This window comes from Bos indicus x Bos taurus, chromosome 5 (genome assembly GCF_003369695.1).
Source record: "Bos indicus x Bos taurus breed Angus x Brahman F1 hybrid chromosome 5, Bos_hybrid_MaternalHap_v2.0, whole genome shotgun sequence".
Classification (NCBI taxonomy): Eukaryota; Metazoa; Chordata; class Mammalia; order Artiodactyla; family Bovidae; genus Bos; species Bos indicus x Bos taurus.
The window spans coordinates 99,720,224-99,792,312 of NC_040080.1; the positions used below are offsets into that span (position 1 = coordinate 99,720,224).

The 72,089-nt window shown below is 36.8% G+C and overlaps 1 long non-coding RNA gene across 1 annotated transcript; it reads left to right on the forward strand.

Annotated features, from left to right (window-relative positions):
• The first annotated feature begins 29,936 nt into the window (after nucleotides 1–29,936).
• On the forward strand, nucleotides 29,937–53,069 carry LOC113893796. The gene is made up of 4 exons (XR_003511336.1): nucleotides 29,937–30,082; nucleotides 36,814–36,964; nucleotides 47,459–47,541; nucleotides 52,728–53,069. It is a non-coding gene; the product is annotated as an uncharacterized LOC113893796 (long non-coding RNA).
• The last annotated feature ends 19,020 nt before the right edge of the window (nucleotides 53,070–72,089 follow it).

Below are 72,089 nucleotides of genomic sequence, written 5' to 3' on the forward strand. Positions count from 1 at the left end.
TACTTAGAAAGGATAGTAGTAAGTTTCCAAAGTACGAAGGTCTTCCCACTGAATTTTATCTCATCTAAGTTAAGAAGACCACCTTGTCCATTTGCTTATGTGTGTGTGATGTACTCAGTCGCTTCAATTGTGTCTGACCCTCTGTGACCCCCCTGAACTGTCACCTGCTGGGCTCCTCTGTCCATGGAATTCTCCAGGCAAGAATACTGGGGTGGGTTGCCATGCCCCCTTGCAGGGGATCTCTCAAACCTGCATGTACTGATTGCAGGCAGATTCTTTACCCACTGAGTCACCTATAGATGTCTGAAAAGAAAATACAGAATTTCTTTGCAAACACTTTCCTGGAGCACTATTTCCTCAAGTTGGCCTTAGAAAACATATACTGATTTTGTTTTTTTCGATTTGAAAACAAGTCATGATTAAAGGAAGGTCTTTAGCCTTTATTCTCTTAACAGTCTTGTTCTAATTTTGTCTTTGACAATTATCAAACACATGGCAGGTTCAAATCCCATGATCAAAATGTTTGTCTTCAGTAGTGAGGAGTGGAGATATTTCAGGAGATTTTTAATAATTATATTGGGTATTTAGTGCAGCTAGTTCTACATAAATGTGGTTTTATTTACTGTAATTATATAAATCATAGCAGAACATATTAGAACTCCTTGGATTAACAAGCTAATTGTAATTTATTACTTCTCAAGTATTATTTCCTGGCAACCAAGCCAAACAATACACCTTACAATGAACATTCAATAGTTCTTTGTTCAATATAGTTCAATTGTTCATTTTTATTTTAAATGTTCTGAACTATGTGGCAATGGCCTTTCCCCTTCTGCTTTGAATAAAAGATTAATGATAATTACTTCTAAGTGAAAGGTAGTATGTCTCACTGCACTTAGCACATAATAATAAGACTGTATATCCTGAGTCACTGATTAAAAGTGATTAGTACATCATCATGCAAAATGAGACTAAATTTACCAGGTTGTATGAAATGACCATTAACTATATGAATGATGTGTTCTACCAAATGTTCCAGGAGGACGGTAATTATTGAACCAAATATAATTTGAACCCGACACTTAATTATCGATGATAATATAATCAGTCCTGTACAGAACTTTCTGATTCAAAGACAGGTGAAAGCCTTTTATAAAAAAAGAAAGCATACCTATAATATCTATAGCATTTTGAGATAGTCAAGTAAAAAGTAACAATGTCCAGGAGGGGATAGATAAATTTATACACTCCCAAAAGATTGGTATTTACCTTTGTAAAAACTTTGATGGAATGTCTATCTCACTTTCCATAGCATAAATTAGTCTTTGTATCCTGAGAAATATACCTGGGTTTTGGTCCAAAATATATTTTAGCAGAAGATAAAGAAGAGAGTTGCACTGTTTCCTAGTTGACTACTTCTTATCATTAATAAGTAGTTTTTGGTTTATATCATCAGGCACCCTTGTAATGCCAATCAATGTTAAAAACGGAAACAGCCTGCTACTCAAAGTCCTGTGGAAAGCAGACATCATTATATCTCCTTAGCAATAGCAGGGACATTGCATCATCTGCCTGAATTGACCAATATACAATAACTAAGAGGAGCTTTCCATTTATACAGAAATAACTTCCAAAATAATAAAATTATCAGATGAAAAAAATATAGCTGGATCACTAAGACTTCTAGGTTGCTCTACCTGTTATGTCAACTGATCTTCAGAGATTTAGCCTTTATTTTCCCTTTTACTCATTTATATACCAGATGGGTGCTCCTCAACTATAATCATACTGTGATATCAAGAAGGACACTGTTGACAGACGATAAGAGATTAGCCGTGTTAACCAAAGGCTGAACACCTTTGATCACTAATACATTCCTGTTGTTACAAATGTTTTTGTTATAAGTAGTATATCACCTCTTGTCCAGATTGAAGATAAGTAAATGTGCTCCTGATTAGAGCAAGGTCTCCTTTATATTATTCAGAAATTCAGGTACTTTCCATAATGCGGCTCTGTCTTCCTTTAGGATTCTATATTCCTCTGCATTCAGCCAACAATTAGTGCCATGATTCTCAAAATAGTATTTATCAGTATCACTCAGAGGGTAGGTTAGAAGAACATCATTCAGTCTACCCTGGGAGTTGCTGACTCAACAGATCTGGGGTGAAGCCCAAGAATTTGCATTTCCAGCAATATCCTGGTGAAACAGCAGCTCATTTGGGGACCAGATTTGAGTGGAGATTAGCACGGTGATCACACTTAAAAGGATTTTGTGGGGCAGTCCTGGAAGTAGTACATAATACTTATACTCATCTCATTAAATACCACTCAGGCAAGAGATCCCATCTACCTGCACTAGGGGCTGGGAAATATGGTATAATTTTATGTCCTGTGAGAAAAGGAAATGGGTTTTCATAAGCAGCTGATGATCTCTTCTACATGTGGCAATTAGTTCATATTGTTATTTTAGCCTTCCACAGGCTCTTGAGCGGAATAAATCATCTATCTATTCATCTAGCTATCATCTATCTGTATATAATCAATTCACTGATTTGGATTCAATTCCATTTTTATCCAGGACATAAAGGAAAAAGAAGTATAACACTTAAGAGGAAAATCTAAAACAAACAAAAACAAGCTATCTTAAATACTTTTGAAATGCATTCTCAATTTCTAATAAAACCCAGCAAATTGCAGAAATTTGAAGGAATGGCATACTAAAGATATCTTGGAAAAATACAAAACAGTGTGTGTTCAAAATAAATCAATACAGCACTATATATATAGAAGGAGAAGTCTGAAAACAAACCAAAGCCTATCAGTAATGGAACTGATTGCACATCCTATTGTCAATGAAGAAATATAGACAAAAATTTTTGTTCCATATCCTCTTTCAATTAAAGATGCTCTATAGAAGTTGGGAGGGAGGCAGTGAGGAGTAACTGGCTGGTCACACAATAGCATATGGTGACACATGTACCGTAGCTACTTGAAGATTCCTGAGCAGATACATAAATGGTGTTTAACTATTTTCCATGTTAGATTTGAGTTGTAAAGGCTAATTAACAGTCGTTAAAATTGAACTATGTCACCAAATTCCCATTAAGTATTTTACAACAATGTATTTTTTTTTAAGGAGACCAGATGTTTGCATCAGCTCAACTACGACATTTTCTTGAGAACCACAGAATACTGGAATTTTTCTGAATTCAAATGTATGAAAGCAGTGGTTTATAGCATGATTTATTTTTGCTTATTTGTGTAATGGACTTATTTCCAGCATTACAATTTTTCTGTTCAGTCAGTTCTTGTATTTCCACTAATTATGGTTTATCTGATTTAAAACCATGTTATTTACACAGGAAAAATCTCTGGTAATTATTTCTCTGTTGGGATTTTTACCCTTTATTATTATAAAATATTAATCAAGTAATCTTTATTTTTTCCTTGACTACATTTTGCCTAGTGTAAGTATTATAATCATTGTCTGATTCCAATTTGCTTACATTTGCCTTAACTAATTTTGCATAATGCTTTACATTTATAATTTGTGTTCTTCCTAACTATGATATTGTTTAGTTACGCTTTATAATTGGAACTAAGAGGCTTTAGTTTAATTAGAAAAGCTTACTATGTTGGTGCATGCATGCTGACTTCCTCAGTCGTGTCTGACTCTTTGCTACCCTATGGACAGTAGCCCTCCAGACTCCTCTGTCCATAAGATTTTCCAGGCAAGAGTACTGGACTGGGTTGCCATTTTCTCCTCCAGGGGAAACGTCCTGATTCGGAGATCGAATCTGCACCTCTTGCATTGGCAGGAGAATTCTTTACCACCGAACCACCTGCGAAGCCCTATTATGTTGGTATTTTTCCTATAATCAGTATAAAGTGTTTAAGTTAATGTCCATCATCTATATCAAAATATGAACTTTACCATTTGTAAAATGGCCTTTGTAACAACACCTACATCATACAGATATTGTGAGATTTAAATGAATTATTTTATACAAAGCATTCAAATCAAAAAATATATCTTTTAATAGTTAAGATTTTTGTTTTTTATTTTATTCTTATTTATAGTGTTTATACTTTTTCTATATGGTTTTCTTTATCTGATCTTATATTACTTGCTATTTAATATGCATATGTCATATTTTCAGTTAACCAATGAATACTTATAAGATTTTCAACATTATATTTACTTCCTGAAGTCTTATTCTCAAAATTATATAAGGGAGAAATTTTACTGAGTTTTACCTAACTGAGAGAAGGAATTCAGAGCATACTGTCCTCCCCCATCACCATCCTTACCACAATTAATGCTGTTGATAATTCTGAAACCTCATTTATAGAATTAGTATTACATTATCATTTCATGGTATTGCTCTTTTTTTGTAAGGAATTTGTGTTTCATTGAGTTTCATAACCATATTATTCTAAGACATTTACATTGATTAATCTTAGTGCTCAATGTCACTAATAATCCTAAAAGGATTACATATCTTTTATTATACAACTAGGATATTGACATTTGTAGAGTTATGATACAGAAATTCCCATCACCACAAGGATACTCACATTGCCCTTTTATGGCCCCATCCACTTTCCTTCCACCCCCTCCTCCTGATCCCAAGCAGGCACTAATCTCTCTTCCATTTTGTATTTGTCATGTCACTATGTCATGTAAATATAATAAAACTATATAGTTCTTAGGGATCAGGTTTTTCCACTCAGCATAATTCTCCCCAGGTTAATCCAGGTTGTCACATGGCTATGAGGGTTTTTATTTGGTGAAGGACATCCAGTTTGTATTGTTTGTGGCTATTATGTATAAAGCTGCTATGAACATTTATGCACAGGTTTTCACGTGAACGTAAGTTTTCAATTCTCTGGGATAAATGCCCAGGAGTGCAACTGCTGGGTCATGTAGTGGTTGTGCTTTTAACTTTTTAAGAAGTTGCCAAAGTGCCTTCCAGAGTAGATCCAGAATTTACATTCCATCAGCAATGTCTGAGTGATCTGGTTCTACCTATTCTGGCTAACATTTGCTGTTGCTGCTATGTTCCTTTCCTTTTAGTTATTGTAATAACCGTGTAGTGATATCTTACTGCAAATTAAATTTGTATGTTTGGAATGGATAACAAGGTTGAATATATTTTATGTGTATATATTCTCTTATCTGTATAATGAAATCTGTATATTCTCTTTGGTAAAAGGCTTCTTCATGTCTTTTGTATATTTTTTAATGGGATTTAAAAAACTGATGAATTCTGAGATACTTTATATTTTCTAGATACTAGTTGTTGTTGGATAGATGGTTTGCAAATATTTTCTTTCACTTTGTAGTTTGTCTTTTTTAAACTGCTAACTGCTGCTGCTGCTTCTGCTAAGTCACTTCAGTCGTGTCAAACTCTGTGCGACCCCATAGACGGCAGCCCACCAGGCTCCGCCGCCCCTGGGATTCTCCAGGCAAGAACAGTGGAGTGGGTTGCCATTTCCTTCTCCAATGCATGAAAGTGAAAAGTGCAAGTGAAGTCGCTCAATCGGGTCCGACCCTCAGCGACCCCATGGACTGCAGCCTTCCAGGCTCCTCCGTCCATGGGATTTTCCAGGCAGAAGTACTGGAGTGGGGTGCCATTGCCTTCTCCGACTGCTAACTGGAGATAGCAGTACTGGAGTACTGGAGTGGGTTGCCATTTCCTTCTCCAGAGGATCTTCCCGACCCAGGGATTTAACCCATGTCTCCGTCATTGCAGGCAGACTCTTTATCATCTGAATCACCAGGGAATCCTAACACTGCTAACAGGATCTTTCATATAACAAAAATTTTAATTTTTATCATTTAAATTGTCAATTGTTCTTGTTGTGGTTATACTGCTGGTGTCAAGTCTCAGAGCCAAGCATGCTTTCCTAGCCCTAGATCCCAAAGATTTTCTCTTTTGTTTTTTTTCCAAAAGCTTTGTATAAAGTTTTACATTTTATATTTAAGAGTGTAATCCATTTTGAAGCAATCTTTTAATAAAGTATAAGACCTAAGTTGTGGCCCATTTTTGCCTATGGATGTGTAACTGCTCCCTATTTGTGGAAAGACTATCCTTCCTTCAGTGTATTTCTTTAGCATCTTTGCCTTTAATAATCAGTTAGGTTCATTTGCGTGGGTATGTTTCTGCTTCTATATCCTTTTCTATTGATTTGTGCTTCTATCCCCATGCTAAAAATACTGATACTATAACAGACTTTGAAATCAGTAGGCTGATTCCTTGAACCTTATTCTTCGTTTTAAAATTGTTTTTCGCTACACTTATTCCTCTGCCTTTCTATATAAATATATAAATTTGGTAATAAACTTTTTCATGTCCACCAAAAATAAATCTTCCTAGAATTTGTTATAAATCATGTTAAACCTGTATATTAATTGAGGATAACTGACATCTTTACTGTTAAATCTTCTTCGAACACTACATGACTATTTATTTAGGTCTTTTTTGACTTTTCCATCTATTATACAGTTTTCTGCATCAGTGAACTATATGTACTTTGTTAGACATATCTAAGCCTTTTCCCCTCTCTTTTGTCATTTCTTCTTCATCCTCTCCTTCTCTCTCACTCTTTTTCATCTTCTGGGTGGTGGTTTAGTTGCTAAGTTGTGTCTAACTCTCTTGTGACCCCCATGGACTGTAGCCCACCAGGTTGCTCTGACTGTGGGATTTCCCAGGCAAGAATATTAGAGTAGGTTGCCACTCCTTTCTCCAGGGGATCTTCCTAACGCAGGGACCAAACTTGTATCTCCTGCTTGGCAGGCAGATTCATTATCACTGAGGCACATGGGAAGCCCCTCTCATCTTCTGATGATTGTAAATAGTACTGCCTTGTAAATTTGGGTTCTCTGTGTTTATGGCTAGTATATAATTGATTTTTGTATGTGTACTTCTTATCCTGTGACCCTATTGAATTCATTAAATAATTATAAGTACATTTTTATAGATGCCTTGGGATTTTCTATGTATATTGTCTCCCGCAGATGGGAGACTTTTATTTCTTGTCTTCATAATTTTTATTTCCTTTTCTCGCTTGATTGTACTGGCCAAAATTTCCAGAGCTATTGAGTAAGAATGGTGAGAGTGGGCATCCTTGTCTTGTTCATGATCTAAAATGGAAAGTATTTAGTCTTTTACCTCTAATATAATGTTATTGAAGGTTTTCTGTAAATGTTCTTTATTGAGAATGGACGTTATCTTCTATTTCTATTTTTTTCTGAGGATTTTTATCATGAATTAGTGTCAAAGTTTATCAAATACTTTATCTGCATTGTGTTGTAAATATATAATTTTCTTTTATTGACCTGTTAATATAGTAGGTTATACTGATTAATTTTTAAATATTGAGCCACCAGTGTTTGTATCATAGAGTAAACTTAATTTGGATGATGTATAAGTTCTTTTCTATACTGCTGAATTCTATTTGCTATTTTCTTAAAAGACTTTTGTGTCTATGTTCGTGAGAAATATTGGTCTGTAATTTATTTGTTTGGATTTTCTATGTAGAGGATCATGTCAACTGCAAACAGTGAGAGTTTTACTTCTTCTTTTCCAATTTGGATTCCTTTAATTTCTTTTTCTGCTCTGATTGCTGTGGCCAAAACTTCCAAAACTATGTTGAATAGTAATGGTGAAAGTGGGCACCCTTGTCTTGTTCCTGACTTTAGAGGAAATGCTTTCAATTTTTCACCATTGAGGATAATGTTTGCTGTGGGTTTGTCATATATAGCTTTTATTATGTTGAGGTATGTTCCTTCTATCCCTGCTTTCTGGAGAGTTTTTATCATAAATGGATGTTGAATTTTGTCAAAGGCTTTCTCTGCATCTATTGAGATAATCATATGGTTTTTATTTTTCAATTTGTTAATGTGGTGTATTACATTGATTGATTTGCAGATATTGAAGAATCCTTGCATCCCTGGGATAGGTATGAGGGCAGTATCTGCTTCATAGAATGAACTGGGAAGGGTTTCTTCCAATAAATTTTCTATAAGAGTTTATGTAAATTTAGTGTTAATTATTTTTTGAAACTTTGGTGGTTTCTCCACTGAAATCATCTGGACCTGGATATTTTCCTTTTATTTATTTATTTTTTTTAGTTTATAAATTATAAATTCAGTGACCTTAATTATCATGGTACTATTTATTTATTTATTTATTTATTTTTTGGGTTTTAAATTTTATTTTATTTTTAAACTTTACATAATTGTATTAGTTTTGCCAAATATCAAAATGAATCCACCACAGGTATACATGTGTTCCCCATCCTGAACCCTCCTCCCTCCTCCCTCCCCATACCATCCCTCTGGGTCTTCCCAGTGCTCTAGCCCCAAGCATCCAGTATCGTGCAGTACTATTTAAATTATCCATTTCAGTTCAATGAGTTGTAGTTAGTGATTTTTACATTATCTCTTTTCAATTTCATTGCTTTCAACTCTTATATTTATTATTGTCTTCCTTTTCCTAGGAGGGAGTGATCATTTTGAGCTTGTTTCTCTAGGTTTGTGCAATGGGGGTTCAGATTATTGATTTTAGACTTTCTCCTTTTTTCCAGTGCATGCATATAGTTCTATAAATTTCCTTCTAAGTAGCTTTAACTGTGTCACACAAACTTTGTTATGATGTATTTCCATTTAAAGCTTGCTTCAATTTATTTATTATTATTTTTTAATTTTATTTTTAAACTTTACATAATTGTATTAGTTTTGCTAAATATCAAAATGAATCCGCCACAGGTATACATGTGTTCCCCATCCTGAACCCTCCTCTCTCCTCCCTCCCCATACCATCCCTCTAATGTATTGTTTTTTAATTATCCTTGAGACTTTCTCTTTGACCCACAGATTATTCAAAAGTGAACTGTTCAGACTCCAAGTATTTATTTATTTAATATAACGATATGGTCTTTTTCTGCTTTTCTGAGATGATCATTTATACTTTCTGCTCTTTTCAAAGAAGTAACTCTTTTAAATTTATCAGTCGTCTTATGGAATTAATTTCTGATTTCAACTTTATATTTTTCACTGATAATCTCACATGTGCTAACATTTTTATTGTACTGTTCCAGTTACATTAAAATACAGTTTTTTTCAATTTTTCAATTATTTTAATAATTATATTTAGAATTCTGTATTTCTATCTGATTAGCTTTTGACTACTATCTTCAGACTTTTAAACAAATACTTCTTACATTATAATTCAGTTATTAGGACAGCAATTTTTCAGTAGCCAAAGAATTACCTAGTTTTTAAAAAAAATTACCAATTACATAAAATAATTCTAACTTTTTGAAGTTAGTTTCTAATTTTATGGTATTTTGATTGATAAATCTCACTTTTTTGAAGCTCATTTATGAGAATTACTTGCACATTCTTGGTATTTGGCTTTTGTTAGTTCCTTTTGATAAAAACTTCTTAGATTTAATGATGGTAAATGTCTTTTCCTGTGTTTGGACAGCGAATATCAAGCTATAAAGCAGGACATTAGTAAATCTTATAACTTATGATATTATCATAGTCAGGATAATTGCTTGTTGCACCACCTCACAAGCAAGTATACAACTGCAAATGATAATGTTTTCTGCTGCTGCTGCTGCTGCTAAGTTGCTTCAGTCGTGTCCGACTCTGTGCGACCCCACAGACGGTAGCCCACCGGGCTCCTCTGTCTCTGGGATTCTCCAGGCAAAAACACTGGAGTGGGTTGCCATTGCCTTCTCCAATGCATGAAAGTGAAAAGTGAAAGTGAAGTCGCTTAGTCATGCCCAACTCTTAGCAACCCCTTGGACTGCAGCCCACCAGGCTCCTCTGTCCATGGGATTTTCCAGGCGAGAGTACTGGAGTGGGGTGCCATTGCGTTCTCCGATGATAACGTTTAAGTGCCTTAAATCCTAGGAGGATAAATCTCTGCCTATAAGCCAAGTAAGGTAAAAGCCCTGTACTTCATCTAATCTAGATATCTACCAGAGTTTACCTCACATGGTCAAGAGTACTTGATGATGTGTCCTATACACAATGTATACTGCAGGATGGGAGACACGATAAACCCAAGAAAGAGTCAAGTTATGACAGTTCAGTGTGGGTACCTCCCTAAATTCTCCAGGTGTCTCCAGAATTGCTGCTAACAAGACCTTTGACCAGATAAAGTATTTACCCTAAACATGTTCACCATGTTAGAGTTGTACTGGGAAGCATAATCAAAGAAGGCTTCTTCATCATAGTAATGTTTTAACTTTTTAAAGGAAAATATATAGTGTGTTATAATTTAAAGTACATAATACAAAGGTGAAATAATACCTCTATTATTTAGCAGCTCTCTTGCAATTTGATGATTTTTATTTAATAATTGTATGATTTTATCACCCTCTAAAAAAGTTACTATAAAATTCTTCATAAGGCTGATCAATATAATGAATAATTCAGAACTTGAATTCTGGAAACAGACTGCCTCCTTTGAATCAAGCCCTTTCTACGTAATAATTGTGTGATGTTATGTGAAAACTAAACGATAGATGGCCATCATGATAGTATCTACTTCACTAGGCGATTTTGTACATCAAGTAAAATCTTGTACACTAAGTCCTTAGTATATATACTGGCACAAAGGAAACACTCAATAAAGCTTAGGATTATCAGATTATAAATAAGAGAAGAGAAATCAGGCAAAACTTAAAAATAAAATTTTAATGTCATAATTATTCATGTCCAACAGGGCAAATTTATTTTTATGTCTAATGATGTTTTATCCATTGGGAAACTTTTTATTCATGTGTCAGAATTATGTTTTTATTTTAAGTTGCTAATAGTCATATAGGTTATAACAGCTTGGTTTTCTGTGATGACCTAGATGGGTGAGATGTGGGGAGTTGGGTGGGAGGGAGCTTGAAGAGGGAGGGGATATATGTATACATATAGTTGAATGACTTCGTTGTACAGAAGAAACTAACACAGCATTACAAGGCATACACACACACACACACACACACACACACACATATATATATATAACTGTGAATATTTATATACATAGAAAAGTGAAGTCACTTAGTCATGTCTGACTCTTTGCAACTGCATTGACTGTAGCCTACCAGGCTCCTCCCTCCAAGGGATTTTCCAGACAAGAATACTGGAGAGGGTTGCCATTTCCTTCTCCAGCAGATCTTCCCGACCCAGGGAATGAACCTGGGTCTCCCGCATTATAGGCAGACTCTTTACCATCTAAGCCACCAGGGAAGTCCATATATATACGTATACACACATATATACAACTGAATCACTTTGCTGTACAGCAGAAATTAAGACAACACTGTAAATCAATTATACTTCAATAAATAAATAAAGTGAAAGAAAAGATTGTAACTGACCAAGACTTTACTTAATTTGGTAGCTTAAGAAAAACTGAATGTCTCTTAGCAACCAGGGCTGATGATATCCCTGAGAAGAAACATTTCATCTGTTCTCAAATCTCTTTCTCATTACTGAAACAATATAGATATAATTAAGGCCGTTGCCTGGGATTCAAAATGATATAAGAAAATAGAATGACTGCAAATTGTCCTTGGATGAGGTGATTTGCTCTTGGTGAGCACATTGTCTATACATCTGAGCAGCAACATGATAGTCTAATTTTTTCCCCTGTAATCTGGTATATCAAAGGCTGAAAATTTGTACTGTGCTTGGTTCTTAAAAAGTAATCAAAAAAGGAAAATGACTCTGAAGTTTTCTTGGAGGAGGCTTAGTTAGGTACATAAAGCAAAACTTTTTTCTCAGAATACTTGATCTTTAAAAAAAAGAGATTGGGGGACTTGGAATATAAGAATGCAATTTTCTGGGACTACAAAAATCACATGTTAAATAAATCAAGGAAATTGAATTGAAGTGCTCCTTTTTAATTCAGTGTGAAAACTCATCATTAGAAAGGAAAGCTAATATTCCAAAAACAATAATGACTCACTTTTGCAATAAAAAGTGTTATGTTCAACCATCTCATTCTCTGTGTGTTTTTAAAAATAGTTGATGAGGAAATGAAAACTAGGATGTTTTTTGTTCTTTTCATTTGAAAATTCCAAACAGGCACTCATCAAATAAACCTATATTTATTTTACTTCCAGTACCCATTAAAATATGTGAGGAGCCTGATATCACAATGGGAACTAGAGGAAGCAGTTACTACTGTAGGCTTCTGAATAAGAGCCAGCTGAGCACTCTGCATTTTCTAAGCGAAACCACTCTTTGAATTAAATTATTTCCATAGTAATTTAGCAGCATGAGCAGTTAGAAAAACTGGTCCCTAAAATAACTGTTATTATGTACATCCATAGAAATGGTGAGTCAAGATAAGGCAACAAGGCTTTACTGAAGTTTGAGGTTTGAAGTATTGATTAAGGTTTAGAAGAATCATGGTGGAAATAACAATTAAAGAGTACAAAAAGGTCTTTATTTTTCTGGCTGATTACCTATTGGTAATACCAAACAATCTTGAGCCTGTGGAATTCCATTAATTTCTAGAAATATTTTTGACAGCAGTATTCCCAAACTTAGGAAAAATATCCATGGGATTCTTACTGTTTTCTTCTCAGATTCAGTCTATAATGAAAATTGTAACTGATTCTTTCTACTCACATCCTTTCTTCTTTAAATATTTGTTGAGACACACTTTAGTTTCCTGATTCTTGGCAAAATATTGTCACTTGGCTATTATACTAGATATCATGGTTTAGATATTCTTCACAGCTATCTTTCTTATCTTTAAAAACTCAGATCTAAGATAAAAATAAATAAGAAGTTCATGGAGCTGTGACAAAAGCTATTAATAGGCTTCAGATGATTTTAAATATCACTAAGTTTTGGGGAACTGATGACAGGAGGTCCCTGAAGTATTCAAATATTCCTATCTGCATCACTTGTCACTCTGATTTTCAACAAATAGATGAAACACACAAAAAATTGGTATAACATTAAAAAATTAACAAATATATATATACATAAATACATATAGAGATGGATGAATGGATAAGGTGGTTATAATATGATTTTAAAATATTATCTCTTTTCCACTTGTAATTATTCTTCTGGATTTCACTATTTCTTTCAATGGAATTACCATTCTTTCACATGACAAGTCTCTATGAATTTCCATTTTCATTAAGCTTACATTTTAATGGAGATATAAAAATTCAAAAATATTTAAAAATACTAAATAAGCCCAATATGCAGAATATCAGTGATGAGGCTAATGAAGCATGAGAGAAAATGTTGGAATAAGTTTGAACCCTTAAGTAAAATGATCAAGAAAGGAGAAAATTACTCTTGAGAAAGTGATTCTTAAGTAAAAACTGGAAAAAAAAAAAAAGAAAGTTAATGATACAAAGGCTAAGCAAGTGAAAAGGCCCTGAGGCAGAAGCATACTTAATGTTCTTGGAACAGTAAGAAGGCCAGTGTGGGTGGCTACTGTACAGAAATGAGGGGAAAGGTCTTTTAAATATCTCCTTAGCCTGGCATTTAAAGATATCTCCTTCTACTAATGCTCTGTCAATTAACACTCTGCCCATGCCCAAAGACTGCATAGCACTCTCATCTTCAAGATTTTACTCTTTCCATTCTCCTTGTCTATTTTATACTCCTTTCTTTACACCTAGGTAACCAATCTGTACTTTGTCGAGTAAAATGCCATCCCTGAGGAAACATGCAATTTTCCCAACCTCGAGGGATTCTCTCTTTTCTCTAAATCTCTTAGAGTGCAATTTCTCTCTCTTTCACACACACACATACATACATGCCTTTATATGAGCATAATGTATTTATATTTTTCTATCTCCAGATCTAAAATTATAAGCTGAGAAGTGGGGAACTCTTAATAGCTTTTTGTATCCTATAGCAACCAGAGTGCCTTGCAGTAAGTCCATTTTTTAAAAGGATTTAGTCATATTTGTCTGTAGGATTGAAAGCTCAGTAAAGGGAGTGACTTAGCCTTTCATTTGACAAACACATATTGAATCCTTACTAAATATTGCACTGAGGATTGAGAAAAAGAAGGCCCAATCTCCAGGGACAAGAAGATGACAGTCTAGTGTAGAAGACCAACTGGTAAATGCACAAGTGCGGTACAGCCTAATCGTGGCCTAGTTAGAGATATACACAGGGGTGTGCATGTGTTACTCTGGGTCCTCCAAGAAGCAGATGCTAAGACAGGATTAAATGTGCAAAGCTTTTCCCAAAGGAAATGCTTGTGAGTAAATACAGGGAGGAAATGGAGAAATTTGAGAAGCAGTTGGATCATGATGCAAGTCTGACAAAGAGAAGGAGGAACAAGTGGGTGAAAGTTTCCTGGACTTCTGTGCAGTCTCAGGGAGGTCAATCCAAACACAAGAGTCAGTGAGCCAAAGCCAGACTTTGCAGAGTCCTGAGTCTGCCAGGATGGACCTGCCTTTGTCTTCCACACTCAGTCACTGACTAGACATGGCCTATGAGAAGTGTGACCTTGGCACAGATGCAGCCATGAATTACAGAGCACAGCAGCTGGATTTCAGATCAAGGATGATCCCTGCTGTGGGAGGTCAGCCAGACACAGACTCAGGGCTGCCACCTGTAGGAGCACGCTGGATCCAGAATTGAAGTGAACCAAGGGATGACTCTCCAGAGTAGCCTACACTTGAGTTGTGCCATGAATCCATATCGAGTTAGTTCCATGAAGGAAAAAGGGGGAGAGCCAAACTGGGAAGGCACTGAGGCGTGAGGTGCACTGTCAGTTCAGGGCATCACATAAAGAATAGGTGGCTCGAGAATGTGGAAAGTAAAGGAAGTGAGAATGAATAGAAATGTAGCAAACAGAGGGCACGTCATTAAGAGCTCCATGAATGGCATATGAGTTTGATCTTCAAAGAGAAGAATTGCCAGAAAAGAATTTTCAGCCAGAGTAATTGCATGACTGACTGCTCAAACACTACTAAAAAAACAGAAGGTAATCCTGCTACCATTATAGCACTCTCCTGGTTTTCAACTTATATTAAACATTTGGTTCAGTTCAGTTCAGTCGCTCAGTCGTGTCTGACTCTTTGCCACCCCATGAATCACAGCACACCTGGCCTCCCTGTCCATCACCAACTCCCGGAGTTCACTCAAACTCACGTCCATAGAGTCAGTGATGCCATCCAGCCATCTCATCCTCTGTTGTCCCCTTCTCCTCCTGCCCCCAATCCCTCCCAGCATCAGAGTCCTTTTGAATGAGTCAACTCTTTGCATGAGGTGGCCAAAGTACTGGAGTTTCAGCTTCAGCATCCTTCCTTCCAAAGAACACCCGCCACCCCTGACCTCGGACATAGGGTAGCTCCTCTCGGCCACACTTCTGTGAGGTCCGTCGCAGCCGGCGTGCTTCTCTAATATTAAACATTAGCTTTTAAAGAAGGTAAGTTGATTTTTTTTTTAATTTAATTTAATTTTTATTTTTTTAATTTTATTTTTAAGCTTTACAAATTGTATTAGTTTTGCCAAATATCAAAATGAATCCACCACAGGAAGTTGATTTTTTAAAATTATCTTCTCTTTAGCTTTTGGTGGGTTATAACTAATTTTGAAATAATTAATATCTAATGTCTATAAGAATCTAGATTTTAAAATTCAGGGCTTCTAAATGAAAGCACTTAGAATTAGGAAGTTGAGATTCTCTATGTTTGATGTTATTTTGTTAAAAAATATTTATAAAAATCTCTCAAGAGTTTTTGGAGGGTATAGAGAAGCTGATAGGCTTGGACAAGGGCTAAATCCAGGAAGGATATAAGCTGAGTATTGTGAACCTATTGAGTATCATTTGCATTTTGTTAAAGGACTTTGAACACCTTCAATCTTTCTGTTGAAGAAATATCACAGAGTGTGATACTCAGCATCATTAAACACATTAGGATATGTTTCATCTTACCATAGTCTGGGATTCCCTAAAAAAAAAAAAATTTCCTCTGATTCTGGCAACAACCATTAGATGGTAATACAAATGATTTAGGAAATGCTACTCAAGGATTATTTAGTGAGTATAGTTATTGGAGACACAAGAGATTTCCACACAATTGAATTTCTTAATTTGTTCTTTCTAATGGAATGCTTTACTAAAATAAAGATGGTACCATGATCCCCACCACTAGCTATGGACTGATATTCTTAGTAACTAGCCAGACCTGTCAATGAGAAAGACACAGATAATTTTGAATAAAGCAAAGGCAAAATGCTTTCTACTGGCAATATACATGTATACATATAAACATCCATAAAATGACACCACACAAAAGATAGTTGGGCACTGCATTTCAGTGGTGGTAGTTGTTCAGTCACTAAGTTGTGTCTGATTCTTTGTGACCCCATGGACTGGAACCCACCAGGCTCCTCTGTCCATGAGATTTCCCAGGCAAGAATACTGGAGTGGGTTGCCATTTCCTTCTCCAAGGGATCTTCCTGACCCAGGGATGGAACCTGTGTCTCCTGTATTGGCAGGTGGAATATTCACCTGCCACCAGGGAAGTCCATTTGAGTGGTTACCGGGCAGTGGTTCTGAACTGAGAGAGAGGAGAGATTTTTCACTTACCCCAGGAACTTCCCTGGTGGCTCAGATGGTAAAGAATCTGCTTACAATGCAGGAGATCCGGGTTTGATCCCTGGGTTGGGAAGAACACCTGTGGAAGGGAATGTCTACCCATTGCAGTATTCTTGCCTGGAGAATCCCATGGACAGAGGAGCCTGGTGGGAGACAGCCTCTGGGGTCACAGAGTCAGAAAACAATCAAGCACACACAAACACACACACACATACACATACACACACACACACAGGGGATATTTGGCCATGTCTGGAGACATTTTAGATTGTCACATTAAAGGGGATTGTTACTTACATCTTAGTAGAGGCAGATATGCTGCTAAATAGTGTACCAAATGGCCTCCCCACCACCCAAGAAAGAATTATCCAATACAAAATGTTGACAGTTTCCAAAATGAGAAATCCTGTGAGATGTTCATTCAGTGTGATCTTAACTATATATCATCAAGCCCTGATCTGAGAAACAAACATGTACCAGCCCAGGTTGGTATGTAGGAAACTGATACAAGCATAGTAGTCTGGATGAGAGAAGATACTACCTTCACTTCACATGTGCTTTGCTTAGTCACTCAGTTGTGTGTGACTTACTGTTTGTGACCCCATAGACTGTAGCCTGCCAGACTTCTCTGTCCATGGGGATTCTTCAGGCAAGAATACTGGAGTGGGTTGCCATGCCCTCCTCCAGGGGATCTTCCCAACCCAGGGATTGAATCCCATTCTCCTGCACTGCAGGTGGATTCCTTACCATCTTAGCCACCAGGGAAGCCCAAGAATACTAGAATGGGTATCCTAGCCCTTCTCCAGGAGATTTTCCCAAGCCAGGAGTCGAACCAGGGTCTCCTTTTTGCAGGCAGATTCTTTACCAGCTGAGCTACCAGGGAAGCCCTCACACCACATAATAACACAGATACTCTTCACCTGATATATATCTCAGTGACTAGTAAAACAGTTGGCAGTTGTTTTTAGCTTCAGTGACAGAGGGAACAGGGACAGTGTGAAGAAAGTTCATTCATATCTCTGGAGAGAAAATTATTGCATAGGAAATTCCATTATTCCAAAAGGCCAATAAGTAGTCCCACTATATATCAAACAATTGATGGATCCTATTTTATAAAATACTTACTATAATCCTTTAATATGTATTTATATTAAATACCTACTTTAGTATTATATATACATACATATATATGTATATATACATGCATATATATATTATGACCAACCTAGACAGCATATTAAAAAGCAGAGACATTACTTTGCCAACAAAGGTCCATCTAGTCAAGGCTATGGTTTTTCTAGTGGTCATGTATGGATGTAAGAGTTGGACTATAAAGAAAGCTGAGTGCAGAAGAATTGATGCTTTTGTACTGTGGTGTTGAAGAAGACTCTTGAGAGTCCCTTGAACTGCAAGGAGATCCAACCAGTCCATCCTAAAGGAAATCAGTCCTGAATATTCACTGAAAGGACTGATGTTGAAGCTGAAACTCCAATACTTTGGCCACCTGATGCGAAGAAGTGACTCATTGGAAAAGACCCTGATTCTGGGAAAGATTGAAGGCGGGAGGAGAAGGGGATGACAGAGGATGAGATGGTTGGATGGCATGACCAACTCAATGGATATGAGTTTGGGTACAAACTCCTGTAGTTGGTGATGGACAGGGAGGCCTGGTGTGCTGCAGTCCATGGGGTCGCAAAGAGTCAGACATGACTGAGGAACTGAATTGACTGAACTGAGTGTGTGTATGTATATGTATATATATATATATATATATATATCCCATTTTACTGAAAAGGAAATTGAGGAAGAGTGGCTTGTCAGTTTGCTCAAGTTCTTGAGATCATAAGCAGATGGTTTAACAACTTGCATGTCATACAAGCACAATAATTTTAGAGGTTTTCCACCCTTGCAACTATTGTTGCAGGTTTTTTGTTTTTAAATATTGAAGTCATTTTCTGCTATACATCTTTATGTCAGTGAACCCATGCCTCCTTCCAATAAAATCCCCAATTATCTTCTAGTCACCAAATCTGACTACCTTTATCTCACTCTTCATCTTCTCTGAGTTTCCTGATTCATTTGTAACTACTGACAGTATCCCCAGTGACACAGAAGCTGGCTCCTTTTATTTTTCTCACCACCTGACACATCAGGCTTTATTCTGTTTCATTCTTGTCTGTTATGGCTATTTTTATCCTCTTTATCTCTAAATTTGTCTCTCTTCCACGATTTTGTTTTTCAATCTCTTTACTTCTCTATGTTTATATTATTGATATCTTATGACACACACATATACACCCATATCTCTTCAATGCAGATAACACAGAAATCAACTTTAAAATAGCAGATATGTGATTATACAAGCAGTTGCTGATTAAAAGGGTATATATACAATTGATTTCTAAATAAAAGGTATAATATTATTTAGGTAGCAAAGAGAATTAAAGAGTAAAAAACTAGAAAAGACTTACTTTGATAGGTGGGCAAAAGCATATTTATTGAGGAAGTCTACAATGGCTAATGTTTTATATCAACTTGGCTAGGCTATGATAATTGGATATTTGGTCAAACACCAACCAAATATCTCTGTGAAGATTTTTTTAAGATGAGATTAACACTCAATTAGTAAACTTTGAATGAAATAGTTTATCCATCATAATATGGGTGGGCCTCATCCAATCAGTTGGTCTTAAGAGAAACTGGATTGAGGTATCCTGAGAACAAGGGAATTCTATCTCTAGGCTGCCTTCAGACTCAAGCTGTAACACACACATACATTCACACATGCACACACACACACACACACACACTGCACACACACATATCCTACTGATTTTCTAGAGAACCTTAACAGAATCTGATTAAAAATATCTAAAAAAGGTAGTGAGAAATACAGGAAAGATTACCTTCCAAGCCACGGATGGAGTTTCAAGAAGTGTTAGGTGTTCCGAAATGTCAAATGCTACAGAAAGCCCTACATTTTGCAACAGAGAAGAGACCAATGAATAATAATCTTTCATCAATAGTACGTGAACAAGAGGAGTTTCAGTGGCATGCAGGAACAAAACTGTAATGGGCTAAAGAGTGGGTGATCTTGAGGACTGGAAATATTAGCTTAGACAACCCTGTTAATACATTTGATAATGTCAGATATCATTATACATCTTGTTTCCACTCACTGCCAATCTCCAAGTTAAAGCCCTTCTCCCACTTTGTAGTCTACCCCCTTAACTCTTTTGCTTTAAATAACAGCTTCATTAATATATTATTCATATACCATAAAATTCACTCTTTTAAAATATACAAGTCAGTTGAGTTAGTATATTTACTGAGTTGTGCAACAACCCCTCGACTGTTTATCACCTTTCTGCTGAGTTTCCCTTTCTACTTTCATCCATTCATGGTTTCCATATTTATCTTCTTAAAGCACAGAATAATTAGGTCTCTCCTGGTGCAGAAACCTGTAGCAGTCTCTGCTTGCTCAATTACCTATTATTTTTCAGTCTGGATTCAAGGCCTTCCAGACCTGAACTCTCTTCACATATTTTCCACTCCCACAAAGCTACATGATTTTTTTTTTCAATTTCTGAAAAGCCACTTTGCTCTCTAGCACACGCTGTTCCCTTAAACTGGAACACTCTTCTCCCACCAGTTTAGCGTCACATATTATTCCTACTCATTGTTCATACTTATCTCATATGTCATCAATCTCAAAATGTGCCTAACAGAAATCATAGAAATGGTGCTTTGCAAAGATAAACATTTAAACCTTTCTCGTAAAAGGCCCAATCTGAGCAGTCTCTAGGTTGGGAATGGTGACTTTCTAGCTTCAAGTTTCACTAAGACTAGGGTGTGACCCATGTCCTCAGAGACCAAAATAGACTCATTGACAGAAGGAACATCCTAAGCAGTAAGAAGGAGAAAAGAGGAGAGACAAAAGTTACATTCTGGCTCTCTTTTAAATTAATCACCTATAAGTTCCATATAATATTGCAACTTCCAACTCATTGATCAGCATGTATTTAGGGAAATGGCACCATCTAGCTCAAAGGATGTTTGTAAATGTAAACTTCCTTCTTGACCATAAACATTCTAAAAGAAGAGATTGGACACTGAAGCAGGCAGCTTACAGTCTCTGTCACAACCCATGTTCTATGTTTTTAGACATTTTTTGTCCTGATATTGTGGCTATTTGGGTAGTAACTCTGAATAACAGTATTATCCCTATGTAGATCACAGAATCTGTGAAGGCAGAGATTGAATTAACCTTTGTATATACTTCAGTGTTTAACTTTCTTTCACATCAAAGTGTGTGGATGTTTATATGACATAGCTTACTCTCTTCTGAATTCAGGACCAATTATGGCAGAGACACAAGAGTAATATAAAAATAACTGGGAAAGTTGGACAAGAGTATGAAAACCTAGCTTGGACTGAAGGCCACAGTTGTTTTCCTATAAATACTTCATAATTTTACCTCAGGCAAAGAAACTGCACAACTACAGCTTTATACAGTTAGCTCTTGTTTCATTGCTTTTCGTGCAGGGAATAGGAAGAGAGAGGTCTTATGTTCTTTAAGGAAGACTTGTTGAAGAGATGGGTTTAGAGAATGAAAGAGAGACACTGAGAGCAAGAGAGGTAAGACTTTACTCATTCTACAAGCTAGGTAAGTTATTGATTTGTCTGTGGTATGGTCAAGTAAGGGCTGGAAGAAGGATGCAGCAGTGTTGTTTTTCAGTATGTGTATATCTGGGTAATGGAATGAACTCTATTGAAGCAATAGTGGGTAATCAGTGCTTCTCTTAACAAAGTGTGTATTACTTACACATTTATTATAGTCACTGACCTGGGAACTTCAATACTTCATCTAATGACTTCTCACATGCTGTGCAGTGATTACAATAAGAGCTTATCATCATATGGATAATCAACTCTCCAAATTCAGGTCTGATGATCATTTCTACTGATTTCTTAAAGAAATTAGAAAAAGGGAGCGTTAACTGCTTTTATTTAGAAGTGTTATAGCTTATCGACAACTTGTCAAATAAAGTCAAACAAATAATAGCATTTGCATAGTAAATATACTTTTTCTTTTGAATTTCATTGTTACTAATAGGGAGTCTTTGACCATGAATGACCAGATAGCAAGATAGAAATTTATAGAAAGTGGAGTAGAACTATGGAATATCAGATGACATAATCAGTTCTTTCTTAACACTTTTTAAATGTTTAAGCATGTTACTTAATGTAAGATTAATGAATTCTCTGTGTATGTGTGAGATGAAGAATATATTTCCAATGCTTAAAGCTCATAGCTTCCATGTATCTACTTGTCTATTTGTAAACAAGAATGACAAGTACAGAAAAGAGAAAATAAGCCTGTTTCCATTTAAAATTAATTTCTGCTTTAGAACATGTAAGTAAGGAAAGGAGTGAAGAAGTTTGAATGAAAACCATAAAATTTTAATGCCTTGAGAAATACTATTTACAGTGATAAAGAAACTTTAAGTATCATACTAAAAGTATGGAGGCTAGGAGAGGCAGATACCTATGCATACTCAAGGGAGTATTGCAACCATAAATTTTAACATAGATGCTTACATTTGATGAGTGCCTAGAAGTCCTGTTATTCTAAGTTACCCCAAGCATGTTAATGGGATGTTGTTGATTTAACACATCTTGCCTGAGGCTTTTTCTCTGAGCCAGTTCTTGGTTTTGAGTTGAAAAAGACAGGCTTTCATGGAGACTGTCATTAGTGATGGCATGTACAAATATGGAAAGTTACCAAGACTTGATAGATACTAAAAAAAACAAAACAAAACAAAAACACAAAAAAAGAAACCGATACTTTATAGCAAAGCTTTCTTCCTTACAGAATCTACTTTTAATTTTTTTATTTTATATTGGAGAATAGTTGATTTACAAGGTTGTGTTAGTTTCAGGTACATAGCGAAGTGATTCAGTTACACAGATATATATATATGTGTGTGTGTCTTAGTCACTAAGTCGTGTCTGACTCTTTGCAATCCCGTGGACTGTAGCCCGCCAGTCTCCTCTGTCCATGGAATTCTCCAGGCAAGAATACTCGAGTGGGGTGCCATTTCCTTCTCCAGGGGATCTTCCCCCACCAAGGGATCGAACCCCGGTCGCCTGCATTACAGACAGATTCTTTATCATCTAAGCCACCAGGGAAGCCCATAGTAGCAGTAGTAATAGTAGTAGCAGTCAGTGGTAGTGTTAGTAGTAAGTGGTAGTGTTAGTCACTCAGTCATGACCGATTCTTTGTGACCCCACGGACTGTAGCCCACCAGGCTCCCCTGTCCATGGAATTCTTCAGGCAAGAATACTGAAGTGGATTAACAGTCCCTTTTCCAGGGGATCTTCCTGACCTAGGGATTGAACCCAGGTCTCTTGCATTGTGCACAGATTCTTTACCATCTGAGCTACCAGAGAAGGAAGCACATACATATATTTATTCTTTCTCAAATTCTTTTCCCATATACATTATTACAGAATATTGAACAGAATCTATTTTTTTTGTTATATCAGAGTTTAAAGGCAAACTTTGGAAAATTATCTCATAATTCATTAAATCCTACCAAACCTACATATATATTGCCTATAAAATAGATTAAGCTGTTTTATAAATCATAACTCATCATGTTCCCACCCTTAATGAGATAATTCAAGAATGGATAGGATATTTTTATTGATTTTCCCCTGACTTTCTAGGTTCATCATAGTAGAACTGCTCAAATCAGCCCTTACCCAATTAGACTTTCTTAATTCTTAAGTCAATTCTGAACAAGATAAAAGGAAATTAGCAACCGGATGATATAGTCTTGGATTGGTCTTTCTTCAGTAAAACCGATATCTTGGGTAAATTCTAGTTACCTACAGAGTTTCTTATTTAGCTTTGCAAATACTGAAGGAGCTTCTCTTTCTCCTCTTCTCATTCCTTCCTTCACCAACGTGTTGGGCACATCTATTTGACTATTACTTTTTCTTCAATGTTTCTACGTGATCCTTCAGTGATATGCTAGGAATAGAACTCTGTCCTAAAACCATGTAACCAGAAGAAGCTGTCACTCCCAGGAACTGAGTCATATTTCCATTATCTAGTGCCTGTCTAGGGTCCTCCTTGAAAAAATCACCAGTGATTTTGAGTGTTAGCTCTAATATGAAAAGTTAACTTTAATTGATTGATTAATCTTTCTTTCATGCACCAAAACCTGCCTAGACTAGATCTGAACTTTCATCCCTTTGGATCTTGCTCACCATCATAACAACCTGCCCTTAAGCAAGCCAGCTAAGGGAGGACACATTTATTCTAGATAGTAGACAAACCCAATAATCTTTCCCTTTCACCCTACTGCTCATGTTACTGGGACTTGACATATCTAAATGTGCTCACAACTATGATCATAGCTAAAGAAACCTTACACTTTATATTGCATACCCTCTCTAAAAATACAGAATTAATGTACACAAGGAAGAATGAAAATAGTCACGCTGGTACAGAATCTGTTTACTGACATTGAGCAGCAAATAGCACGACTCAGAGTTGTTATTCTTCTCAGACACACTGCTTGAGTTAAGCAAATTTCATCTAGTTCTGCAGCATTAGTCAGACCTCCAAGCTTAAAATGTTTCATTGTTTAATATTTTCCATTACTGTGAAGGTAAACACAGTCATTAATCCAATATCATGGCAACAGTAATGTTTTGTTGTAAAAAAGTTGATCACTAAGACGGTCATAAATACACGAGTGCATAGAAATTTTGATATACAGTGTTTGGGAGAATGGATAATTAATCTTCTTGAAGCATATTTGACTAGATGTTTATTTTATAAATCACCATAACCCTTTAAATAAGGAGCTTAGAATGATGTTAAAATATTTTTTAAATAGTCCAAAAACCCTTAAATATAATTCAAATTTATATTCCAGCAATCATAAGAATCAAATCATTTTCTCCAATAAAACAATATTTTATCAAGCAAAGAAAATAGTGTTATGGACTTATTTTTTAAGAGGGACATATTTAAGTATAAGCCAAATATATACGCCAATTCTTTTTAAAAGTAAAAGAAAGCAAAATATAGTTGCTTTCTTTAAACTTCTCATAAACTTCTCATAAGTATATTCTAGAAACAGTAATTATTAATAATTCTTTTAAGTGATTTTATGTGGCATAAGTTCAGTTCATAATATAGTTATTTGCACTTTTGATGATTCCTAGGTTTTGCTGTTTTGACTCTAAGTCATGTTGAATTCTTTGCAACCCCATGGACTGCAACATGCCAGGCTTCCCTGTCCTTCACCATCTCCTGGAGCTTGCTCAAACTTATGTCCATTGAGGCAGTGATGCCATCCAACCATCTCATCCTCTGTCACCTCCTTCTCTAACTTCTGTCAATCTTTCTTAGGGTATTTAAAGAATAAAAACTAAAACCGAATGATACATAATTCCACATACTAAATTTTATATCACTGTCATTTAAAAATATATTTTGGAGGAAACACAAACATGTAACATGCCATATATATATATATATAATATATATTTGAAATTGCATAGATAGAGAGATAGATGTTAAATTATGAAAGATTTGCTCTATCTGTACTACATTTCCTTTTTTCTTGCTGTGTTGCAAAGACTTATTCACTAAAGTGAGCCAGTGGAGAATTATCTGATGAACACAGGAAGAATAAACAATTTCAGGATTACTATTTAATGTGTCAGTTTGTCTGACTCCATAAACTGAAGAAAGAAAACAAGTTCTCAGTCCCACTTACAACTGAAATGCTTACAAAATGTTGACTCATCCTAATGGAAACTATGAGACTGAATTGGTACACATATGACTAAAATTCTTCAATATGAAAGAAGCATTTTCTTAAGCCACATCCTTTTAATAAATATATTATTAATAAATATCAGAGCTAGACTAGAGAGCTGATTGTTTAGAACATGCAGCAGAAGTTGTGGCTTAAGCCTCAGTCATCTAAGTTTCTTGGCTTTTTGATATAACTTAGATTATACATCTCATTGTGAAAGATAATTAATTTGGAGAAGCTCTTAACAATATTCACTGAAGATAACTTGTATTTAAAGCCTTAAGGCTTTGAGGAAATAAATTTGCTGTCTTCATTATATAAAATTCACTTGGTTTTTTGATGCACAATGTATATATGAAAAGGTCATGTTTCCCAATCAATCATAATTGTGATAAATGTTGACAACTGAAGACAAGGAACAAACTCAAGGTAATAATAAGGAACCACTCTCCTTTCCTCACTGAATGATTTCTGATTTGTGTCTTTGTCTCAACCCAGCTCAGAGGTCACAGACTGTGGGGCCATATGTAAATAACTTCATCCCAAACTTCTCCTAGTCCTAAAGTAAAGATTTTGTCTATGTAACATCTAAAATCCCTTCCAATGTAACACTGAATTACTATGTTATATCCTTGTGATATCCAAAGAAATATGTCCTGGGTTCCATCCCTAGTACCTATTTTGGGACTTACCTGGTGGCTCAGACAGTAAAGAATCTGTCTGTAATGTGGGAGACCTGGGTTGTATCCGTGAGTTGGAAAGATTCCCTGGAGAATGAAATGGCAACCCACTCCAGTATTCTTGCCTGGGAAATGCCAGGGACAGAGGAGCCTGGTGGGCTAAAGTCCATGGGGTCGCAAAGAGTCGGACACAGCTGAGCAACAAACACTTTCACTTTCACATGGAATTAGCAGCAGCAAAGAAGATTAATTTTTCAAACATGTTGTGAAATTGTACTAGAATTAAAATGTGCTGAAAAGAGAAAAAGCAAATATAAAGGGAGAATCAAATGGGAGATATCCCTATCAAAGCAACAAGAACAAACAGAATAGAAAGCATAGAAGGAGCAATTTGCTGCAAAGCCAATTTTGCTTATGTGAATGGAAAGTTTATCATCTGTCAAAAAAAGAGAAAAGAAATATAGAATCCCTGAGAATAAGACATAAACTGGTATATGTTTTAAACATAAAATAATATGTAATTATCATTGTGCACCCAGCCTGTTCCAGCTCATTAAAGTACTTAGAACAAAAATCAACATCTAAAAAATGTTCAGGGGAAAAATATTAAATACATTCTTAACAAAGGTAGCTTTCACATAAAAAGAAAACAAAAAGACATTTTGAAATATAAAAGAATCTAACATATATAGTATTATAAAAATCTACCTGCAAATGCATTGTAGTCAAATAAATAATGAATCAAAATTAAAAACAAGGGATCAATACATCAAGGAGTGAAAGGCTTAGAATAGAATTCTGAATCTAGGTAAATATATCATTAAATCTTAACATTTATAAAAACTGGCTGCAAATGGTATGTTTTAATTATAGAAACAAAAGTTAATACATTTGAAAAACAGCAGGTAAAAATATGCCAGAGTGCCAAAAATCGGGAAACTTGGACAGACAGGGAAGGTTATTGTTGTTTGACTCTTTGCAACCCCATGGACTGCAGCCCGCCAGGCTCCTCTGTCTATGGGATTGCCCGAGCAAGAATCCTGGAGTGGGTTGCAATCCTCCAGGGGTTCTTATCTACCCAGGGATCAAACTTGCATCCCCTGCATTGGCAGTTGGAATTCTTTACTACATAGCCACCTGGGTTGGGGAAGGGTATAATAGTCCTTAATTTTCCACAGCAGAGAGTAAAAGGATATTGTTTACTCTCTGTAGCTAATAACTAGAGAAGCTTAGGCAATATAATTTAAAGATATAGATATAATCACATTTAGAAAAGAACACTGAATACACTATATCCCTTTGAAATTAGCAAAGATACAAGAGAAAAGAATAGCAAACAATTAAAATAAAGGATGAGTGAGTGAGTGAGTGAAGTTGCTCAGTCGTGTCTGAGTCTTTGTGACCCCATGGACTATAGCCTACCAGGCTTCTCCGTCCATGGGATTTCCCAGGCAAGAATACTGGAGTGGGTTGCCATTTCCTTCTCCAGGGGGTCTTCCCAACCCAGGGATCGAATCCAGGTCTCCTGCATTGCAGGCAGATGCTTTACCCTCTGAGCCACCATGGAAGCTAAATATAGGATACACACATTATCTAAAAGAAAGGATACACATATTAAATCACATGCAAAAAAAAAAAAATTTAGATTTAAATATGTGAAGCAAAACAAAACATCTGATAAGAATTGCAAATCAAAATTTCTCCAAACTGAGACAGAGTGCATCCTGAAAACTTCTAAAGGAAATAAAATAAGCTGTAAAAAAATAATAATTATTAGGTCAACCACATTTTTTATCAGTAAAAGTAGATGCCAAAAAACTGAAATACCTTCAAAATTTATAGGGAAATAGTTTGTAATCTAAAATTCTACACTCTTGTGGTAGATTGTACAGCGGCTGAAAAATATTCACTTTCTCCTTGTATCAGGATTATACATCCCTATCAATCTACCTGTGATTTTTCTGAGCATATGTCATCATGGCACTGACCTCAGATTTTGACCAGGTAGATGTGCTTTGGCAATTGAGATGTGAATGAACATGATATACATTTGCCATATTTAAGTTGGATTCTTTAAATAATACTGCTTGATTTGGTCTGACATCACTCTCACATCCCTGCCCTCTGCTGTGAGAATGAACATCCTAAACAGGGGCTACTCTATCAGCCTGAGGCTCTGAATAAGATATTGAGCTGCTGAGCCACGTTGAGCATGCTGAGTCAAGCAGAGCTGAAGCTGATCTACAGCCCTCATACAATGTGAGCCAGAAATAAATTTATGCTGTTGTAAGTTACTGAGACTTCAAGACTGCTTATCACCAGAGCAAAACTGAAAATACAGACATTCAAAGGACCCTTACCCTGTGAGGAAGAAGTTTATTGTGTTCTCAGCATTCATTTCCCCTTTGTTCTAATATTACCAAAGAAACTTTCATCTGGGATCCACTCCTTTTTCAAGCACCATTCAAATGGTTTGGGTGATTCTATGCACAAGTCTCAGCTCCATGAGGTGCGGATACTGTTCTTCATTCATATTGACTTGATCAGAAGTGGGTACATGCCCCTCTTCAGCCATGAGACATGTTTATTAACTTTTACCTATCGGCAGGCTTACTGCTGAGGAAAGCTCTCTCTGCACTTAAGCCTGGACAGCTGTTAAGTCCAGATCTTTCAGTGGCCATCATCAGAAGATAGTTTCTAAAATGCTAAATATGAAAGTGAGACTGAGCTATATGACATTATTGAGACCTTGAACACAACCATTGTATTCCTGGAATTTCCTTGAATTAATACATAATTCTCCTTTATATTTTAGACAATTCGAGTTAATTTTAATCATAGCCAAAATAGTCTGTATTACTCTAGCTCTTATTTACCTTTTTTTCTTTAAATTTGTTGAAGTTCTCAAGTAAAATAAGTAAATCAAGAAATAGCAAAGCCTTGAATTAAAAAAAAAAACAAACCATAAAATTCTATGAAGTTTAAGGAAACAGATGTGTATTTTGTGAAGTTACTGGTCACATGATAGGAAAATACTGACTTCAAGAGTCCAAGAAGGATTTCTTCAACATTGTGTCCCAAGCAACAGAGAAAACTATTAAGAAGTTGGAAGACATTAGTAACAGAGTAAAGAATGTGCATGCTTTGCTTCTCTTCTATTCTCTCAGTAAGAAAAAAGAAAGGCAGTAAGAAGTATACAACTCTACACAAATAACTATACAAGGAAGTCATCATTTTTAGTTGATGCAAATTAGAAAAGACATTATTTGGGGAAGTTGGTGGAATACAGGACAATATTTGTGAATGTGTTTGAAAGTTAGCTAAATTTTCAACTAGCACAACAGGAAGTGGATAGATAAGATTCAAAGGAATGATAAGTCAATAAAAATAAAGCTCCATCTAAAACTATCCTCCATAGGTTTGGACTCCTCATTACAACTAAAGTCGTAAATGGTTAAAGGCATTGCCTCTTACAAAAATGAGAGTGATAGGAAGGACAAGGGAAGCGCTTTCATCACAGGCAATCTTGTACAAACTTGTACAACTGGATTTCCTACTTGTTTTGTGTATTATTTTTATATTTTTTATAAGTAAATGTGTTAAACTCAGCAATTGAAAGAAAAAGTTTAAATTAAACTAAAATAAAATTTAAACTACATGATGCATGCAAGAATTTACAATGAAAAGTCTACCTAACGTAAACTATAGGAACAAAAAAATAAGACTCTGAACTCTAAAAATACATTAATAGGACACCCAACTTTAAAAAATGTACAAAAGGGGGGAGGCGCCAAGATGGTGGAGGAGTAGGACGGGGAAAACACTTTCTCCCCCACAAATTCATCAAAAGAGCATTTAAACGTCGAGTAAATTCCACAAAACAACTTCTGAATGCCGGCAGAGGACATCAGGCACCCAGAAAAGCAACCCAACTCTTCGAAAGGAGGTAGGAAAAAATATTAAAGACAATAAAAGAGACAAAAGAGGGAGGGACGGAGTTCCGTCCTGGGAAGGGAGTCTTAAAAAGAGAGAAGTTTCCAAACACCAGGAAATCCTTCTCACTGCCCAATCTGTGCCAAGCTTTGGAAGCACAGAGGGTAACATAACAGGGAGAAAAAATAAATAAACAATTAAAACTCGCAGATTGCGAGCCCTACGGTAACTCCCCCAGCGGAGAAGCAGCGCAGACGCCTGCATCCGCCATTAGCAAGCGGGGCTGGGCAGGGAGGCGCGGCGCGGGCTGCATCGCTGAGAGTAAGAATCTGGCCTGAATACCCTGAGCACTATCTGAGCGAAATAATTTGGGCTAGCAAACCAGACTGTGGGATATCTACCATGTGAAAAGCCAGCCCTAACCTAAGACACCGCCAGCCCGCGCATGGAACAAAGGACTAAACAGAAATAGCCGGCTGCAGACCTTCCCCCTCCGGTGACAGGCAGCCAGAGCCGGAAGGGGGCAATCACAGCCCCAGAGAGACATTATCTAAAAAACTGGCTTCTTTGCTAACTAAAACTTATTGGGGGTCTGGACGGTCAACATCTGCCTGAGAAGGTGCGCCGGTTTTACACCCAGATAACCGAGTGGCGGGGAGGCGACAAGTCGCAGCATTGGCGCTCGCCAAACACCTCATCACCTGAGCTGCTCGGACCTGGGAAGAGCACAAAACGCAGGCCCAACTGAGTCTGCGCCTCTGAGGACTACCTGAGTGCCTGAACCTGAGCGGCTTGGACCTGGGAGGTGCATGCAAGCCTCGGATTGTTCCCGGCGGAACAACCTAGAGCCCGAGCAGTGTGGGCAGGGAGGCTACACGCGCCGTGAGCGGGGGCAGACCCAGTGTGGCTGAGGCACTGCGAGCGCACGCCAGTGTCATTTGTTTGCAGCATCCCTCCCTCCCTCCCCACAGCACGACTGAACAAAGAGAAGAAATACAGCCCCACCCACCAGAACACCAACACAAGCTTCCCTAACCAGGAAACCTTGACAAGCCACCTGTACAAACCCACACACAGCGAGGAAACGCCACAATAAAGAGAACTCCACAAACTGCCAGAATACAGAAAGGACTCCCAAACTCAGCAATTTAAACAAGATGAAGAGACAGAGGAATACCCAGCAGATAAAGGAACAGGATAAATGCCCACCAAACCAAACAAAAGAGGAAGAGATAGGGAATCTACCTGATAAAGAATTCCAAATAATGATAGTGAAATTGATCCAAAATCTTGAAATTAAAATGGAATCACAGATAAATAGCCTGGAGACAAGGATTGAGAAGATGCAAGAAAGGTTTAACAAGGACCTAGAAGAAATAAAAAAGAGTCAATATATAATGAATAATGCAATAAATGAAATTAAAAACACTCTGGAGGCAACAAATAGTAGAATAACAGAGGCAGAAGATAGGATTAGTGAATTAGAAGATAGAATGGTAGAAATAAATGAATCAGAGAGGATAAAAGAAAAACGAATTAAAAGAAATGAGGACAATCTCAGAGACCTCCAGGACAATATTAAACGCTACAACATTCGAATCATAGGGGTTCCAGAAGAAGAAGACAAAAAGAAAGACCATGAGAAAATACTTGAGGAGATAATAGTTGAAAACTTCCCTAAAATGGGGAAGGAAATAATCACCCAAGTCCAAGAAACCCAGAGAGTCCCAAACAGGATAAATCCAAGGAGAAACACCCCAAGACACATATTAATCAAATTAACAAAGATCAAACACAAAGAACAAATATTAAAAGCAGCAAGGGAAAAACAACAAATAACACACAAGGGAATTCCCATAAGGATAACAGCTGATCTTTCAATAGAAACTCTTCAAGCCAGGAGGGAATGGCAAGACATACTTAAAATGATGAAAGAAAATAACCTACAGCCCAGATTATTGTACCCAGCAAGGATCTCAGTTAAGTATGAAGGAGAAATCAATAGCTTTTCAGACAAGCAAAAGCCGAGAGAATTCTGCACCACCAAACCAACTCTCCAACAAATACTAAAGGATATTCTCTAGACAGGAAACACAAAAATGGTGTATAAACTCGAACCCAAAACAATAAAGTGAATGGCAACGGGATCATACTTATCAGTAATTACCTTAAACGTAAATGGGTTGAATGCCCCAACCAAAAGACAAAGACTGGCTGAATGGATACAAAAACAAGACCCCTACATGTGTTGTCTACAGGAGACCCACCTCAAAACAGGGGACACATACAGACTGAAAGTGAAGGGCTGGAAAAAGATTTTCCATGCAAATAGGGATCAAAAGAAAGCAGGAGTCACAATACTCGTATCAGATAAATTAGACTTTAAAACAAAGGTTGTGAAAAGAGACAAAGAAGGTCACTACATAATGATCAAAGGATCAATCCAAGAAGAAGATATAACAATTATAAATATATATACACCCAACATGGGAGCACCGCAGTATGTAAGACAAATGCTAACAAGTATGAAAGGAGAAATTAACAATAACACAATAATAGTGGGAGACTTTAATACCCCACTCACACCTATGGATAGATCAACTAAACAGAAAATTAACAAGGAAACACAAATTTTAAACGATACAATAGACCAGTTAGACCTAATTGATATCTATAGGACATTTCATCCCAAAACAATGAATTTCACCTTTTTCTCAAGCGCACATGGAACCTTCTCCAGGATAGATCACATCCTGGGCCATAAAGCTAGCCTTGGTAAATTCAAAAAAATAGAAATCATTCCAAGCATCTTTTCTGACCACAATGCAGTAAGATTAGATCTCAATTACAGGAGAAAAACTATTAAAAACTCCAATATATGGAGGCTGAACAACACGCTGCTGAATAACCAACAAATCACAGAAGAAATCAAAAAAGAAATCAAAATTTGCATAGAAACGAATGAAAATGAAAACACAACAACCCAAAACCTGTGGGACACGGTAAAAGCAGTCCTAAGGGGAAAGTTCATAGCAATACAGGCACACCTCAAGAAACAAGAAAAAAGTCAAATAAATAACCTAACTCTACACCTAAAGCAACTAGAAAAAAAAAAAAAAGAGAGAGAGAGATCTGCAAAGGTTTCCCCTCCTATCTGGGTACTGAACAGCAATGCATAAGCAAAAACTATCTAAAGATGGAGAAAGAATATCAGGAAAAAATAGGCAGAACAACTTCCAGAGCTCACACAGGACTAAGAGTAAACTTCATAACACATGGGGCTTTGGGTAGACTCCTCAAAAGGGAATTGCCTTAGTATTGGAGATAAATTTTACCTAAACTAAAAGTTGCTTTGGATGTGCCATAAAAAAGCTTAACAAGGTGGAAAGATCCAATTGATTCTGAGTAACCTATGCACAGGAAAAAAATCCAACACTACTTATATAAATACAATAATATCCAGAAACCCACAATGTATAATTAATAATATCTACTATCTAATCATAAATTACAAAAAAAAAAAGTACAAAAGATTTGAAAAGGCATTTAACCAAAGATACAAATATAATAAACACATGAAAAAAACGCTCATCATTATTACCCATTGGGAAAATTGAAATGAAAACAAGATACACTGTGGTATGGTATCTTACTGAGGACAGTAAGGATACTGTGAGGCAGCTAGAACTCTTACACTCCGGATGATAATGCAAACTACTGCAAACGTCTTAAATAGTTTGATAGTTTCTTAAAAAGTTAAACACATACCTGCCCTATAGGATCATTATAACCCAGTCGTTCCACTCTTAGATATTTACCCAAGGGGAGGAAAAAGTATATGCCCACACAAAAGACTTGTACAATAATGTACTTACAACTTTATATGTAATAGTCAAAAACTGAAACAGGACTTCCAGAATGACAGACTTGTGAACCTGTTCCTCAGCGAAATAACCGTGATGATAAAAATGATAAAGGCCCCAAACCCTTAATCATGTAAGCTCACTGGAAACTTTCCTACGGATATACAGCAAATATATAATTATTTATGCAATGAGCATTTGTGACACTTGAATCATGCCCTGTTTCCTCTTTCTCCACTCCCAGCTCAGCATAATAGAAAATTCACTCCGGTCAGGTGCAGCCAAGATGATGTGGCTAAGCTTGCTCCAGATCTTCATCAGAAACTATAGTGTCCCCCCGGGAGGAGAAGGCTGCAAGCATTTCTCATCCTTCCAAGTTCTGTCTTGTATCTGGCAGAAGCTGAATTCCGAACAAATGCAACCAAGAAATAGAGGGCTCCCTCCCCTCATTCAGCCCTCACTCTCAGCACTGAGGCTCTACCAAGGAAGGCAGACTGAGAATAATGGGACCCGATGTGTTAATAAATGTAGTCCTTTCCCAAGCTTGCTCATGGGGCAGAGATTCCATGCTGGTAGAGGAAAGCTGAGAAACCAGAGGCTACCATCACCCTACTTATAAAGTAAAGGAGTCACCCCATGAGAATAGTCCACCGTTCTCTCCTACAGTTCTGGGAAAATGACTCAGAGATTTTGCCCATGGGGAGAGGCAGAGTATAAAACCAGAAGACTCCAAAGCCCTCTTAAGGTGAGCTGACTTTACTGGGAGTAGAGTAAGAGAAAGTTCAAGTCTAATGACACTGTGAAATTAATGGGAATTTGGAGTTCTAGTATGTAACAGGAGATTGGAGACTCTAAGAGAGCAACCAAGTAAAACATAGGCCAGTTGATTTATCAGGAAAAGAAACAGCTAAAATGACTTCTTCTTATTTCAGAACAAACCTCAAAACTGCCTTCAAAAACTACTCCTGAAAAGGGGCCTGTTCTTGATTGGGTCAGACCATGGAGCAATTTATACTGCAAGGCAATGTCAAAAAATTAGAACAATCAGCTGGAAATTAGGAAGCAGAGCCAACTGAGTGCAATATCAAAAGAGGCAGATAGCTTAACACAAAGAACTGGAGAAGAGTCAAAGAGAGCTCTGTTAAGACACTGTCATTTTTGACTTCGCACACATCCAAGCCAGCACTCTCTAAGAAGTGATATCAGAGGTATCACATTGCAGGGAAATGGACTTCACTAAAACAATCCAGTCCAAACACTAATCAAATGAACAAGCAAGCAAAGCAACAAGACGTCCTAACAAGAGAGATTAGCATCCAGAGTTACTACACCATATTATCTGAACAGCCAGTTTTCAACAAAATAGTATGAGGCACACAAAGAAATGGGAAAATCAGATCCATACACAGGAGAAAAACAAGCAAGTAACAGAAAGTGTCTGTAAGAGGGCCGGGTGTCTGACTTAGTGGACAGTCTTGAAGGCAACTATAAACATATTTAAAAAACTAAAGGAAATCATTCCTTAAGATGTGAAGCAAAGAGTTCCACTTTTGGTTGGCAGTGTGATGAGCTCCGAGGACATACTTCGCATTGAAACTAATGGGAAACATGAAAGGACAATCACTTAAAGAGATTATGTTGAATGAAAAGTGCCAGACAAAATTAAGTACATGTTATAACAGAAAATGTAAACATTATAGTGAGAAAGTCAGATGAGTAGTTGCCTGGCTATGCAGGGGGGTGGTGGGGGAAGGGTGTTGAAACTTTTGGGGGTGATTAATGTGTAAATTCTTTTTATGGTGGTGATCCTTTCATAAGTTATATATATATATATATATATATTTACAGTTTAAATATTTATAGTGTTTTTCATGTAAATTCTTCATAAAGCTCTCTAAAAATGTTGCACAAAAGTATAATAGAAAAAAGCTAACAGAAAGAATGTGGGGAATCACAATTCCAGGGAGTTTTATCCTCTAACTCAGGAGATATCTTTAAATGCTTCCTTCCCAAAAAATGCACATCAATGTCTCATTATAAAGACTATTAATTTTTTTTTTCAAATTATATAGAATTAACACCAAAACAACACAGAATTCACCCTGCAGGAGGACAGAAACATTTTGAAGTCCTCTACCCATCCTCATACTCCTTTGCAATTTGAAGATTATTCTAAATGCAGAATGGTTTGATTACTTGAACATCTGCAAAGAGATAGCTTGTTCCTTTCTCAGATTACTGTTTATCAAACTTCAGTGTGTATATGAATTACTATGCTTATTTTATAACAAAATACAATGACGTATATGAAATATATTGACAATCTCGCAAAGGTTGCAAGTGCAATTTGGTTAAGGTGTGATTTTTGCCTTCCAAGTATGAATGCAATCAAAATCAAAGCCAAAGGCATTCAATCAAAGCATTACTGTATCACAATGGATATATCATCAGAATTACAAGGGTACATAGTAAGGAAGCTTTTTTCCCTCAGTAAGTCATCATTTATATGAAAAATAATAGCAGGAAATACAAAGAAGTAGCAGATAAATACAGAAGTGGAAGGCTTTTTTTAGTCCTTCATGACTATTTAAATCTTGAGGCGTGGTCAGAGAAATTCAATGTGCAGTAAAGTAAATAAGTGATATAACTCCTATTTTCAAAAAATTCTTTTGTTGTAGTACCTTTAGTAATATAAAATATCTTATGTTAATCACTTAAACATATAATTTGTCATTAAACACCTTAATTTGGGAGACATGTTTGACTATACTCGAGAACTAGAGTCACCATTAAAACCCATTAAAAATTTTCAGTAAATACAAACAGAATATGGTAATAAAATAAAGTTTAACCTTTTGCTTTTTCTTTGTGCTCCATCTAGTTTTTACCAACGCTTCAGACCCGAGTTTCTGGTGAGAAATGGCTTCACTGATGCGTCATCTCCTGCCGTGTGCAAAAGTGCTGGGCACAGCACCCAATTCCGCAGACAGTGGAGCCAAGTGGGCTGTGCGCAGTGGCGGTATAAACAGCAGGTCTGAGCCTTCCCCCTGACCCCAGAACACCCCTTCCCTGCCCTGCCCATCAGGAGAGTGTGTTCTAGAGCTCAGCTCAGACCTCTTAATTCTTTGACTGAAGGATATAGCTTTCCTTTGCATCCAAGCCTAACTTGGTCTTATTTTACTCGCTCCAAAAACACAGGGCAGGAAAGCCCTTGTTGGGGCCTGACCCACAGTGTCAGTAACTCTACTACTTGTATTAACTTATGGCGTGTGTGCGTGCTCAGTCGTGTCCAACTCTTTGTCATCCCATGAACTGTAACCCACCAGGCTCCTCTGTCCATGGGATTTCCCAGGCAAGATACTGGAATGGGTTGCCATTTTTTTCTCCAGGGGCTCTTCCCAACCCAGGGATTGAGCCTGTGTCTCCTGCATCAGCAGGTAGATTCTTTACCACTGTAGCATTTGCAGTCATTAACATTGATTTTTGGAATGAAGATCATATCAGACTATTAACCATCAACTACTGCTCTATAAAAAGTTCCTCTAAGCCTCAGTTGTATACCAAAGCATAGCACTTTATTATTTTGCAATAATCTGTAAGTTGGCTGGTGGTTCCTCTGATATTTCTCCCAGGCTCTCTTAAACAACTGCATTCAGATGGAAGGTTACCTGTGGCTATAAGATGCAAGATGATCTAACAATTTTTAAGCAGTCAGTGATGACTTTTGGATGGGTCACTTTAATTCTTCTGTATGTACCCTTTCGTCCTACAGCATTCTTAACTGGCCTCTAAATAGTGATTCTCAGGGCAGCTGAGAGTGGCAGCTGCAAACACGTTTAAGGGCTAGGTCAGGGAATCATTTTCTATTGGTCAAAGCAGGTCACAAGATTAGCTCATGTTCAAGGGTATGAAACTGCTGAGGGAAATGCCTTTAAGATCCTTAGAATACTTTTGGCAGACTGACAAGGTAAATAAGGCACGAATTTAAATCTCTAAGAGGTCTTAAAAATCGCATAGGCACAGCCTTGGTGAGATCTTTGTCTGCTGAGGTTATTTTATGTTGAAGATATTTTTACTACTGGGCAGAATGGAAGCAGCCACTTCCAACCCAGTATGCTCTCTAGACCTTCTATATTTTTTCTAAATTTTAATTGCAAATCATTTCCTTCCTTAGCTCCTTTCCTTCCAATATCTTATATGCAGCTAAATACACACACTAAAAACCTATCTGCATTCTCAACTTTCTGTCCATAGATGTCCTCGATCATATCCTGTTCATTATGTATATTTTCTACCCTCAGTTCCAGAAGTCAGTATTTTTGTTCTGTTCTTCCATAACATCACATAGATTACCCTTTCTCTAGCCTCCAACAGTACCTTTTCCAGCCATCTTCCCTGTCTTTGCTTACATATTTCTCACTGCTTTTCCAAGTTCTCTTGCCACCAGTCCTAAAATCAATGGCACAATTCTTTCAAGATTTTTGTCACAGTAGCTCCCAACTTCCAGGTCCTAGCTTCTATAACTAGTAGCTATTGGTGTAAAACAAAGCACACCAAAACTCAGTGGCATAAACCACAAATATTTATCATTTATCATCATTCTCTGGGTTGGCAGGTGACCTCTCTGCTGACTTACTTGAGTAACCTCAGTGGATGCTGGAAGATAAAGTGGGCTATGTAGAGGAGAAAAAATAAGTTTCCACCTACCCTTCTGAGTTATCACTGAGTCTGTAACAAAAGACAGATTAACAAGAGAAAAAATGGATATAAGATTATGAAAATGTGTACATCATGAATACATGGGAGGTATCCAGAAAAAAAAAGAATAATTTAAAGAGGTAGCTTAGAATTTAGGCTTATATATCATTAACTCTTGTCTGTGACTAAATGGACTCGAGTTACGGCCATGGCATCACCGAAGCAATGGACATGAGTTTCAGTAGACTCCGGGAGCTGGTAATGGTCAGGGAAACCTGCTGTGCAGCAATCCATGGGGTCACAAAGAGACAGGACTGAGCGACTGAATTGACTGATCATTTTAAGAGATAAAGGAAAGGAGATATGCAGTCCTCTTAGGGGACAGTAAATGACTTTTTGGAAATATAAACAGACCTTAAAAGAACAGATGGGAGATATGATAGTTTGTGACAGTTTTCTTAGGTGTGGTGTAGACTTCTAGTCTCCTCTTGTGTGATAAGAAGCAATCTCTCCTGGTTGATGAAACTCCCAGGGGGGGCATTTATGACAATTGAACTCCTTTTAAAACAGGTGTTTAGACAGATAAAAAGAGTTTGGAATAAGTCTATCTCTGAATTCACTGTTTTTCAAGTGCCTGGAGTTCAAAATAATCAATACACCAAAGTGTGTATTTGGGGATGGCTATTTCAGCTACCCTTCATTTGTAAGGTACAAGATGGCCTCACTCACCTATCTGAAAGTTGGTGCTCTCTCACATTGGTGACAACTTTCTTCTCCCAGTTCTCTCTTGCCTTTCATTGGGCTAGACCATTGCCCTTATACGATGGTCTTAGAGCAACAATTTAATAGAGAAAAGGCAAATACTACAAATCCTCTTGAGGCCATAGCTGCTGAACTCACACAACATAATTTCCAGCACAATTTATTGGTTAAAGGGTGCCACAAGGCCAGCCAATAATCAAGACACAGGAAATCATACTTCATCTCTTGATACTAGTTGCTACATAGAATTTATGGTCTTATTTAATCTATCATACAGATGAATAAAATAAAAGTGTCTAGAAGCATAGTATTCTCACTAAGTTTAATTTTAAAATTGTAAGTACTAAAAAAGAAAAGATAAGGATATTTTATATTTATCTATAACAAACCTAACTAGTGTATTAAAAAGAAGAAACATCACTTTCTCGACAAAGGTCCATACAGTCAAAGCTATGGTTTTTCCAGTGGTCGTGCACGGATGTGAGGGTTGGACCATAAAGAAGGCTGAGCACCAAAGATTTGATGCTTTTGAACTGTGGTGCTGGAGAAGACTCTTGAGAATCCCATGAACTGCAAGAAGCTCAAGCCAGTCAATTCTAAAGGATATCAACCCTGAATATTCTTTGAAAGGACTGATGCTGAAGCTCTGATACTTTGACCACCTGATGCAAACAGCTGACTCACTGGAAAGGACTCTGATGCTGGGAAAGATTGAAGGCCAAAGGAGAAAGAGGTAGAGGAAGCTTAGATGGTTAGATAGCATCACCAACTCAGTGGTCATGAATTTGAGCAAAATTCATGACAGTGGAGGACAGAGCAGCCTGGTGTGCTACAGTCAGTGGGGTTGCAAAGAGTCAGACCCAACTTACTGACTGAACAACAGTCTTTTGAAGAAATAAAAATGCATAGTTAACTTCTGAAAAAGAAGAAAACAGTTTCTCCACATTAATGATGTTTTTCTTTATTTTTTGTGAATTACTTGACACTATTTTGGTTTTAATTTTCTTGAACAACTGGGCATTCCAAAGATAAAAATGAAAATGGTAATAAAAAGTTTCCTGGTTTGGAGTGTTCTGCTTTTCACAACAAACCTGAGAAAGAACCAATATATATATATTGATGGAATTCTTCGTAAAATAGCTTCCATTAGTGCTGCTGAAAACACAGTATGGATGGATGAGTTGGAGGTGTTACAAAAAATACTTGGCTTATGTACATGCAATTAAATGTATTACTGTTGTTTAGTATAAGGAGACTTAAAATTCATTTGACATTCTATTATATATATGGCTAAAACATATTTTTATTTTCTTCTCTGCATATAAAGTCATTATAATTTTTACATATTTTTTCTTAATGTGAACTTTTTTGCAATTTGGTTTTATTTTGTTCAATATTCTGTTTGTGAAGTTTCAACAAATTGACATTGGTTGACGCCAACTTGTGTAACTATTTTAAAGTGTTCCATCTTAAATATTTCAAATAGTTTATCCATTCTTTTATTCATGTTTAGAATTTTACTGTTTTAAGCAACTCTGTTCTAAATGGTTTTATATCTCCGTAGGTATACGGGCAAAATTGTGTCTAACAGTGGAAATGGAATTATGAGAGAGGAGTATATTCAAGTATTCCACAAATTGCCAAATTGTTCCCCAAAATGGTTATGACAACTTATCTCCCCACTCCTCCAAAAAGTATAGCTGTCTTATGAATCCACCTCATCTCCCAACATTTAATATTGCTGGGTATCTTCACTTTTAATTTAAAAGGGTGAAAATATGTCCCCAAAAGATTTCCTTTTAATTATAGGGGACTGGAATGAAAAAGTAGGAAGTAAAGAAAAACCTGGAGTAACAGGAAAATTTGGCTTTGGAGTACAGAATGAAGCAGGGTAAAGGCTAATAGAGTTTTGCCAAGAGAAAGCACTGGTCATAGCAAACACCCTCTTCCAACAATACCAGAGAAGACTCTACACATGAACATCACCAGATGATCAGCACTGAAATCAGATTGATTATATTCTTGGCAGCCAAAGATGGAGAAGCTCTATACAGTCAGCAGAAACAAGACCAGGAGCTGACTGTGGCTCAGATCATGAATGCCTTATTGCCAAATTCAGACTTAAATTGAAGAAAGTGGAGAAAACAACTAGACCATTCAAGTATGACCTAAATCAAATTCCTTATGATTATACAGTGGAAGTGAGAGATAGATTTAAGGGACTATATCAGATAGATAGATTGCCTGATGAACTATGGACTGAGGTTTGTGACACTGTACAGGAGATAGGGATCAAGAACGTCCCCAAGAAAAAGAAATGCAAAAAGGCAAAATGGCTGTCTGAGGAGGCCTTACAAAAAACTGTGAAAAGAAGAGAAGCGAAAAGCAAAGGAGAAAAGGAAAGATATACCCTTCTGAATGCAGAGTTTCAAAGAATAGCAAGGAGAGATAAGAAAGCCTTCCTCAGCAATCAATGCAAAGAAATAGAGGAAAAAAGCAAAATGGGAAAGACTAGAGATCTCTTCAAGAAAATTAGAGATACCAAAGGAACATTTCATGCAAAGGTGGGCTCAATAAAGGACAGATTGTATGGACCTAACAGAAGCAGAAGATATTAGGAAGAGATACCAAGAATACACAGAAACTCTAAAATAAGATCATCATGACCCAAATAATCACGATGGTGTGATCACTCACCTAGAGCCAGACATCCTGGAATGTCAAGTCAAGTGGGCCTTAGAAAGCATCACTACAAACAAAGCTAGTGGAAGTGATGGAATTCCAGTCAAGCTACTTCTTCCTGAAATATGATGCTGTGAAAGTGCTGCATCCAATATGTCAGAAAATTTGGAAAACTCAGCAGTGGCCATGGGACTGGAAAAGGTCAGTTTTCATTCCAATCCCAAAAAAAGGCAATGCCAAAGAATGCTCAAAGTACTGCACAATTGCACTCCTCTCACACGCTAGTAAAGTAATGCTCAAAATTCTCCAAGCCAGGCTTCAGCAATCGTGAACCATGAACCTCCAGATGTTCAAGCTGGTTTTAGAAAAGGCAGAGGAACCAGAGATCAAATTGCCAACATGCGCTGGATCATCGAAAAAGCTAGAGAGTTCCAGAAAAAATCTATTTCTGCTTTATTAACTATGCCAAAACCTTTGATTGTGTGGAACACAACAAACTGTGGAATATTCTGAAAGAGATGGGAATACCAGACCACCTGACCTGCCTCTTGAGAACCTGCATGCAAGTCAAGAAGCAACAGTTGGAACTGGACATGGAACAGCAGACTGATTCCAAATAGGAAAAGGAGTACATCAAGGCTGTATATTGTCACCTTGCTTATTTAACTTATATGCAGAGGAATCATGATAATTGCTGGGCTGGAAGAAGCTCAAGCTGGAATCAAGATTGCTGGAAGAAATGTCAATAACCTCAGATATGCAGATGACACCACCCTTATGTCAGAAAGTGAAGAACTAAGGAGCCTCTTTCTTGAAAGTGAAAGAGGAGAGTGAAAAATTTGGCTTAAACTCAACATTCAGGAAACTAAGATCATCGCATCCTGTCCCATCACTTCATAGCAAATAGATGGGAAAACAGTGGAAACAGTGGTTGACTTTATTTTGGGGGGCTCCAAAATCACTGCAGATGGTGATTGCAGCCATGAAATTAAAAGATGCTTGCTCTTTGGAAGGAAAGTTATGACCAAACTAGACAGCATATTAAAAAGCAGAGACATTACTTTGTCAACAAAGGTCTGTCTAGTCAAGGCCGTGGTTTTTCCAGTAGTCATCTATGGACGTGAGATTTGGACTATAAAGAAAGCTGAGCCCCGAAGAATTGATGCTTTTGAACTGTGGTGTTGGAGAAGACTCTTGAGAGATCCTTGGACTGCAAGGAAATCCAACCAGTCCATCTAAGGGAGATCAGTCCTGGGTGTTCATTGGAAGGTCTGATGTTGAAGCTGAAATTCCAATAATTTGGTCACCTGATGCAAAGAACTGACTCATTTGAAAAGACCCTGATGCTGGGAAAGATTTGAGGGCAGGAAGAGAAGGGGATGTCAGAGGCTGAGATGGTTGGATGGCATCACCGACTCGATGGACATGAGTTTGTGTAAACTCCGGGAGTTGGTTTTGGACAGGGACACCTGGTATGTTGCAGCTCATGGGGTCACAAAGAGTCGGACATGACTGAACAAGTGGACTGAACTGAGAGATCTACTGAATCCAAGTCTTTGGTTTGGATATCTGGAATGTATTTTTTAAATCTTTCATGTGATTTTGAAGACCAGATATGTTGTTGAAACACTGAGCTAGAAAGTTGAGCTGTAAATGTCATTCTTGGCATGGGAATAAGACAGGGAAGATGAGGAAGTGTGACTAGTCTGAGCCTGCTTTGGAAATTGCAAGCAGATCAGGATGGCCATCATAAAGAGTGTAAGTGGGAACATGGTAGGAGAAAAGACTGAAAGCTAAGTAGAAACCAGATGGAGAATGCAACTAGTAAAGAGTAAGATATATGAGTTGTTCAATGAACACTTGTTGAATAATGGCTAAATCAATGAATGAATGGGTCATTACAACTTTATATGTTTTGTTTGGAGTTGATGTCTATCTTGAAGTTTATGAAGAACCAATGACAGGTTTTGAGCCAGGAAGTGGAAACTGAGATTAAATTAACACAAATGAAATGTTATTCTAAAGTGACAAAGAAGCTCATACATTTTGAAGATTTTTTGGAGCTGTGATGGTATACTCATAAGAGACAGTTTTCCTAATTCTTATTAATCTTTTATTTAGGGTGCTTAAACTCAGTGCAACTGCTTTTAAAATTTCACTAAACCCATTAATAGAAGAAACAATTCAATCCTGACACAGAAAGAACTGACTTTCCTATTTTCCACCTATTGTGAGAAACATGACATGCACAACAGGGGGAAAATAATCACCTTAATTTTCTGTCATTGGAATGAATAATTTAAACATATAAATAATATTCTGAATATTTTATTTTATAATGGAGCATATCATCTCTTTTGATTTTGACAGCATGCTCTTTCATTTTTTCCCCAATTCAATTTTTGGAATGCTGTACCTTGGGAGAGCACTTGGCTGATTACAAAAATAGAGTAAAAATCCTTCTAGTCCTCCATGAATAACAAGTAGAATAGAAAATAGGAAGAAAAATAAAGAGAAGGAAAAGTGGGAATCCCAGTCACTTTGAGCTTTAATTAATCTTTGTAATGCTCCTCCAGGGCTTTGGTGTGAAGGAGCAGCTTAGAGGCCTGGATATGTGATTTAGTTATTTGGAGTGTCTCCCCTCCCTTGGGATGGATGCCACTTTAAGGATGCCAAAGAAAGAAGCCCAAGAGAACAGATGCCCAGGAGGAGTATGAAATTAACTCAGGATCAACAAATAAATGAAGGACTAGGGGAACTTGACCCTGCAAACCAGCTAGGACTGAACCCAGAGGAGTAGATACTGTCATTATCAAACCCTTGATTATCTTTAAGCTAACTATTGTGTGGGAAGATATGGGTTACCATTAGTATCCACCCTCTATTTTAAAGATAAGTTCCAAGCTTCTTATTAAGGTATGAAAGGGCTTACTTAATCTGGCTTCAGACTCTCTCCTTCAGACTTCATTTCATTTCTTGCCTCTCTGTTCTCATAAAGCTTTACTGTGCGCCCTGCTGCAACATTATCTGCCTCTAGCTCCGATGTCTTTTTATGTGCTCTTCCCTTTGCCTGGGGAACATTTTTCTCTTTATTTTCTTTCAGGGACAGCAGTTACCTGTTTCTCAAAATTTATCTCAGTCTTAATTTATACCAAGATCGCTTGGATGCCCTTCTACAAGTTCCCACAGAACTCTCTGCTCTGTGCAGAACATTTTATTCAATTTGTTTAATTAAACAAGGAATTCAAAAAACAAAGACTCTCCAATCTATTCTAAATTTGGAATACTCAGTTCAATGCCTTTAGAAGAAGAGAGTGCGTACACTAGTAGAGGTTCAGGTGTGATAAACAGAAAATAGTGGAGAGTTATGGACTTAGATATGGCACATCCCTCAGGGAAAGCTTTGATATTCAGGTTTTTTTTTATAGCTTTCCTTGACAAACAATATATATACCTATGGCTGATTCATGCTGATGTTTGACAGAAAACAACACAATTCTGTAAAGCAATTATCCTTAAATTAAAAACTAAATAAGTTTTTTAAAAAATGAAAAAAAGCAAAATATATTTGTAAACCAAATGAGCTTGTTTTACAACTACCGTCTTGAGATCACATATCGTATTTTACTTTGAGTTACTTTTATAACATAAAACTGGTCATAAGAGAGATTTATAAATACTGACTAATTGAAAAAAATTACTGACTGCATGAATGGAATTATTCCTTATTTCCAGTAGTCCCAACTTTTTTGTTCTTCTTATAGACGCTTCAGTTAGCTGACACGCTGGGAAGTGATAACAGATGAAGAAAGTAAATGAGGGGTGACTTTTAAGTATTTAGTCCCAGATAGGCATAAGTTTAGGATGTTGGATATACACGTTACAAATCTTGAAGTTTTCAACTAGAACGAGACTTTAAAAATATTCATTTCTAGCCTGAAAAAATAGTATAAGAGAATTTCTAGCTAAGAAATAATTAATAGTGGTTAAGGTAGCTTCTATTTTTTAGGATACTATTCACGTTTCATATACTAAAAAGTCAACATTTGGAAAAGTCAACAATCTTGACTCTTTGTCTAGTTTGTCTGTATCCAAATTATTTATTTGGAAGATTTTGTGTAGTCAATAAAATAAATAGAAAACTGTAACTAAAATAATTATTTTTTGAAGTATTAAATTCTAACTGTATGTTGTTGCCTGAAGGACATTCTGAACTGAGGTCTGCTCTCATTATTATAATGGAAAATTAGCAAATATTAAAGAAGTGTTAACTTTATATCCCCCCCAAAAAAATACAAGGCCTACTTCTGAGGCCAACCAAAGGATTAAGAGAAAAGAAAATTGAATGTTCCTCAATATGTGAGTCATTGTTATTTAATGCCATGCTTTTTGTTGTCAATTTCAGATACAGCCAAGAATATACATCCCACATTCTGAAAATACAAGGGCTAGGTAAAAACCACTGACCTGATTTAGTATAACCAAATTAGGTTCCTAGACCCAAGTGCAATGTGTGTGTGTGTGTGTGAGCGCATGCACATGTATGTGGGCTCTCCCAAACCAACATGCAATTCTTAGGCACAAGCTGCATATCCTACAGCTCAAATCAATTGTGACACTATCTCTCAGAGTTAGCATCTGGTTCTACAGGTTGAGGATTCAGTCCTTTAAGACTGCCCCCCTCATTCCACCAGCTTCAGATGCCAGTTGGAAGATCATGTTGCTACCTGTACTTCTGACCATTGCCTATAAATCAGAGGTCCTCACACCCTCTTCCTTGGGTTTGACTAATTTGCTAGAGTGGCTCATAACTCAGAGAAAGATCACCAGTTTAGAATAAAAATATATTACTCAAGAACAGTCAGGTGAAAGAAAGGCACAGGGCAAGGCAGGGGAAAAGACACGGCTCTTCCATGCCCTCTGCAGGAGCCACTCTCCCAGTCCCTCTAAATGTTCACCAACACGGAAGCTCCCTAAACCCTGTCCTCATGGGTTTTTATGGATGTTTCATTACCTAATCACCACTGATTAAACCATTGCCTGTTGACAACTGACTCAACCTCCAGGCCCTCTACTTTCTCTAGCTATCTGGGGCTGGAACTGAAAGTCGCTTCTCCTGGGAAGGAGCTCCCTTTCAAAGGTGTTTTTCAAAAGTCACCTGGCTAACATAAAGTGCTACAGAAAAATGTACCTAATTCCTTCCTAAGGAGTGTCCATATCCACACAAGGATCGACAGGTTGAAGTACTGTCAGTAGACTGAGAGGCAAAAGCTCTAGAAAGAGGATTTATCCCTCCCTTACCCTTTCTCAATTAGTTCATAATGTGGATTTTTAACTTTCAATTTAAAGTTTTTTCTCATTATTTTAATTATTTTCTTTTGCAGCTCTACAGGTGGCCTTCTTTAAGCAATCTGCTGGAAGCATGTTCGGCCTGTCCACCAGTCTGTCAACTGAAGTTATTTTCAAGGTGAGCAGTGAACTAACTCAAGGACTTAATGAAATAAATAAAGCTGGCAGTCAGCTCTACAGTTAGTACTACTAGAGAACGGTACTAGGATGCATCACGCCCAAGGAAATGAGGTCGTTTTACCTGGAACACATTTCCCTCAGACTATTTACCGCTTTTTGTTTACTGGATTGTAGTCGGCCCTTCGTGTTCATTTTAACAATGCTTTGGAGGTAAGAAAATACTCGCAAGAAAGGGAAAATGGTGTAAATCGGATTAAGCTTGACGAAAAGCTTGATAGATGCAAGGTCTTATAAGCCCCATGAGGGAAAAAAGTAGTCATCAAGAGGTGACATTATTTACTCAAAGCAATTTGCCATTGTTTGTGTGCGAGCTGCTCAGTCCCGCGTGACTTTTTGGACACCATGGACTATAACCCACAAGGCTCCTCTGTCCATGGGATTTTTCAGGCAAGAATACTGGAATGGGCTGCCATTCCCTTCTCCAGGGGATGGAGAATTCCTGCCATTCCTGGTCAGGATGGAATTCCTGACCCAGGGATCCAACCCAGGTTTCCTGCACTGCAGGCAAATTCTTTATAGTCTGAGCCACCGGGGAAGCCCAATTTGCCATTAGCTGACAGCAATCAATTTTTAATTTCTAGATGTTTGATAGACAGAGAGGGTTAGAGCAGATTTTAGCTTTGTCATTTAACCCTTGCTCATAAAGCCACTAGAAATGCATTGCTATCACTGCACCAAGCACTTAACATCACAGAGTTTTTTTTGTCTTGCAAAGCTCTGTACACAATGGATTTTTAAAGGAGGTGTGTATCTTTTAGTAACCCAGACTTCTTGGCCAAGTGTTGTGAGCTCAGGTTTGGAGCTGGATACCTCAACACTGTCATCTACTAATTCTCTCACCATTCTTATAAAATAAACATTTTAGAATTTTCATGTATATCATAAAGGATGTCGTTTGTTTGCCACAATTTACTACGTCATTCTCAAAAAGTTTTTTTTTTTATGTTCCCCTCAAGTTATTTCAGTGATAAAGTGATTAAGAGTTCTTATACTCAGAGAGCTTTAATGCATTCTCATTTCCTGAAAGTCTGGGTTAAAGTTCAGGGAGAAATTTCAAATTTGAGTTATAAGATACACTGTTTTCGGAGAAGGCAATGGTACCCCACTCCAGTACTCTTGCCTGGAGAATCTCAGGGATGGGGGAGCGAGGCTGGTGGGCTGCCATCTGTGGGGTCGCACAGAGTCGGACATGACTGGAGTGACTTAGCAGCAGCAGCAGCATACACTGTTTTTAATGAATTGTATCTTTGATATGATTTTCTTTTTCATTTTGAAAAAACTATACTTTTTTCCGAATATTATTCCAAATACATGTTTTACAGGCCACTATGGGCCAGAAACATTCTATGGAAGAAAGCATTTTGACAGATATTGGAAATAGTTTTAATAGAAAAAAAGCTGACATTTATCTAGATGTGGCCATGTTCCATAGGATGATTTCAGCATCCAAAGTTCAAAGACAAAATAACTGTGGCTTTTCTTGCCACTCAAAATATTAACAGTCTTCCCTTATAGCCCACTCTTAATTGTTAGTTTGCATGTCAGTAGATGGTACGCTGACCTTTAGAAGGTGGGCTCCAATGGACAAGGGAGTATGGGTGTCAAGCATCAGAATTAATTCAACTTAAGAACAAATTGGCTTTGACCCCAACCAAAGCCAAAATCCAGCCAGAGGCCCATTAGAAATAAATATAAATCGTAGCATCACTTTTACAAGGTTGTGCCACTTAAGACTATTAAACCTAATAATTGAAAAATTGGAATAAAGGCTTTCTTTAAAAACATATCTCATAAATATAAGCCCACATTGCTTTTTCTTTTTAAGAAGGTGGTTTCATAATTTTCTTAAAAATAATTCTTCACTTTTGTTACATATCAGGTATTCAGTCTAAAGGTATATTTTTGATAGAGAAATTTTCTATACCTAAAGCTAAAGTAATTTTATAAATTATATAAGAAATCATATCAAAGATGCAATTCATGAAGGCAGCTGACTGACAACACATATATCTGATGCAAAAGTCTTTTTCTTCAAGTCCTTATATTCAAGTTTAAGAGATTTTAAGTCTTTTAAATCCTTACTACAAACGTTCAAGAGGCCTAAGATTCCACCTTAATGCTAAAATTTTAAGGCCATACCTTACATTTGTATAATTTAAATTACATTAAAGGAGCTCAAAGTATTATATTTACCCACAATAACTGTTTTAGTACACGCTCAAACCTCTCAAAGGTTACCTAGTGATTCCTTTGAGCACAACGTATCATGTCTGGATGGTAGAGACAAGCTAAAGTCAGAGACCAGGAATATTTTTTCTGAAGTATATCTTTGCTCTCTCTTTATAGACAAAAGCACTGTCCAAATGAATTGCACTTAGAAATGTGTGTGTGTGTGTATGTGTGTGTGTGTGTGCATGCTGGCATGTATGCATTTGAATACATGCATGGATCTCTATTGTTTCCAAGGGGAAGCATTTCTCCTCTCTGTGGTACTTCATTGTAGGTGTACAAAGTATTTTCAGGAATTCTGGCTTCACTAAACTTAATATCCTCTACTGTCAACTCTGGGGAAATAAGGTTTGGCCTTTGGACTCTTAAACATACAGGAAATATGGCAAAACATAATGATTTTTGCAGTAAATGATTACTAGCTCAAGTAGAACTAACATGAATGAAAGCTAATGTTATTTATGGCACTTAAAGTATTTTTCATATTTCTTTTCAATGTTTTGATATATGCTAAATAAATATTTAATATATGAATGCTCCGAGTCCTTCAGGAAGCATTCCAGCTTTCATTATCAAAGGCAACATTATAACTCATTATTGCTGAGCCTCTTTCCTGAAAGTAACTTTCAGGCAATAGGTGGCTTTTCCTTACGTGTATTATACCACAGAATAGATGCTTTAAAATCAATATATTCTAAAAACAATCTCTAAAAGTAATTCTAAAAACCAATCTCTCCATATTATTAATGTTTATATTTCACACTGGATTTCAGCAGTGAGAATAATTTGAAAATGTCTATTTAAAAGCAAGAAAAAAAGCCCACATCAACCTCAAAAATTTATATGCCACAGATGTTTACAATGAGCTATTATCAGAGAAATTAATAAGGATTGATTTTTACCCAAATTTCAAGAGAGTTCAAATTATATAACACTACAGACCACATCGATATAATGGTTTTGCTTTCAGTGTTCAAGTTGTGTCCTAAAAGACTGATTTGCCACTATAATTACTGCTGACATTCTGTTCATCATTACTCCTTTTCTAGATTTGGTAGTCTTACATTGTGTAGGGTTTAAACAAGGTAAGAGTCACTGTTGAACATGGATTTGAGCTTCAAAAGAATGAATGTATATAATGGAAGTAAGAAGTGAAGTACTTCAGAGACAGAATAATGCAACAGAGTTGAATACTATGCTATATATGTATTTTAGAGGTAATCTGGCCATTTATTGTATTAGTGAGAGCAAAGGATCCATAACAAATATCTGACTTGCTCAAGATCTCAAAGTTGGTTATTTCAGGAAGTGTTAAAACTGAGTATCTTTTGCTAATAAGACTCCTTTCCATTAAAACAGTAAGAGGACCATCTGTTTACTGCAGTCATCTACCAAAAATTGGGCTTCCCTGGAGGCTCAGTAGTAAAGAATCCGCCTGCCAGTGCAGGAGACACAGATTCTATGCCTGGTACAGGAAAAGCCCCTGGAGAAGGAAATTGAAACCCATTCCAACATTCTTGCCTAGAGAGCCCCATAGACAGAGGAGCCTGGTGTGCTACAGTCCATGAGGTCATAAGGAGCTAACTAAGCGACTGAACAACAGAAAGATCACATAAAAGAAAATGTACAATATTTCTGGTTGGTCTCAGGAAGAGTTTATAAGACTATGAAATTTCAGGTAGAATGTATTATTCACACAGAAAGGGGGCAAATTCATCCAGGAATTTGAAAAGAAGTAAACCTCAAAAAACCCCATCAATTTTAAACAAATAATAATTTCTTGTACTTAAATCTACATTCAATTCAAATGGACTTATTATTCTTTCATAAAGTATTCTTGCGTTTTCCTAAATGAAATGATGTGTACGATATAACATAACATCATATATTATATAGCTTCAAACAATATATTATGGGTTATATGGGGAGAGAGTGGGGGATGTAGAGGAAAAATTGGTGATGGATACATGTAAATCTATTATAACCTTCTCATTTATAACAACTCAAATATCTTCAGAATAATAAGTTAAGATATATAGTTCTCCATCTATTTTAATGTTATCTGGGCTGTTTCTAACCAAACACTAGAGATCTATGGGGAATCATCTTAGCTTAAGCCATTCCATTGTTGAGCTCATAACACATCTTCCTGACTTCTTTCTCCCATAATGGATCCTTCTGCGTCCATCTCTTAAAAATGCCACCTGACACAGAGACAACATAAATGTCTTCTTATTTTTGGTACTGGTGAGCGAGTCAATTCCTAGGCAGGTTGATAAGAAGTCTGGGGTCCCTGCGAAGGAGAAAGTGAGAGTCTGGGGCTCTCAAGGAGGAAGTAGGAGTCTGGAATTCTCAAGGAGGAAAGGACAAACGTCTTTTTTTTTTTTTTTCCCCCTGCATACCTTAGTCTTAGTCACATAAAACTTTTTATTTCTTTAAGCCCAGAACTGATGATTACACAAGAAAACAACTCAGCTTAAACTCTGTACTAAGAATTATATAACAATTTATCCTGCTTGATGACAGTTTCTCCCTCCTGAAAACCTGACTAATCCTGTTATCTTAAAATGTAAATTGTGGGAGTGAGTCTGGTAAGATCTTTAAAACCTTGAGACATTCTTTTGACTTATTGTAATAACTAATTAAAAAAGTATCTAGCTTCCTTGCTAAGACTAGTAATGGGGGGACTCTCCATCCTCCTTCTGATGTCTATGTCAAAAGCTTTCTCTGTGCCTTTTCATACTTTAAAAAAACTCTGCTATGCAAAAGCTTTTGAGTGATTAAGCCTGGTCCCTGGTCCCAAAGCTAAATCTTCTTCAGAGATCACAAATCCGACACTGTTCACCATAAGCTATCACTGGTTTTCATTTTTCTGTATTTTTTTTTTTTTTTCAGAATTTCCAACTCTAGGGAGAATAAATCACACAAGTTCTACCTACCTTAAAGACGACTGTGAGATTTGAGAGGTACTGAAGATGAAAGCACTTCCAATGTGTGAGGAGTTAAAAAAAATGTTACTCATCATTATGATAAAAATAACCATAATGATGAAGATGTTGGTAACTACTCTAATTGGTTTTCTTTTTGTTTTATCTCACACAGACCATATGCAATTAAAGCTCTTATTAAATCAGTGTGGATGTCGATCAGTTGCTTACAGCAATTTACTAAATCAGTGGAATTCTAACAATGAGTTTCATGTAAGTTATATGCAATAAGTTATATGCAAATCTTCATTTGAACATGGTTTGTTACATTTGGAATCAAAATTTCTTTTTTTAAAAGAAAATACCATTTTACTAGATCTCAAGACTGAATGTGATTCATTTTTGTTTGAAACATCTTTTATTTACTCCTTAAATGTTTTGGGGCTTCCCTTATAGCTCAGATAGGCTTCCTTGATATTTCAGTTGGTAAAGAATCTGCCTGCAATGCAGGAGAACTGGGTTCGATCCCTGGGTTGGGAAGATCCCCTGAAGAAGGGAAAGGCTACCACTCCAGTTTTCTGACCTAGAGAATTCCATGGACTATACATGGCTCAAATGGTATAGAACCTGCCTGCAATACAGGAGACCCAGGTTCAATCTCTGGGTCAGGAGGATCACCTGGAGAAGGAAATGGAAACCCACTCCAGTATTCTTGCCTGGAGAATTCCATGGACAGAGGAACCTGGTGGGCTTACAATCCATGGGGTCGCAAAAGAGTTGGACATGACTGAGTGGCTAAAATTAAATGTTTTTGGCTAATTAAAAGTTGGAGGCTCTCTATAAATGATCATCATTTATATGAATGAAAAAGGTAACATTTGTATTAATTCTATTTTCTATTAATAATTTTTGTCCTCAGAAGGTAAGGAACCAGTTTTTAATGTGTTCTTCATACTTTAAGATAATTTTTCTAAACTGTCAAGGTCTATTTTCAAGGAAAGAAACTGAAAACCATTTCATGGATTTTTCAGATTTTTTTCTAAATAACCATAGAAAATGGTTAGGAATAACCATTCCTTTATGGAATCTAACTGAAATAAAAGCTATTCTACAATGATGCAGAGAGATAATTGTGACAATTCACTTTCATCACCCTCATTGTCATCTTACTTGATATAATGTAACATGAAGAAGAGCCCTAAAATGTATATTTCATAGTGAAATCATTTATTTCTAAATTTTAAAACCCTAAGATAAATATTAAAATTCATATTTAAAATGTATAAATTTACATGAGTAACAAGTGTAATTCTATTAAGGGAGATGAAGTACAGTCAAAATTGTAAGACAGTGTCAAAGTTAGGTTACTCAACTCACAATTAGCTCCAAAAAGTGAATAGGATTTTTTTTTTAAACCTAAATTAAGTAACTGATTTATTCAGTTCACATATAATAGTTACTGCCTAAAAGTTTTTAAAAAGTTAATAGAACTTGTTAGTACTTTACAATCTTATATTTTTAAAACCATATGTATTTCATATTTGCATCTCATCTTTAAAAACTAAATACAGCTAATAACGAAAGCCTCTCCCAACATCCCATTCTTTCACCTTCTCAGAAGTAACTATAGTCTGGTATCATCATATGCCCTTTCTGTGGACATTTTATACTGTTACCATACATCTCTGTACCATGCATAATCATGTTCTATTGTTTGTGCTTTAAATTAGTGATTTTGTATCATAAGTAGCACTTCATTTTCTCAGTTTTCCAAAATCATAAGTAAAATCACAATAAAATCAGACGGCAATGCTAGCTAGACCTAATCATGGTGTACATTTAGAGAAAAGCTCCTTTTTGTCACCTTTTCATCAAAATCATACTTGAGAATATGAAACAAGAAAGGTTAATGTAAGCATTCACCATTTGTACTACTTACCCAAGCCAAATTTGTAGCTTTCACAGTCTAGTAAGCACTCCTTGGCTCTGTCTCCTCTTAAGCAACATGAAGGTGAAAAAGATATGCATTATTGTGAGAAATTATTTGGATCCAATAGGATGCATGTAACCAAGTCAGTAACTTAGCATCATTAAATTCATTTCTTTATTTATTCTCTGAGCTGGTAAAATGAGTGTTTGGGGAGATGTGGATCTGACATCTGTTTCATTCAATTTCATTATATAAATGAAAAAAGGAAAGCAGGGAAATGGGCTTACCAATTACAAATTGGTGCGATGTAAATGTTCTTTGGAAGTCAGTTATTTGGAATTTGACAGATACATTCACATAGACACAATATTGTACATAATGTTTATTATCCATTAGGCACAGAAAAATCTATTTAACTCATATCATGAGTCCAAAGTTTAGGACTCTATTCAAATTATTGAAAGTGTTACCAGAAAGAAAATCAATGCCAATTTTACTTTCGGGGCCCACTAAATGGGTCAAGAACTTCTGTCCACAGCCTTTCAGTCTATCAAGCATGAGGTGTAAGAAGTCTCCAAGTACAAACTCTGGTTTGTACTGACAACATGTGGGATTAAGAATTCAGCAGATAATTTAAGAATTAGCAGCTGGAGTGGTCAACCCTCTGATGAAAGAGGACCTGAGGAAAACATCAAAGAAAAAAGCTTTAAGAGAAAAGGTCTAAGGAATTAAGAGTCTCAGGGACCCCTGATAACAAGTGCCTCTGTCTTGACATTGTTTAGCAGTCACCTCCTTTCTCTTATTTCAATTGCTTTAGGCATTGGTCTAGGATGTGCCTATGCCTATTTCATTCTTTCATTCTTCCTTCTGACAAATGTTTCTCAATCAGTCTTTCATTGGAGTAAAGAAATCAGTCTGATTATATAGCTCATTTTCAGGGTTGAATTCAAGGGCCATTTGACAAAGTCTCCATGAATGAAATATTTCAAATTTAGACTTCCACTTTTATCACCAAACAAGTTTATGCATACAGTCATGAGAACACATTGAAAGGATTGAAAGATGGTATTCATAGAATTTTGTTAAATTTAAGTTTTTAAAATATATCATTGTATTTATAATATTGGCTTGTACTCCCTTGGTTTTTAATAAACTTGGATCTCAAAAGTATGCTTGAAGACCAGTTCTTTCTTAACTTTGAGAAGGCCTGACCACACCTCACCGCTACTAAAAACAAAAAGAATTGCTTCTTTGAACTTTCTTTTTGCAGTAAAAATGTTCATCCTACTCATGTTATGTTTTTGAAAGAAAAACTCTTGGTATGAATGCCATTGCTTCTCCTCCTGCAACTGAGAAACACATCCCTAAATGATGAGGATGTGCCTTCTTGCTGAGAATTATGCACTGGTCTCAAGTCTTTATAAACATAGCCTTCCAAAGAGTCACTAACAATTTATCTGGTAGCAAGTAGGGTGAACTATACTTGCGGCTTTCAATGTAATTCCTATGGGTACAATCAAATCAAGAAATTCTCTAAATTGAGTTTCTGAGTATACAAAGGACTGAAGATTAATTACATCAAAGAAGAAAAACAGGAATTCTGTCTTCCTAGGACATCACTGCAGATGGTGATTGCAGCCATGAAATTAAAAGACGCTTAGTCCTTGGAAGGACAGTTATGATGAACCTAGATAGCATGTTAAAAAGCAGAGACATTACTTTGCCAATAAAGGTCCATCTAGTCAAGGCTATGGTTTTTGCAGTGGTCATGTATAGATGTGAGAGTCAGACTATAACGAAAACTTAGTGCAGAAGAATTGATGCTTTTGAACTGTGGTGTTGGAGAAGGCTCTTGAGAGTCCCTTGGACTGCAAGGAGATCCAACCAGTCCATCTTAAGATGGACCCAGGAGATCAGTCCTGGGTGTTCATTGGAGGGTCTCTGATGTTGAAGCTGAAACTCCAATACTTCGGCCACCTGATGTGAAAAGCTGACTCATTTGAAAAGACCCTGATGCTGGGAAAGATTGGGGGCAGGAAGAGAAGGGGACAACAGAGGATGAGATGGTTGGATGGCATCACCGACTCAGTGGACAAGAGCTTGGGTAAACTCCAAGAGTTGGTGATGGACAGGGAGGCCTGTAGTGCTGCAGCTCATGGGGTTGCAAAGAGTCGGACATGACTGAGAGACTGAACTGAACTGAAGACATCAAATGAGCCAAATATGAAGGAATGCAAGATTCAGAGAAATGTTAAGGGAATATGCGTGAACTGAAAAAAAAAAAAACAAACTAGTATAGGGTATTGAATATGCTACCCTGAGAACTTGTAAGTGGGGAGGAGAGGTGTTGCGAATATACTTTTTAGTTTACTTTTATTCTCCCTTATATACTGTCTTCCAAACTATCCTGTTCTTCCCAAAGTAACATCCTTCAGGACCAGCCCTGCATAATATTAGGATATTAGGGTTGATATAAAGGTAGGGGCCACTTAGAAGTAGCAGGCAGAGGAGAAGGAAAAGAAAATCCCAAAGAGCAATGGCAAAGAGAGAAGTGTAATCACAGTGGTCTTGGGAACAACTTTTCATAGTCATTCATAGATAAATGGCACATGTTGTTGTTCAGTCGCCAAGTCATGTCCAACTCTTCATGACCCAATGGATGACAGCACTCCAGGCTTCCCTGTCCCTCACCATCTCCCAGAATTTGCCCAAGTTCGTGTTCATTGAATCAGTGATGCCATCCATTTATCTCATCCTCTGTCATCCCCTTCTCCTTCTGCCTTCAATCTTTCCCAGCATCAGGGTCATTTCCAATGAGTCAGCTGTTTGTATCAGGTGGCCAAAGCATTGGAGCTTCGGCTTCAGCATCAGTCCTTCCAAAGAGTATTCAGGGTTGATCTCCTTTAATATTGCCTGGTTTGATTGCCTTGCTTTGACCCTAACCCTAACCATAACCATAACCCTAGACGATATGTCACTTAGATAACATATACAGGAGGATGAATACTTGTAGTGCCTCGGAATCTGAATAAGTATAGTATTCTTTATTGATTTTAATAAATTTCCTAAACATAATATACTATGTGTATCTTTCTTGCTCTTTCTGAAGTTGAGGAGAGACGCCCTGGGATCGTGTAGCGTGGTCCCTGGTGGCACATGTTCATCTTTAAAGGACAGGACAATCCCCTGACACAGAGGGTTCTTATAGCTGCTGCAGGAATCTGAAAAGTACTCATTGTATCTTATGAGCACTGAAATTTCTGGCAGTTTCCACAATTGATAAATTAGGACAATACCACAACAGACAAGTAAGTAAAGAGAGAAAAAAATCTTTAAAATGTTGCTGTTATTTTAAAAAGATAATTAAAAAACTGAACAGCAAATTTGGGGTACTAACTGCTGTTAATAGGTAAAACCCAAACCACAGATGCTTAACACAAATGAAGTTTTATTAGTGGATAGCTTCCTACATGAGTATTCAGGAAACCTGGTTTGTCCATCTTGTGGAACACCATGTCCATGCTCAACATAGAGTTTCCAAGGTCACTTTGTAGGTCATCTTAGATAGCCTGCCAGAGGGGAAACAATCATTATACATTCACTGGGGAGGTCTTTATGGTCTAAATCTGTAAAGTGGTTCACATTTCTTTTGAGGCATTCCTTGGACTTAGTCATCTGAACACAACTAACCACATGATATGCTGAGAAATGCAAGCTAGTTGCATGTCCAGAAATAGGTAATAGACTTTGGTCTCTTCCACAACCTTGAGGCTGATTTCAAAATTTGGTCAATGGATCCCAAAGATCAGTCCATGGACAGCTGCAGTAAAATTATTTAAAGAGCCTGTTTAAATATAACTTGACAGGGACAACCCCTGGAAATTCTCATTCAGTAGCTTTGGGCTAAAACCCAGTGAAATATATTTTTAAAAGTTCCCTAGATGGTTCCAGATATGGGCCAGAGTTGAGGTCAGCTGTTCTAGGTTTTCCTGAAATTAACCACTGAATGGACACTCTGGGGACATGAAAATTATCAATAATCAAATTTATCAGCTTCTCAGGACCAAACTGGTAGCTCGATGATGATGTTTGAATGGTGGCAGTTGTCCATATGGGAGTGAACTGAAGGATATAGTAATTTCAAGTGACATTATTCACTGAGCAGCCCTGAAATAATAAGTTTGGTAACAACAAACAGATCATTACTCAGCTGGGTGGCATTTGAATTAGTATCCTAAAAAACTCCCACTGTTTTGTTTCCAAAGCTGAGTTTCTTTCTTAAAACACCGTGAAAATTGGTATGACTGGAATGGTTAGACAACATTTTTCTAATTTCTCCAAACTCAAAGCATACACTATACACAGCCATCTTCCTCTAGATTTGAATGGGAGTGTTACTCATGCAGTTGTGTCCGACTCTTTGCAATCCCATGGACTGTAACCCACCAGGCTCCTCTGTCCATGGAATTCTCCAGATAAGAACACTGGAGTGGGTAGCCATATCCTTCTCTAGAGGATCTTCTCAACCCAGGGATTGAACCTGGGTCTCCTGCATTGTAGGCAGATTCTTTACCATCTGAGCCACAAGGGAAGCCCTATTTTTTAGTTATACTAAAAATCCTGGAGAAATGCAGAAACTTTGTTAAAGAATATTTCCTGTTTTGAGCTCTTTGATGTTAGTGTAATCTCCCACTGTTAATCTTCACAGTATATCTGAACTCTTAATCTAACATTGTTCTGTGGCAATTCAAATAGAAAATAATTCCTTAGGATGAATTCTGTTAGTCTTTGTGAGAAGCTCTAGCAGTAAGCATAAAAATGCACCCTACAGTTTGAAATTAAGGATTAAAAAGGCTGAGTGCCGAAGAATTGATGTTTTCAAATGTGATGCCAGAGAAAACTCCTGAGAGTCCCTTGGGCTGCAAGGAGACTAAAACCGTCAATGCTAAAGGAAATCAACCCTGAATATTCACTGGAAAGACTGATGCTGATGCTGACGCTGAAGTTCCAATACTCTGGCCACCTGGTGCAAAGAGCTGACCTATTGGAAAAGACCCTGATGCTGCGAAAGATGGAGAGTAAGAGAAAAAGTGGCTGGCAGAGGATGAGATGGTTAGATAGCGTCACCAACTCTGTAGTCATGATTTGAGCAAACTGCAAAAGATAGAGAAGGATACGGAAGCCTGGTGTGCCGTAGTTCACGGGGGTCACAAAGAGTTGGACATGACTGAGTAACTGAACAGAAACAACATATGTAATGCATATACATATATGAATGTATAGATAGACTCTAAATTGCCAAACATAAATATATTATTGGAGAGTGCATACACCTTGAGATTATCAGCTATTCCTTAAAATTACTTTAAACTTATTGAGCTACAAAAATACAGGAATAGGAATAATTTACATAGTTCTCTCCATTTAATTTCAAAAGGGTTCAGCAAATTTGGAGGTTTGCTATAAGACTCACTCAGCACACACATACGTGTGAGCACATTTCGGGAATACTTAATATATGCCATTATTTGAAATTACAGATAGCTCAGTTAATAAAAATGCAAAATCTGCTGTTCTCTTTGTCTTTTAAAAATTATTTCCATGTGTTGTAATTTAGTATGGTGCAATTTGTTTGGAAAATTAAAGTAATAAAACCTTAGTTTGTTGTGTGTCAGAATGGTGGCAATGATTGTCTCAGTGGGTGGCTGCAAATGTGGGGAGAAGTCATTGTCAAGATATGCAGACAGAATAAATACTATTTACTAAGGGCTAATGTATAAGAACTAATAATAGACATATTGTTGCATGAAAAATTACCTCCCTAGGAGAGCTTGAACAGTTAGTGTCAGTGCAATTAGCATGCATATGTTTTTCCTTCTAAACCACTAAAATAACCTGCTGGAGAAAAGAATCCAGAGCAGCCATCTCTTTGTCACCTTTTTATGTCACGCTATCTGGGGTTATGTGGTAGACTATGAAGCTAGTAGTAATTAATAATGATTATAATTGTTGGATATTAATATTTTAGAAGCATGAAAATGATTATTGTAATCATAGGAAGCACCATAAATACATGTAATTGTGATAATGCTGGCTATCATTTTAGTAATTTAGAAAATTAGTGCATAAAAAGAGATTAGTGAGGGACAATTCAGAATGAGCGTGTGAATATGTCTGTAAGAGGAAAATTATTACAGGGAAAAGCTAATCAGCTGGACAAGAAATTTTCCAGAACTGTTCATTCTCAAACTTTCTTCAGTAGGGAAATTTGAATTTTCCCAATGTATGATCCCTTAAAAAGCATGATATTTTTGAAAAAAAAAATGCTTTGGATCTATAAAGTTCTAATTACAAGGCACAGAAATTAGATCCTTAGTCAAAAGGATCTAATGTACTGAGATTTTAAAATATCAGCATGGATCAAAGACAAAGATGTACTGCTCTAAGTGTATCCCATAAATCTTTTTTTCTGTGATGAATTCTTTCAAAACTTCAAATGAGCTTGTCTTTGCTTTGAAAGAATCTCATCAAAACTGGTTATCTTGATCCTCTTGAATGGTGAATACGTGAAAGTGTCGGACTCCTCTAATAAGCAATTTATGTTGAATTTTTCAATTAATACAATAACCCTATGAGATCAGTAATATTACTATATCCATTTTACCAAAGGAGAGCGACAAAGAGATGTTGAGTAGCTTGTCCAAGGATGCACAGTTGGCAAGTAGCAAAACTGCTATCAAACTCAGGATGACTCTAGAATTCCCAAGCCTAAGGCCTGCTGCTGCTACTGCTAAGTCACTTCAGTTGTGTCCAACTCCATGTGACCCCATAGACGGCAGCCCACCAGGCTCCCCCGTCCCTGGGATTTCCAGGCAAGAACACTGGAGTGGGTTGCCATTTCCTTCTCCAATGCATGAAAATGGAAAGTGAAAGTGAAGTCGCTCAGTCGTGTCCGACCCTCAGCAACCCCATGGACTGCAGCCCACCAGGCTTCTCCGTCCATGGGATTTTCCAGGCAAGAGTACTGGAGTGGGGTGCCATTGCCTTCTCCGACCACTTCTCTATATTCCTGTGCATGGAATTTAAAAACTACATAGTCAGGGAAGCATATATGAGTTTTATAGTTTTTTTTTTTTTGTCTTTTTTTAAGGGGTAGGGTGTGCGGTTATTTTTATTTACTTATTTTTGGCCATGTCGCGGGACACAGAATCTTGGTTTTGCATGTCCCCTGCAGTAGAGGCAAGAAGTCTTAACCTCTGGACCACCCGGGAAGTCCCAGTTTTATATTTTTCAGCTCCTTCTTTTGCAAAGGCCATACGTGGATAGTGTCCCAGATTATAGGGCTGGTTCGGATTAAGATACACAATGGATATGACATGAGAATAAGTATTGGAATATTATATTGGAAGATGATTAAGGATTAGTAGCATGATATTTGTAACATACACTAAATCTGAGAGGTTAAAAATAAGGATCCAAGACAGAAGCCAAGAACTAGAAGAACAGAGGTATGTGTAAGCAAGATGCAATGGGAGACCAGGAGAGGGGGTTTCTAAATGATTATGTATCATAGGGGCTAGTATGAGAGAGGAGCATACTTATAAAGTGTACTCTTTAGGTGATACATAGGTGCATTAATAGCAGTGTATAGTAAAATAACAGGTAGTTAAATACATGGTTAAACATTGCAATTCATTTCTCATTATTGATATGTATTCCAAAGTTATCCCTGATATTATATATATATATGCTGCTAAGTTGCTTCAGTCGTGTCCGACTCTATGCGACGGCAGCCCATATATCAGATGCTTATTTTAAAGCACAAAACCTATGATTGTATAATTAAATACTATGAATACTAGAAAAGCAGGACTTAGCAGTTAATTCATGTGTGTTATCAGTGGACAGCTCTTAGAAATCTGCAAAATCATAAGTAAATCAGAAAAATATAATTTTTTACTTTTATTCTTTTTACCTTTAGTGTACTTTTGTTATTGGAAAAAACTGCATACTCTTCCTTTAGATAATCTATTTATCTTCTGCATCCTTCTTCACAACTATTTCCTTACATGAATGTTACCTTCCTTCCTCACAGAATATCTTTGTCCCTGCTGTTTCCAGTTTCCAGATCAAGTTAATACTTTTCAGGAGAATATTCCCTTGATTATTCCAATGCAGACTAACCACTGTTTCACATGAATTTTAAAAGTAACACCAACTTGAAACTTAAAAAATTAAATATTTGTATAATTTATCTTTTCAACTGAATTGTAAGTCTTTGAAATTAGAATTTATTAGATTTCTTTCTTTGTGTGTGTGTGTATATATATATATATATTGATTGATTGATTGAGGTAAACTTCATCGAACTACTTTAATCAACTATCATTTACTATCATTCACCATACACCAGTGTTTAGATGCTTAGATTAGAAGGAATAAAGAATTAATGATTGAACAAATACATGGTCCTTTTCTCAACCATCTCATCATTTGCTGGAAGGAGAGTAACAGTCTGCATAAGCTTAAGTTTTGCTGCCACAACAAATGACTACCTAATTCTGCTGCTGCTAAGTCGCTTCAGTCGTGTCCCACTCTGTGCGACCCCATAGACGGCAGCCTACCAGGCCCCTCCTCCCCTGGGATTTTCCAGGCAAGAGTACTGGAGTGGGGTGCCATTGCTTTCTTCGACCAAATTCTAGCTTCTGACAGATAAAAGTAGTTTGTATATCTCACACAGTACACATCCATTGATATTTAGCTAGTCTCTGCCTCATAATCTGCACTCCAGGATCCAAACTGACAAAACAATCTGGTCACGACACAGAGGTAAAGGAAATCGCAAACCATGTTCTGGCTTTAAAGCTTCTCCCCAAAATCACACACCAAACTCACGCCCACATCTTTTTGGCAAATGTTAATTACATTTGTGCTGCTACATTCTATAAAGGTGGAATATATCTTCTCGGATCGGGGTGGGTAACTCAGAGAACGTTTAGTGAATTGTAGTACAAGTTACCTCAGGGAGAAAGAGGTAACACATTAATGATAACCGTTGTCAGAGAGGTTATCTATTTTGCTTTCTGGAAGCTTCCCACGGTAGAGACTGTCAAATCACCTGCTAGCAGCATTGGAAAGGATGTTAAAACTCATCTAATTCACCAATCTAATCAAGGCAATCAATAACTGCATGTTGATGGAGATTAAATAAGTGGGGAAGTCAATAAATATGCAGTGATACCATGGGATCATTTCACCCAGAGAAGATAAATTTTTGTGAATATGAGAAAACAATATGTGAATGAATAATCTACTCCAGGAAATTGTTTCAGAATTCTACACACAATAGGTATAGATAGTGGCACTGTGAAGTTTTTTACCCCACGACATCTTATTGGATCACTGTTTAGATCTGAAATTTCTTTACAAAAGCACAGATGATAATTTAATAATTCTGCCAACACATAAAAGCTTATGTAGCTGAATTTTAAGGGACTTACTAGTACCTTTCTTATGCTAAAATTAATCTGTCTTTCAAAGAACAGAGTTAAATCTGAGGATCTATTTTTACTATTTTTCTATTTTATTTCAATCTTACTACCATCCATTTTATATAATAAAACAAGCCATGCTTTTTATATGATATATTACTCATCTGTAATCTGTTCGTATTAATTTAGTGGATCTTTCCTATTAATTTGCTAATAGTTTGTCCATGTAATATAATATGACAAGTTTCAATATGTGTAGTAAAGATATTTCTTTTTATAATACTTATTTTAGCAATTTAGTAAGGGCTAAATTAAATAAGAAAACAAACAAGCAATAAACAATTGCATTTCTATATACCAGCTAAAGGAAATGAAATTTCTAGGAATAAACTAGTACGAGTAAGACTTCAGTACAAAATCTTTAAGGTGTTATTAAGAAAAATCAAAGACAGAAAAAATAGTGGAACATACCATATTTATGTTTGGAAAACTGTTTTAAGTATGCCAATTCTACTCAAATATATAAAATACAATGCCAATCAAAATGCCAGAAGTTTGGGAGAAAGATGATGATCTAATTCTAAAATTTATATAGAAATGCAAAAGCCAAGGAAGTCAAGACATTCTAAAAGATGGGCCAAGTGGAAGTACTGTTCTGCCAGATATTATAAAACTACAGTAATTAAGTTAAGACAGCACATAATTAGGCAAGAGACGAATACATAGACCAATAATAATAAAGAACAGTGAAAGGACTCATGCATCAGATGACTTTTTTTCTATATGAAATTAGTTGAATACTTAAGAAAGGCTCAATGAAGTTAGATTTCTAAAATATATTGATACTGATTTAGGTGTAGGTGGTGGTGTTTAGTTGCTAAATTGTGTCTGACACGTTTGTAACCCCAGGGACTGTTGCCCGCCAAGCTCCTCTGTCCATGGGATTTCCCAGGCATGGACACTGGAAGAGGTTGCCATTTCCTTCTCCAGGGAATCTTCCTGACCCACAGATCGAACTCATGTCTCTTGCATTGACAGGTGGATTATTTACCACCGAGCCACCAGGGAAACCCAGGTATAGGTGAAATACATATAAAAGATATGGGAGAGGGAGAAGGTGTGATGACGTGAGAGAGTAGTATTGACACATGTATGTTACCATATGTAAAGTGGATAGCCAGTAGGAATTTGCTATGTGATGCAGGGAACCAAAGCCAGTGCTCAGTGATAACCTTGATGATGGGATGGAGAGGGACATGAGAGGGAGGTTTAAGAGGGAGAGGACATGTGTATACCTATGGCTGATTTATGCTGATGTATGGCGGAAGCCATCACAATATTGTGTAGTAATTTTCTTTCAATTAAATATAAAAATTTTTTTAAAGATATGGAAAAAATAGTTAAAATCTGGGAGAAGTCTGTCCTAAGATTATTTCTTGTCTCTTTACATTCTGGTTTCTTTTGAGTAAAACCCACACTGCAAATTATACAGAATGGATTATGGCTGGGTTTATAATTGAAAACAAAACCAAAAGACCTGATGTAGAGCTTTTGTCAGAAAATTCATACATATTTATATTCATTCATATTACTTTGTCAGGTCAAATTTTTGGACAATAAATACATAATTATATACTATAAACTAATTGTCACCCTGTTTATTTAACTTATATGCAGAGTACATCATGAGAAATGCTGGACTGGAAGAAACACAAACTGGAATCAAGATTGCTGGGAGAAATATCAATAACCTCAGATATGCAGATGACACCACCCTTATGACAGAAAGTGAAGAGAAACTCAAAAGCCTCTTGATGAAAGTGAAAGTGGAGAGTGAAAAAGTTGGCTTAAAGCTCAACATTCAGAAAACGAAGATCATGGCATCCGGTCCCATCACGTCATGGGAAACAGATGGGGAAACAGCGGAAACAGTGTCAGACTTTATTTTTCTGGGCTCCAAAATCACTGCAGATGGTGACTGCAGCCATGAAATTAAAAGACGCTTACTCCTTGGAAGGAAAGTTATGACCAACCTAGATAGCATGTTCAAAAGCAGAGACATTACTTTGCCAACAAAGGTTCATCTAGTCAAGGCTATGGTTTTTCCAGTGGTCATGTATGGATGTGAGAGATGGACTGTGAAGAAGGCTGAGTGCCGAAGAATTGATGCTTTTGAACTGTGGTGTTGGAGAAGACTCTTGAGAGTCCCTTGGACTGCAAGGAGATTCAACCAGTCCATTCTGAAGGAGATCCACCCTGGGATTTCTTTGGAAGGACTGATGCTAAAGCTGAACTCCAGTACTTTGGCCACCTCATGCAAAGAGTTGACTCATTGGAAAAGACTCTGATTCTGGGAGCGATTGGGGGCAGGAGGAGAAGGGGACGACAGAGGATGAGATGGCTGGATGGCATCACTGACTCGATGGACGTGAGTCTCAGTGAACTCCGGGAGTTGGTGATGGACAGGGAGGCCTGGCGTGCTGCGATTCATGGGGTCACAAAGAGTCGGATACGACTGAGTGACTGATCTGATCTGATCTGATCTGAAGTTTATAGTGTTACTGTTTTTTCTGCTTTATTGTTATTTTTTATTAACTAACCTCCAGCACTGAATTTAAGGTATCAAAAGGTTTCTACTGTGCTTCTTATCATGTCTTTTTATATTTATAATAAAGAAAAGTTTACAAAGAACGAATTTAGTGGGTTTCTTTGGGGACATCTACATTTTGTACTTTGGACTGCATATTAAGCATACGAAATTCTATTTCTTCCAGGACAGGATAATTGGCATGGAGAAAAATATTTCCTTTGAGTTCAGTTCAGTTCAGTCCCTTAGTTGTGTTCAACTCTGGGACCCCATAGAGTGCAGCATGCCAGGCTTCCCTGTCCATTACCAACTCTCAGAGCATGCCAGGCTTCCCTGTCCATCACCAACTCTCAGAGATTACTCAAACTCATGTCCACTGAGTCAGTGAGTGGTAGTTTTCAGTAAGATATGGGTAAGATATGATTTAATTTTCAATAAAACAGTACTTTCTTATAACTAAGAACTCTAAACACATATACTTAAAGGGTCAACTAATAAGAATTGCTATTACAAAACCATTTTACTTCTCATAAAATAGCATAATCTCATGCTTCCTTTAAACCACAGTCCCCCTGCCTCCTTATATTTTATCTTATTTAGTTATATCCTCTGTTAATTAAGAAATGATTTTTTTAAATAACTTTTTTTCTAATGCCTTTACTTTTCTTAGAATGTTGAGGAATGTTTACCAGATGGAGTTCATTTTTTCTCAATACTTTTTAAATGAAATAAAATTTATTTTATATTTTATTAAAATAATGTAGGTATATGGCATACATATATAACTTGAAAAATTAAAATATGCAGAAAACTATATTATGCCTGGTTCTATGGCTCGAAGGGAGAAGGAAATGGCAACCCACTCCAGTACTCTTGAGAGCTGGACACGAGTGAGCAACTTCACTTCACTCATTTCACTCACTTCATACTTTATCACTGGAGAAGGTAATGGCAACCCACTCCAGTGTTTCTGCCTGGAGAATCCCATGGACAGAGGAGCCTGGCTGGCCATGGTCCCTGGGGTTGCAGAGGGTCTGATACGACTGAAGTGACTAAGCATGCACGCATGGCTCAAAGACAACCACTTAATACTTGCTGCAAATAATTTTAATGTTTTATTTTTACATACATTTTATTTTTTACTTTTTTTTATTTTTTGACTTTACAATATTGTATTGGTTTTGCCATATATCAAAATGAATCCACCACAGGTATACATGTGTTTCCCATCTTGAACCCTCCTCCCTCCTCCCTCCTCCCTCCCCATACCATCCCTCTGGGTCGTCCCAGTGCACCAGCCCCAAGCATCCAGTATCGTGCATCGAACCTGGACTGGCGACTCGTTTCATATATGATATTATATATGTTTCAATGCCATTCTCCCAAATCATCCCACCCTCTCCCTCTCCCACAGAGTCCAAAAGACTGTTCTATACATCAGTGTCTCTTTTGCTGTCTCGTATACAGGGTTATTGTTACCATCTTTCTAAATTCCATATATCTGCGTTAGTATACTGTATTGGTGTTTTTCTTTCTGGCTTACTTCACTCTGTATAATAGGCTCCAGTTTCATCCACGTCATTAGAACTGATTCAAATGTATTCTTTTTAATGGCTGAGTAATACTCCATTGTGTATATGTACCACAGCTTTTTTATCCAAATTTAACAACCTTTGTCATTCATGTGACATTTATCATAAATGGTTTACTTATAAATTTAAACAGAAAAAGATAATTTTACCTTTAGTATTTCAAAATAAGTGTATTCTAGGAGAGCTTAAAATAAGTTTGTGTATTGAAACATAAAGATTTTTGTGATTTGATAAATTTAAGCACAATGTCACCTTGAAAGTGAGAAATTACTGTAAAATGAGAAATTTTTCTACCAAAGATTAAAGCCTTCTTGATTGAAAAATGAATATGTATCCTTTTCAATCTTGATTAGAAAATTATGCTTCTTCTGCACAACCCCTGGCATGAAGAATATAAACATATTACATAGGTTTTGTCAGTTGAATGCTCCACTACTTATGGCAAAAGCCATAAAAGCAAGGACAGTTTAAGGTTTATTCCAGTGGAGAAATCTAGCATATTTGGTCAAGAGTAATGCTGGTAGTGGAACTGGGAGTCTAAACACAAAGATAAAATTGTCTGACGTGAGTAAAGCCTGCTCAACAGTCTAACTAGTTCTGACACTCTCTGGGGTAGTATAAGTCTATGTTTTTGGCTCACTGGAGTCATTTTTCCCCAAAGTCATTTCCTTAGCTCTGTTACACAGCTATTTTTGTTAAATCTGTGAGCTACCCCATTATAAATGTTTTTATACTGAATCTAACCAGCTTTAGTTTCTGTTTTGCAACCAGGAACCCTGAGTGGTACAGAATCACAGGGCACTAAAGTTAGACTCTGTCTCTGGCAAGTGCTCCTCAAACTGACAAAATAAATAAGCAATCTTCAACTTGAAATAGTTATTCTCTGGCAACTAAATGTCTTATATCCCTTTATAAATGATAAAATAATCTCTAGGATGGCTTCAATCTGTGTTTTAAAATGTTTAAATTACACAGTGTGGGTAGGAAAATGATTACAGTTGATATAACAACTAAGCTTCATTCCTCCCCATACCTCCTGAGTTATGAAAAGTGACTATTACATTTGGAGTTTCCAAAACAACCATTTTAACTGTACTGATGTCAAATTGTATATCTCTTTATTAGCTTCACCAATGTTTTTATTTAATTAACCTGATACATACAACCATTATCTAATCATGTTTTACAAATTAAGGGTGTCATGTGTTATGAATCTTGTAAAGATTATTTTTATTGTTCCTTATTTGTGGCTTATCATGCTCTAAGACCATTACTAGTTATCTTTCAATTAGATTTTTGACATTGAGAAAAGTATTTTATTTCTCTGTGCTGATATTATCAGGGTAAAATCATGATGATACTTTTAATCTAATTCATTAGGAATTTGTCTATCATACAAATAGTCCTTAGAACTATAGGGAAAGAAAAGATAAATAATACTTAGATTATGTCTCAAAAGATGTAGAAGAAGAGATGGTCAAAAAAATTAAGATTAAAAAAAAAGTTAAGATGAAAGGCATGTAAACACATGCTTTTATAGAGCTCCTAAATAAGGCAAACTTCCTAGAGGAAGTATTATTTGAGCTGGGCTTCAAAGGGTAAGATTTAAATAGTTAGAGACAGAAAAAGGTGTTCTTAGAATTGGGGATTACATTTAAAAGGTGAAGATAAGAAGAGAAAACATTTTATGAACTGTATAGTGTTTGCAAAAGGATATAAAAGTATAGTTTAGAGAAACTGAAAAGAGATTAAAAAAATAACACTTGATATTCCGCTAACCAAATGTATCCAGTTAATTGTTAAAACTCTTCATCTCTCAAAGCATTTGTTTTACATAATTAGAATTACAGGATACCTGGTATTTATTAAACTTTTTCTTTTCTTAGCAATTTATCTTGGATTTTTATAACACCAATCAATGTATGAAGTGAAGTCGCTCAGTCGTGTCTGACTCTTTGCGACCCTGTGGACTGTAGCCCACCAGGCTCCTCTGTCCCTGGAATTTTCCAGGCAAGAATACTGGAGTGGGTTGCCATTTCCTTATCCAGGGGATCTTTCCAACCCAGGGATCGAACCCAGGTCCCCCGCATTGCAGGCAGACGCTTTAACCTCTGAGCCACCCCATCCCTTTTATGATAAAAATAATAATAAATAATAAAAAATAATATAATAAATGTATATCTGTTATCAAAATTTTAATAACTGCATAGTTTTCCATTTTAAGTGTGGATAATATTAGTTTACCAGTCCTTTTGGTTTCCAATTAATTAATATTAAAAATGCTGCTATGATGAAACCTTGGCATATCTTTTATCTTTCTAAATACTAGCTCCTAAGTTTAACTAGAAGTTAGAACGCTATAATATACATAGTATACATTTTGTTTCATATTACCAAACTGTCTAGTAATAAAGGCCTTTAGAATGGACAATTTCACCAAAAATGAATGAAAGAATACGTTGGAGGGCAGTTGATACTTCGAAGAAAAATTTGTGCCGTGTTTTGTAAGCTCTGGCCTTAAATTCCTTGGAAGGAAAGTTATGACCAACCTAGATAACATATTCAAAAGCAGAGACATTACTTTGCCAACAAAGGTCCGTCTAGTCAAGGCTATGGTTTTTCCAGTAGTCATGTATGGATGTGAGAGTTGGACTGTGAAGAAAGCTGAGTGCCAAAGAACTGATGGTTTTGAACTGTGGTGTTGGAGAAGACTCCTGAGAGTCCCTTGGACTGCAAGGAGATCCAACCAGTCCATTCTGAAGGAGATCAGCCCTGGGATTTCTTTGGAAGGAATGATGCTGAAGCTGAAACTCCAGTACTTTGGCCACCTCATGTGAAGAGTTGACTCACTGGAAAAGACTCTGATGCTGGGAGGGATTGGGGGCAGGAGGAAAAGGGGACGACAGAGGATGAGATGGCGGATGGCATCACTGACTTGATGGACGTGAGTCTGAGTGAACTCCGGGAGATGGCGATGGACAGGGAGGCCTGGCGTGCTGTGAGTCATGGGGTCGCAAAGAGTCGGACACGACTGAGCGACTGAAATGACTGACTGACTGACTGTAGGACAAGTTATGGGGGTGGTGTATGGTGACTGAAGTTCCAAAGAAATTCTGCTACATTTCTGGCCTGAGAAACCATAGAACAAAGAACAGGGTGTTAGTCACCAGAGAGTGAGGGTCAATACTGGGCATAAAACAGCCAGAATAGGAGCATCAGTGTAAAGTCAGCCAACTCTCTAGTTGAATCCTGAACTAGACATATTCAGAGCACAATCAGAGGGATTCAGTTAAAGACAAAAGACCTGAAGCTGATTCTCTAAACATCAGTTTCACAATTTGCATACAGAGGAACCTGGTGGGCTACAATCCATGGGATCACAAAGAGTCAGACATGACTGAGCCACTAAGCACAGCATAAGTTAATTACCTAGCAAAATAAAAAAAGAAATAACCTTCAGAAAAATACAGTGGAATGCAAAGTTTCAACAATGTCATGCTGTTAAATATCAAATATAATCAAAAGAAGGAGACACCAGGGACACCCGTATGTTGGATAAAGTTTTTATCATACAAGGACTTTAAAGGAGCTTTTACAACTAAGAAAAGGAAAATAAGTTTGAAATGAATGCAAAAGTCATAAATTTGAGCAGAAAAATAAAAGGTTCATCAGATGGACTTAAAAGCAGAATGGAGATAACGAAAGAAAAAAAATCAGTGAAATTAAAAAA